Source organism: Sciurus carolinensis, chromosome 1, assembly GCF_902686445.1.
Source record: "Sciurus carolinensis chromosome 1, mSciCar1.2, whole genome shotgun sequence".
NCBI lineage: Eukaryota > Metazoa > Chordata > Mammalia > Rodentia > Sciuridae > Sciurus > Sciurus carolinensis.
In genome coordinates, this window is record NC_062213.1 from 44,203,336 (window position 1) to 44,264,283 (window position 60,948).

Genomic DNA, 60,948 nt, shown 5'->3' on the forward strand with positions numbered 1-60,948 from the left:
TCATGAATCATAGATATGAGATTTGAACCCAAATGAGACAAAGTTTGTGCTGATATTAAGCCATGCTAACAAACAGGGACCACCACTTCCTACAAGGGAAAGGCCAGACTTTATAGTCCGAAAACCTTTCTGTAATGATGCCCCTGGAACTTATTTATTAGTTCATAGAAAAGTTCTGGGGTTGGAACTCACATTGTCATGTGAAATACTGGATAAGTTACATAAGCTCTCTAAACCTCAGTTGCTTAATCTGTAAAAGTTAACAGCAAAATTTATCCCCCAAAGCTGTTGTGGGGCTTAAACAAGATTGGGCACATGAAGCCTTTTACATTTGACTTGTCCCAAAGTGCTCAATGAATGTTGGTTGTTGGTACCAACTGATAAGCTTCATCCCACACCATTTCCTTTCCATCTTCCATCCTGCGAGTAGGCTGGACCACACTTCGTTACCTCCTTTATTAAGCCTGAAAAATTCCCAGGGGGTGACCTCTCTTCACCACCACTTTGTACATGCTGGTATATTCGGTCAGATAGTGGAGCCCTTAAGGTCAGCAGGGGAATTCTCCTAAGGAATAGTTCCTCAAAAATGTTCCCACCCACAAAAGAATGATTTTCCTGCAAACCCTCCTTGGTCTCCTGCCTGGGGTTTCTTGTTCTCTTTTCCTGCCTCTCCCTCCATCCCTGTCACTGCTTTCAGATTTGTCCTCAAGGGTTGTCCTTGCTTCAACTTGCCAGTTCTGTTGTCCAACTCCAGCATGGTGACAACCACCTGACCTTAGATCCAGGCCAGTCCCTGGGCAAGACTTTGGCATCTTGTCCATGATCTCTCTGGCATTTGACCCCAGTCTGTCCTATTTGTAGCTTCCCTGGAACTGACAACTCCTAGGGACTGACCGACACTGGTTCTGACAGGATGAGCACAGCTCTCGTTATACTGTTCTGTCTTATTTCTTCGTTATTTTCACCAAAAGATTGAACTCTCCCAGGGAAGAGAAATGTCTTTGATCTTGGTAGCTCCTCCATAGCACTAGGTTTAGAATAAATCCCTAATGACTTTTCTTGTTGACTGAATACATTGTTCTTTCCCAAGCTAGTGGCACTGGGGGCTCCCAGTCTGTAAATTCTTAACACCACGTAGAGGTAGCTGATAGTTCATGCAAACTTCTGAAACTTCTGTTGTATAACCAAATTCAGATCCATGGGAAGGACACATAAATATGGTCATATGTGGGTCTAAAATTATTTTTAACAGAGTGTAACAACATCTCACCTACAAAGTAGTTTTTATTTTTTACATTATATGCTAAGTAGTCTTTATTTACCTTCATTGTACACATTTTCAAGGTTAACCCTTCACTTTTTTACAAAGCAATCTGTTAATATTATTTTCTCATTTTGTATTCCTTGAAGAAAATCTTATCCATGTTTTCCTGGATCACCTTTTAAACAACCTGCAAAGTATATTCTACAAGACATTGCTTAAATTGAAATACATGGAAATTTTCATGACTACAAATTAATCTCATTTTGTGTTTGATTCAACTATGCTCTTATTGGCTACAGTTACCTTTAAACACTGTGTCTTAATTTTTTAAATTTGTAAAACAACAGAGACACCTAGATGATCACTGTTTATTTTCAACTGTCTGTAGTGTATGCTTCTGAGATAGAATTAAAGATACTAGTCTCTGTCTCCAATGATCTTAAAACTAATAGATAAAAATCCTAAAATTCTATTATTTTACTGAATTTCTTTTCAGTACTTTGAAACACTTCGAAATTATTAATTTTAAAAACACATGCTTCACATAAAGGCAAATTAATGCATTAATGGGATGTCACTTTTACCTACCCATTACAGTAAAAGCACATATTTAGGGAAATGTACATTACTGCAACAGTGAGACACTACAAATTGCCTAGCAAAGTAAGTTATTATTCTTGCTGCTGAGAGCCATAATTGGACAGAACTGGTAGGATTGTTATTTGGTACAACCTTTAACAGCAGGCAATTTGACAGTATGTATCATCAGACCTAAAATGCATCATTTAAAAATGCATATAATCTTTAAACTCTTAGAATATTCTTACAAAGATATAATTGAGGATAAATGTAAAGTTCTAGCTAAATGGTAGTTCTCAGAATTTGGATTAGAAAAGACAAAAGCTCATTGTTTATGGATTCAACGAAGTACCATTGCTCACACAAATGACAGATATTCAGGGCTATTGCTCTCTATTGTGTGGTTGGGCACACAATAGGGAAGAAATACTTAATTACTCCTTGATGAAGCTAGGTCTTGTGGCTGAAACATCCAAGGGGAAGGTTATGCTGGGAAAGGCCATTTTCCTTTAAGCCTTCCCCAGCTTCATTATGAAACAGGAAACTGAACATCTCATTATCTGGTCTGAGGAAGAATCTGGATAAGGATAAAAGGAGGAAGATGCAGAGGACTGACAAAGTAGAAGGCCAGGGTAGAGCTACTTCCAGCACCCATCTGAAGGGACAGGTTCCAGGACTCCAAGGAGACTGAGGAAAGTGCTCTCTTTTGCCACCTTCTGATCTCCATGTGCAAGTGCACAAATAGGAAGACATTTACTTCTGTTCATGGAATGTACTTGAAAGTCTTCTAAATAGTTAGCATATGGTTAAGAGTTCAATGATGGAAGATGGGCTGAGAAAATTTTTTACAGAAGATATTTGCTAATAGGAAAAGATATTCACACACACATATATAGTTGATAGAAAAAAGCAGGTTATGAAAAAAGTGCAGTCATCTTATTTCTGTAAAAAACAATACACACTCGTATACACACATTTAGATACAAAAATCACAAACAAAATATGGAATAATACCCTTTAACATAATTCATTAACAGAATTCTATGTACTGGGATTATATATAGTAGCGCATAACACAGTTAAGGCCCTACTCACAGAAATTTTTAACTTTTTTTAAAAAAATTATTTATTTTTTAAATTTTTTATAGACTGCATTTTGATTCATTATACACAAATGGGGTACATCATTTCCTTTCTAGAAACTTAATTCTCATGGGGAGATACATAACATAAAAAACAAGATAATAAATCCAATCTGTGATGTAAATAAATATAAAATACGTGCCCCATACTGTTATTGGTGCTGGGGATACAATTTTAAGACTGGATTAGATAGAAATGGTCCCTATTCTAAAGAGAAGTCTTGGGCCCTCTGTGGAGGCAGATAATAAAACAGGTTAAGTCTGCCATCATGATATATACTATGAACAGTGGAGTGGGAACATCAAGGGAGTGACCCCTGACTTGGTCACGGAGTAGCAGGGAAGGCAACCCTAGGAGGAAAGTTCAAGCTGGCATCTGAAAGATGAGTTGGGAGTTAGGCAGCTGAAACAAGAGAGCTCTCCAGAAAGAGCCCTTTTACAGATTTGAAAACCTTAAGAAGGGCATGAAACAGGGAGAGCTGACGAACCGTCTGGATGACCAACTGACTCATTCCGGGAATATGTTTTGGTGTCTGTGATACTTAAAGAGTTTGAGCATAGATGGAACAATGAGAAGAGGAGAAGGTGAAGAAGTAACCAAGAGCAAATCCTGAAACCACATTCAGTGGGATTTGGGCTTGTCCTTCAGTAACCCCTTCAAGGTCACCATGAATGGTTCAAGAGTTCAATAAATGGGGTTAGCCCTAGTGTGTACTTTTCAGGAAGAAACCATTTTCTATTGGTTGATGGGTGGATTGATTAATTGATTGAGACATGGTGTCTTACTATGCTGTCCAGGCTGGCTTAAATTCCTGAGATCATGTAATTTAAATGATTCAACCTCCCAAGTAGCTGGTAGTAGAGGTGTGTACCACTGCACCCAGCTTAAAAACAATTTTTTAAAATAATACCACCTTTGAAGCCAATTTCTGAAGAATATTCAATCACATGGGGATATGCTTTTGCTGGGGTGTTCATAAAAGCAGGCTATCAAACAACATACATAGCATACAATCTCACTATGGAACAAAAAGCAGAAGTTTATATATTGAATATAATGCAAAGAAAAATGTTTTAGGGAAATATGCTAAACCAAAATGTAATTGATTTTCTCTGATTATGGAACTACATGTAGTTTCTTCATCTTTACTTGATAACTTTTTGTGTTTAAAAGAATTTCTATTGTTAAAAATATACTATTTTATAGCTATAAGAAAATATTTAAATGCATAAGAACTGAGCCTTGTGGACAGACAGCAGTGTCCTAAAGGCTAAAATTTGTCAAGTGTCCTAATGATATAAATTATAGGCAACTCTTTAGTGGGGGAAAAACACTGAGTACTGAGGTCTGGATGGGATTTCAGAGCCCATGAGACTTTCCTTGTGTTCTTCTATAACGATTTGAATTGTAGTTTGAAGAGCACTAAAGGGAAACTCCATCTTTTGACAATACAACAGAAGTTTCCTTGTTGGTTGGTCAGTAAGTTTTATCAGTACAATATATATGCTCATATTTTTGCATGTCTAATAACATCATTTGTATGTGGTTTAACCCCCACTCCACCCCAGTCATGTTTATAAGAATTCTGAGCCACACTTGTACTTGACAAACAAGGTGAAAAACTTAAATTATTTATTCTCTCCACTAAGCTGTTATCAGACCAGCTGTGTCCTGAGGGGATGCCAGTCCCCGTTTTCTACTGAGGGGCTTACTAGTAAGCTCTGATCTGCCACTGACCTGCTTCAGGTCTCAGGTTTCTGAACCACAAATGAGGTTGGTGGTAAGCTACCATTGATCAGGTCTACTGAATTCAATGTTTTGGGGTGTTGTTCCCCCATGGTAAACTTGAAAACATCCTGTCTTTGAACACTAATATTTTTTATACTACAAGCTTTACAGAAATGGAGCCCTTCTATTAAGAAGGAATGTTTGAAACTGCTTTCACGTTCTGGAAAGTGGAAGAGATGAAGATATTCTTTTGTTTGGGACATACCCAGAGAGGGCTTTTAATGATGCAAGGTGAGCTCTGTAAGGCATAGTCTGAAAGGAGGAGGTTTTGCAGAAAACTAGGTTGTTTTGTAGTTAAAACAGGAGTTTTTTGATAAATGGAGGGGTGGCTACATCACTGAAAGTGGTGTTAGGTATTTCCTACAATCTAGTCCCAACCCAAAACATAGGCAACACACAATCTAAGTAGAAAACAGCATGCTTCTAAGCAGAGAAGACTTTGAGATAAAGTCCTATAGCCCTAACTTCTAAGCCGGCTGTTTTCCTTCGGCCTCTTTTGTAAAGAGAGTGAGTTTGAATGCACTGCTGGCAGAATATGGAAGGTATAGGAACCCTAAAGACTCTGAGAAGAGGATAAAATGGTGGAAAGATCAGGGTAGAGAAGAAAGCAGGCCTAGCAGCATAGCAGCAGACCAGGGCCTAAAATAAAAGACAAAGTATAAATCTCCCATAGTAGAGAGATGGCCAAAGGATTTTGAGAACAGAAAGGTATGGTATTCAGCTTTTCCAATCTGTGCTATGCTATTGTCCTCTTGTTATCCCAGAGTCAGAGCAAAAGCTTAAAACATGCAATTGTCTAAGGCTAATAGTTTGGAGAATTAAAGTGTGGGGTCCCTATAGGTGTGAAGTGGTAGGAACAAGAACTATAGTCTCAGGGTCAAGATGAGAAATAGGCACTCAGCAGAATCATGTGGAGTGAGAGGTGACTTGAGGAACATAAGCCAACAGCTCCTCACCCTTTGCTCTGCTGTTATGACAAGGACCACAAGTGTGAGCACATGAACACACACATATGAGCACATACACACAACCATGCACACCCTATCAGGAATCCTCAGAAATAGTAGGAGGTAGAACTTCTCATAACATATGGGTTGAGAGCTGGAATGAGACCATCTTATCCAGATGTTATGGGACAGGGTGTTCTCAGAGGTCGGGATAATGGTAAGTGGTTTCATTGAAATGTGATTCTTGATAAAATAACATTTCTATTATGTTAACAAAATCAAGCCTCAGTCAGTTGAATTGTTCTTTAAAACAGAGTGGAAATTTCCATTGTATAGAAATCACTTCTATTGTTGGCAAAATTTTCAATGAACTGTTTCTATTTTAACCTTTTGTTCAGCTAAGCTAAATTCATACCTTGATTTACATGTACTTGTTAATCTGGCCTTCAGCTGCAAGGACCTCCGTCTTTCCTGAGTCTCTTCTGAAGTACTTTCACTTAAGGGAGCCCAAAGAAATGCCCGATCCTTTTGCACTGGATATCTCCCTTGTCACGGGAATTTTTTTCATTTAAATGTTTGAGTTTTAGTATTAGATGCCTCATATACTCTCCCATTTAGACTGTGTGAAAACGGAAACACTGACCCTGTGACTGTCACAGAAGTAAATACCAGATGTGGTTTAGGTCCCAGGGATCTGGTTTCATCCTGATTTACTCTTCCATGACCTTCACAAGCTGAAGAAAGGTCCATACCCTCTGTACTCTTTCTGCGCTATCATTTCTAAAATCAAAGTTTAAAGAATGACATCATGAAGTGAGTATGTTAATGTAGAACTTTCTTTGGTTATTCATGGAAATGTGAACAAATGCCTTTTGGGTATGATTATAACAAGATGGGGGAATTTCTGTCAGCCACTGGTCTAAGAATTCCTCTCTGGAGAGCTAGCCTTTAGGAGAAGCCACTCCTGCCTGGGTTCAACCTGGACAACAGGGGCTGGTTTTGTTTGATATACCACAAGGAGCTCCTGGGTGAATCTGGGAGGGGGGAGGAGAGAGAATGTGAGAAGGTTGATGTTGGTGGCTCCTTGAATATTCAGGAATCTTAAAAATAAATCACACTTTTTTTTTTCCTGTAGAGGAGACAACCAGCTATAGCTCATGCAAGCAGGAAACCCCTGACTGCATTTGAGGAACATGGCCATGCTCAGAGGGAGGCAGGGAGTAGACCTAGTGATCAGGAGTTAAGGTACTGAAGCAAGCTGAGTATCAGGAAGTGAAGTGGGTTGGTTATGGAAGATACATAGATGCAGAGAGAAGTGACAAAGGAACTCGCATGATTTTGAGGGAAGACTGCAGAAGGCAACTTATACTGTTTAGCAGGAACTCAAGGATACAAATCCTTATAGGAAGAAAAACAAGATGACCATTGTCTGTTCTTAAATGGAGTACAGACACTTCTGGAAACTGCATCATGGAGTATACTGCTACAAAATAGAGCCTGTATTCCTCCTAGGAAAATTATATAACAGAGTAGCATCCTGACCAAGAATTTAGCATCAGAGAAACATAAATACAACCAATTATATGTCATAAAAGCCAAGAAAATAACAAACTTACACCATCACCTAAAACTGTAAAATTATTCTAAACGTTTATAAATAGGCATAAATTTAATATATGTAGAATGTTACAAGAGACTCCAATATGTTATAAAGTGAGCAGCCATAAAAATAACCACTGTAATGTAAATTTAACATGAAATGTTAGGTATGATAAGATGAATTAAACAATAATTTTGTTTGCCTTCTTAGCACTTAAATATAGTTTTATGGAATAATAACTATTACAAGGGTTATTCACTATAGTTTAATACTGTCTTTTCTCTTTGAGAATTTCTGTGCTACTCAAAGTTGATCAGTCAAAAGTCCTTTAAGGAACATAGTAGCTACTATGTGTATTATTCTTATTAACTACTGAGGGTGACAATGATGAACTCTTTTCTGAAAACACAAAATGGCATGTTGTAAAATCAAAGTTCAGATACTAATAGGTCTCTGAAATAAAGGGTCTAATGAGCTGTTAGAGATGATAACCAAAGGTGAAAGGACTGGTCCTTTCATCAATCAGCTCCCCGAAGTCAACCAGCAGCAACATAAATCATTTACATTGAACTTACATTGGCTACAGATAATGAGAAGTGGGCAAAGTCCTGGAATAGGAAGACAGTCCACAAAGGAAAGTTTTTGCAACTTCTTGGTTTGTTGGTTTCAAAAGCAGAATGCAATGTGACCTTGATGGGTAATCTTCAGCACACAGGAAAGGAATGTGGGGCAGTTTTTCTTTTTCTTCTTTTTTGATTTAAGCTTGAAGCTGCGAGTTAAAATGAACTTCTCTTATCTCTTTCCTCCCTCCATTCTCTGGCCTGTAACTAAGTTTAGGACATCTCAGAAATATTTTCTTATCAATATTTAGAAGAAAAAAAAAGCAGAGAGAGAAGGTCAAGGGGGGATTCTCCATTGTCACTGAATACTGATTGGGCTTCTGATGGTTGTATTTTTCTCTTAAGAGGCAGGACCTTCTGTTAAATTATCAAGTTAAATTAGTTCATGCTATGGTGTACCTGACGTGGGACAACTGGGGTTGTTTGGGTTATTTTATTAGTCAGGATTGCATTAGGCTGCATGTAATAGATACCTGTCTACCATTAGGGGTTTATGGTTCCCAGTAATAAGAAGTGGAAGCAGTCAGGGCCAGCATAGCTCTTTCAGTCATTAAGGACACTGTTTCCTTACCCTCCTGCTCTGTATCTGCCTGCTTCTGCATCTCAAGGCTTCATGAGCACATTACAGGCAAGGAGACAGGGGAAGGGCAAAAAGTGCATGCCAGCTAAGTTTGCCCCTTTTTATGAGGATATCAAGTGTTTTCAGAAGCTTCATTTAACAGATCCCTGCTTACCTCTCAATGACCACTAAGAAACATGATCCACTAGCCACAATGAAAATTTGAGTACATTTTATCCCAAATGAACCCAGTGTAAAATAGAAGAGCTAACAGATATTTCATAGGTATCTAGCAGTATTCTTCTACATGTTGATTTATTTTTGGATAATAATTCAGGGCTTTGCAGTGGTAAACTCCATATTTTAAATCATGTTCAAATGGCCAGGTTATTAAAGTGTTTTCATGTATATTGCCGATGTGTAATCCTGCCCTGCCCACCACACTTTCATGATTATTATCTTTTAAAGTATATATAAAACTAAGTTTTAGCTTAAATGACTTGTAGAAGGACAAATAAGCTCAAATGGACATTAATTATCTTCATCCAGCATTTTACATGTATAAGGTTATCCTTCATGGATCACAGAACTAGAGATAGAGGAGGTCTTAAGAGGTCACTGGTACCATACATGATGGAACAGAAGTCCAGAAAGTATAACTGATTTAGCCAAGATCTGGTTATCAACTAGATGGGACTAAGTTCCTGATAGGACTAAGAGCCAAACCTTTGAATTCTAGTCCCCCTATTCAATTCTGTCTATAATCATGTCTAACCTTTCTTTGGGGAGAAAGAAGAAATCAGTCACAGCTGTCACTTCATCTCCATCCATTTCAGTTTCTTTCCTAACCTAATTCTTATTTACAGGGTCTGTCAGGACAATTTTAATAACAGGCTTGTTACTTTATGAACATGGACACACGTATTATGGAACAAATATTATTTCCCCAGATAGAACTATATAAATAGGAGCCTCTTATGAGTCAGTTAGTCTCTGATCCTCGAGTTTGTTCTCTCTGCAAGGGAACTTGCTGCAAGAGTTCCTCAGCACTTCAGCTCTCAGGGCTAACCATCCTAGGAAGCCAAAGCGACAACCCCCTCTGATGTTGTGATTTTGTTTCGGAAGGCTTGATGGGCACATCAAAAAAGCTAATTGGTAAATGATAGAACCCATGTGCTCCTTCCTTTGCCCAAGGGTAGATTACCCTTCTCAGTACCCCCAGATTTGTTCCCACAGGCATCTGCTGAAAGACCCAAACACAAGGAACCATTATTATTTGAGCACCTCTAAATTATCTGAATGTTCCTCTCTCCTGACCTGTAATCCACCATTTTATAGCTCCTGCTTATTTATCTTCATTCTGTACTCAGGAGCTATATGGATATTAATTTCCCTTTCCACAAGACAAATATTTGAAGAAGTCATCATGGTCCTGATTAATCTTTTCTTTGGTTCCTTCTATTATTCTTCATGGCAAGAAGAAGAAGAATAGGATTCTCTGGATTCTTCACCATTCTGGTACTCCTCCTCCAAATAAAATCCAATTTACCAAGGCCCGTTAGAATCAGGCACAATTAGAACTAGACACCACCATGGACAAAGTGCAAATTGCATAAATCTCCTCCTTTACTTTGGATACTCTATTAATGTGGCTTTAAATTACACTAACAACCTCACCCCAGTGTTGTTCTATGTCAAGCTTATTGGTCAATTGAAGCTATTACTGTTTTTCTGGAGTAGGTTGCTGGGCTCACTTACCTTCCCTGGAGAGACATAGCTATGCTTACCTCGGGTATACCACAGAAGCATTCAAGGTCACATTAATCTGTTTGTGGTTGTCAACATAACAATCCAGACACAATGACATACTACATTCATTGTGCACTAACCTATTCCAGGCACTGTGCTAACAACTGTTATCTTCTTCGATCCTCACAACCACTTTCTTGTGGCAGATGCTATCCAGTTTTACAGATGAGGAACAGGTGCATGAGGTAGAAGGGTTTGCTGAGGTTCACACACAAGGAGATAGAGGTGGGGAATTCAGAGCAGGGTCTGTCATAACTCAGAGCTTTTACTCTTAGCTACAATTCTATCCTGCCTTTGCCCTAAGTATACAGAAAACAAACAGGTCTAATTAAATGAGAATTCTTCCTGTGGTTTTATAATAACTAAGGAGAGAAGACAGAATTAGGAGGAATAGGTTTGGAGTTGTTTTGGTGTGTGTCTAGGACTAAAAAAAATCTCATACATAAAATCTTGTTAAGAGATTTTGTGGTTAGAGTTGAAGTGGCTTAGTAACTTACAGAAATATTTAAAATGACAATTTAGGGCTGGGGGTACTATTTAGTGGAAAGTGTGCATTTAGCATGCACAAAGCCCTGGGTTTGATCTCATGCACTGATGGGGGCAAAAAGTCAACTTAATGAATTTCCTGGCAGCTGGCACTGCTTTACTCAGATGACATAAGGTAGCTAAAAAGGGTTCATGGAAAGGTACCCGAATATTTATTAACATGGTGGGAATCAAAGTGCCATGCAAACTCCTCACTACAATTTTCAATCAGGGCTGGCTTGAGTTTTAAAGCTCAGTAAGTGACATAAGAGGAAACAAATCTCTATGATTCATTTGCAAGTATTTTTAAAAAATGCCCTGGCCTGCCTCCAGCTGTTCTTTTCCTGCTGCGTAAGTTCTGCCCCTCAGATCCTCACAACGAGTGGCTGCAAACGAAATCGGCCAACATGAAAACATGATGAGAATAAGAGCTGACCACAGCAAGGAGCAGACCTTTTCTAAAGAGGATTAGATCACTGCCTTTGGTTTTGTGTTCTGAGCGTGGTCTCTCCCCCTTCTAGATAACAATCCCTTGAAATTGTGTGTAATGATGACTTTGAGAGAGGCTCCAGCAGTGGAGAACTACTCAGTGCACTGAACTACATTTAGCCAGATTTTAAAAACCCAAAAGCCAAAAAAACAACAAACAAATCAAAAAAAACAAAACAAAACTCCAAAGAAGAAGCTAAAGCAAAATCTTGCTCTATTGGTCATTTCTGTCAAATGGTCAGTCCAGAGCCTTTGCAGGTGAGGGTGCTCGTACTGCAGGGCCTTTGCACATGTTGATTCCTCTATCGGGAAACCTTCAACCCCATTCACATGGTATAGTCTTGACTGGCTTCTGCTCATCCACTTTATCTCAGAGTATCTGACAGACCTTTCCAGACTACCCAGTCTATCACGGGAATGCTGGTTTTATGTTCTCCTTGTACCTGGTAGATAGTGCTTCTGGTAGGCAGAAAAATGCTGCCCCTTCCCAAAAAGGTTCATATCCAAATCCCAGAGTTGGTGAATATGTTACCTTACATGGCACAAAGGACTTTGCAAATGTGATTAAGCTAAGGATCTTGAGATAAGAAAATTATCCTGAATTATTCAGCCAGCCCACTGTAATCACAGAAATCCTCATAAGTGAAAGACGAAGGCAGGAGAGTCAGAGAGATTTGAAGATGCTATGCTACCAACTTTCAGATGGAGGATGGGGCCAAAGCCAAGGAATGCAGGCAGACTCTAGAAGCTGGAAAGAAGCTGTAGTATTTCCGGAGCTTCTACAAGAAAAGAAGCCCTGCTGACAACTTGATTTTAGTCCAGTAAAACCCATTTCAGACTTCTGGTAGCCAGCATTCTGAGGTAACTTGATGGTATTTTAAGCCAAAATTGTGATGTTGTTAGAGAAGCACAGGAAACTAACACAGTACTTCCTCTACTGTGTTTATTTGTTGTGTTTTCTGTTCAACTACAAGCTCTTTAAGTGTAGAGGCCATGTCTTACTCGCCTCTCTATCCTGAGCACCTAGCACTGTAGCTGGTACTAGTCAGCACTGGATATATGTATTTGTAAATTGTTTATGCTCCAGAGGAGCAAATAATGACTGTACCACTGGGGCTTTTCTTCATAATAGACAATAACCCAACAAAAATATCCATTCCAAATTCAATCATTCTTTCCTTCAAGTATTTCCTGAGGAGGATGACTCAGTGGTACAAGATTGCCTAGCATGTGTTCCAGGTTCACAATTCCTAGCACTGCAAACAAAACAAAACAAAAACCTGACCGTCTCTACTATGTTCCAGGTACAATGCCAAACAACTGGGAAAAGAATGAATAAAACGAGCCTGGCCCTTCCCTCAGTGATGAGTATTTATAAATGGCGCCACCAGCTGCTACCTACAAGCTTCCTTTTCTGTTATACGGTTATGTCCAAAATGATTGAGGGTACAACGTTGTGTTAAAATTCTTATTTATGTTTGCTCTGTCATTTGTAAAAGCAAACAAAGAAATGAAAGATTTATAATAGAAAGATCTAAGAAAGCCGTTTGTATATTTAATAGTTACTAGGAAGTTGCTTGGATAAGCAGCAGTTCACAACAGTTTTGACCATTACACGTAAATTCCACTGTCTCCCAAAGGGAAAAAAACAGATACAAATTTAGGGGTATCAGATTAGCAGAAACCAGACTCAATAATAGGCTTGTCCATTGCTCTCTCAGTCAGATAAAAATATTTTATGTGATTTTTTCTTTTTTTGTCTTTATCAAGAAAAGAATATAAGATATAAACTACAAAGAATAGCATAATTTTAATAAAAAATACAAATACTGTGTAAACAAAAATGGGAACACACTCATATGTATACATGCTTTTACATGTGGAAAGATACATCTCTTGTAATCTTGCTTAATATGGAGAATTCACTCTTATAACAAAACAGACTAAGACAATCTAAGAGAAGGTGGGCTTCATAGTTATTCAAATTTTATTGCCTTTTGGTGAAGGTTTAAAGTTGCAACACTTTAATATGTAACACATAATACAGCATAGTATTTTCATTATATTATAACATATATGCTGTATATCAGGAAAATGTTTACGTGGGGTCTTATTTGGGGAGACAGTATTGTAAAAGGGTTATTATATACTCTGAATAATAGCTTAATTTTTTAAAATAATTTTAATATAAATATGTATTTCATTAAAATGAGGAGAGGATTTCATAATCAGATAATTTGCTCTTTTTCCCCCCAATGACCTGTTTTGTGACCTTATTCCCTAGGAGATGGAAGTATACTTTTCTAATTTTAGCATGCAATTTCTAAACCTGGGTTAAAAATCCTCAGCACTAGATACAGGGTACACTAGCTATTTGAGCTGTACAATGCTTCAAGGCAGCAAAGGGACAGACAAGAGAAGTGGGGAGGGGTAACAAGGTAGTAGAGCCTGGAGGAGAATGTAGTTTCTCTTGGCTCTGCTGACACTCATCAGAAGCCTGGCTTGGTCCTGAAAAGCTTAGTGTGCTCCCTACTGCCACCTGCTGTCAACTGTGGATTTGATCAAACACACACTGCAAGGACATAGTCTTCCTGTCTTTAAGATTTAGAATGAATTCAATTTTAAGTTATAAATTAGGACTACTCAACTCACTTTACATAGTGAACATAAAAGTTCATTTGTTCCACACATCCCTGACCACACTTGGTATTTTAAGTTCTTAAATTTTAGCTATTTTGGTGGTTCTCTAGTATTAAGATTTTGCATTTTCATGTCTAAGATTGAGCACTATTCATATGTGCTTATTGGTCATTTGGAAACCCTCCTTTTTTTTTTTTTTGGTGGTGGGTACCAGGGATTGAACTTAGGGGCACTTGACCACTGAGCCACATCCCCACCGCTATTTTGTATTTTATTTACAGACAGGGTCTCACTGAGTTGCTTAGCGCCTTGCTTTTGCTGAGGCTGGCTTTAAACTTAGGATCCTCTTGCTTGAGCCTCCGTGCCCGGCCTGGAAACCCTCTTTTGAGAGACAGCTACATGTTTTTTGCTCATTTTTCTACTGAGTTGTCTATCTTTCTCCTATTGATTTGAAGATTTTTTTATTCTGGATAGGAATGATTTGTCAGATTATGTTTTGCAAATATTTTTTCTCACATTGAGAAGTAGAAGGAAAAAATTAAGAGGTATAGAGCTCACAAATTTATTATAAATTTAAAATTTGCATTTAACATAAATGGTAATGTCCAATTTACCAATCTTTTCCTTTATGATTTATTTTTTTGATCCTGTTTGAAAAGGCCTATGCCAAAGACCTGAATATATTCCCCTATATTATCTTCTAGAAGCTTTGTCACTTAACATTTTACATTAAGATTTCATGTACCTGAAGTTGATGTTTTGGATAAGTATGATATAAAGGTAAAGGTCCATTTTTTTCCCACTGGGATATTCAATTGACCATTCAAAAAACACCTTTTCATTACCGCATTGCACACTGCTCTTGTCGTAAGTAACTATACATTTGTGGATCTGTTTCTAGGCTCCATTGAACTGATCATTTATTTGTCCTTGGACCACAGCCTTGTATTTCTTTGTAACAGAAGCAATAATACTTAAGATTGTGATAACCATAATAGAAACAAAGTAAATTTTAAAACCCACAGATTGCTTTGCAGTAGGGTTTGTCTACTACTACATCTAGCACACACAGCAATGTGACTTTTTTTTTTAAGTTTTGCTGTGTTGCTTAAGGTGGCTCAAGCTCTTGATCCTCCTGCCTCAGACTCCTGAGTAGCTGGGACTGTAAGTGTGCACCACCATGCTTAGCTCAAGACAGTGTTGTAATATGGTTCTAGTGGGATTAATCTGGGTCTCTTTAGAGTTAAGTGTTACTAGGATTTGCTACACCTACAAAGCTAATCCTTCTATAGCATTTACTATGTTCTAGTCACTCTTCTAAGAAAAGTACACATACATTAACTCATTTAATGTTTCCAATAACTCTATGATAGGTACTTTTTAATTCCTTTTAAAGATGATAAAATTAAATCATGACTTGCCAAAATCATCCAACTAGTAAGTGGTACAGCCAAGATGTGAACACAGGTTAGTCTGGTGGCAGAGTCTGTGCTCTTAACTTCTGCCTCTGGTGCCTCATTTAGGCAATGTATTTTCCTGCAAATCACAACATTCAACCAGACAACAAGGAAGCACCAGTCTCCTAACTAATGAACCATCAATTATTCCAGAGCAATTAGATTAGAGAAGATTACATCTTGTCCACCTGTCCATTCACTTACTTGGTATCTATGTGTAGGACTGGTTCCAGGACACTCAAGGAAACCAAAATCTGTGGATGCCCAAGTTCTTTATTTAAATGGCATAGTTGCTATAACCAAAGCACATACTTTAAATCATCTCTAGATTACTTATGATACCCAATACATTGCAAATGCTATGTAAATAGTGGATATATTGTATTGTTTAGGGAATAATGACAAGGAGACAAGGAAATGTCTGTTTGTCTTCAGCACAGATTTTTTTTTTTTTCAAATATTTCTGATGTGCATTTGGTTGAAACTGTCCAGGTAGAGACCACAAATACAGAGGGCCATCTGCAGGCTATCCCACTTAGCTTGGTTGAACTCTTCATACATGTGATAATGTGGTTTATTAATGATGTGACTCCTGTTTTCCTTTTCAATCTCATTTTCTTCCCAAACCCCCAGAGGTACTGTTTTGTGTTCTTTTACATAACGATCAGTCAGTTGTGGCCATAAGAGGTGACACAGGTAAACGACATACTCACAATCATACTCACAGATTCTACAAACAGTGACACAGCGCTCTGTGCAGGGATACATGGGAAAGCACCAGTCAGAAGGCACAATGGCAGGAACCAGGGGAGCCTAGGCCTTTATTAGAATTTGGAGGAAAAGGCAGGGAAAAGGCGAGGGATGGAGTGGGCGACAGTTTAGGACAAGTCAGTTTTAATAATTTCAGCAGGCTCTAAGCTGCAGGGGAAGTCCCTGGTTGCTTATTTCCTGGTCCTGGGATGATTAAGGCATAGAAATTTTTTTTCCTGGAGTGTGGCTCAAGATTGATTTGTTGCTAAATTCTAAGACTTAGCAGGGGCAGTCTCTCCCCAGTCGGAAAGGTTTTTTTTTTTTTTTTTTTTTTTTTTTTTTTTTTAAGATATCAAAACATGCCAGGTGTGGTGGCATGGCTGTAATTCCAGTGACTTAGGAGTCTGAGGCAGGATGGTCCCAAGTTCAAGGTCAGCCTCAGCAACTTAGGCCCTAAGCAAATCGGTGAGACTCCCTCTTAAAATAAAAATAAAAAGTGCTGGGGATGTAGCTTAAATTACAGCATCCCCGGATTCAACTCCCAGTTATTAAAAAAATAAAAGCCAAACGTTGCAATATATAGAAAATTATAAAATGCAAACAATATGTGTATTCTATATTCAGACCACCTGTAGTATTCTAAACTGCCATGTTTCCTGCTCTCTGAGCACACACACTGCTTTTTTGCTTTGGATGTACCTGTCTTTTGGTTTATCTCAAATCAAATACCACTTCTCTGAGGCCAAAGCCCTGATGTCCCAGATGCAGTTAAGTTCCTATCACACCCTCAGTACTGCAGCTCTTATCACTGTAATTACTAGTTAAAATCCCTGTTTCCTCTGCTAATTTGAAGACACTGCCAAAGAGCTGGGAAGAGGTAGAAACATTGTTTGAATGAAGGAAGGAGTAAATAAAAGAAACCCTCCCTTCCAGAGACAAGATTCCATTCTTCCCCCTTTTTTCCACCATGACTCCAACATGGGGTAATGACAGCTCCTTCCTTTGCCTTTTGGCTGTCACCTCTATCAGGCCCTCTTCCCACTGAGGTTGAGGTGGCTAAAGAAGGAAGGCTTGGAATTTGGAATTTGCCTGCATTCATCTATTACTGAGATGAGGAATCTTAATTTTAATAGCATGGAATTAACTTATTAGCAAGAAAGAGAATGTGTTTAGAGGCAAATATTTTAGGTTAAAAATTGTAAGAATTTCAGAATTGTGTTCATAGGTTTTTTTTTTGGTTTAGTATAAGGGTTGAACTCAGGCGTGCCATACCACTAAGCCACATCCCCAGCCCTTTTTATTTTTTATATTGAGACAGAGTCTTGTTAAGTTGCTTAGGGTCTTGCCAAGTTGTTGAGGTTGGTTTTGAACTGTGATCCTCCTACCTCAGCCTCCCAAGTCTCTGGGATTATGGGTGTGTGCCCTTGGCTCATTGATAAATTTATTTTTTGCAGTGCTGTGGACAGAACACAGTGCCTCCTACACACTAGGTAAGCACTATACCACGGAGATACATCTCTGGTCTCCTGTTGTAGCCATATTGTAATATAAGAATCCTTAAAACACCTCAGTGGCAAGCAAATGGTATTATTTCCATTGTAGAGATGTAGAATGAAGTTCTATAATGCCAAATAAGTTTGTTTATAGTCCCAAAGCTCCTGATAGGGGCAAAATTCTAATTTGAATCCAGGGCTTCTATCAATAAATATGAAGCTTTGTCCATCAAGCCACCATGGTCAGTGTGCTATTTGACACATTTATTTCCCCTCAGCTTATATCAATCAGTATTATGGCTAAGATATATGCTTCATGCTTGCAAACATTGGGTTAATGATCATTGTGAATGCTCCTCCTCCATGAAGCTAACTAGCAATGCCTTCTCAAAAGGAAGTTGTATGGACAGCAATGACAGAAGAAAGCACGTAGATCTCTCCTAATAGAGGCACTGTATTTTGGGGGCCTATGTAATTTTTTTTTTTTTTAATTCTATCCAATTGAAAACTTGTTTAATAATAAACTCCTAGAAAGGAAGGCCTATGTATTTTTTAATGGGTAATTTTATTTCTTATATGTATATATTTTTTAGCTGTGTACGAACACAATACCTTTATTTTATTTATATGTGGTGCTGAGGATTGAACCCAGTGCCTCACAGGTGCTAGGCAAGCCTCCACCACTGAGCTATAACTCCAGTCCCAGCCTATGTATTTTTTTTTTTTTTTAAGGTGAATACAAAGTACACAAAAATTTTAAAGAATCTCTCTAGGGTTTGCTTCATTATGAAACAATGAAGAGCTGTAGCAAATGTTTCTAGGTGCTACAGAAATAGACAAAGGTCATGAACCCAATGGAAAATAAGTCATGTGATCACGAAGTTGTGGCAATGTGAACAATGTATGAAAAGCTACACAAGTTGTCATGTATCTAACCAAAATAAAAATGTTGTACAAAACTAATTTAGAATGATTTTAAAATGTTTTGTATTTTAATTTATTAGCAAGGGATTCACTCAATCTGGCATTTTGAAATTTACCATTTTAAAAAACATTCATATTAATAGTAACATTTCATATGCAGAATGAAGGCTGAATTTCTTTCACATGCTTCTGAGTGGAAATTTATGCATGGTACATTTATTTATCGTTGCAGCTTTTATAAAGACATTCCTATACATGACACTTCAGAAACTAGAGTTTCAAAGACTCAACTTACTAGCTCTCTTTCTTTCTCCTCAGTAATTCTTGAGACTCAGGGAAAAGTGAGAGATTCATCTTTGGCAGTGGACAGAAACCCTGCCCCCAAAGTACTATATTCCTGAGTGTTAATTCATAGAAGATAAATTAATCAAACAGAACCACAAAATGTTTTATTATATATTTTCAATTCAGAAATATAAATACTATTTACATAGAATTGTATTTACATATTTACATAACATCAATGGAGTTAATGACTATTATACTTGAACTATGAGGATATTTCAAGTACATGGTATACCATGAGAAGAATTACTAAAGAATATGTTGAGGGAAAATATGGAAAGTTATCAGCTATATGTTTCAGAAATTATTTATATTTTGAATCCTAGCTTATTTTCACTTACTAAAAGTCTACTGACTTATGAAGCCTAAATTTGCTTTTAATAAATCTCCTTGTCAACATAACATGATAAACTTAAACAGTTTGTTATTTATTATCTTTAACAAAGTTAAAAGGCAGAACTTTGCAGAAGTACTCTTAAAATTAATTGAAAATGTATTGAAAACTATATTGGGAAATATGTCACATATTATAACAATAAATGTAAACCACATTAGAGATGTCAACACACTTCATGGAAAAAAGTATTGTATACAGGCATAGGTGAACATAGAATGAGGCAAAGTGAATCAAAAATAATACAATTTGAAATTTCTAAATAAACTTGAAAATATATTTCAACATTTATTTAACTATAAGTGCAAATAAAACATGTAAATACTAAATTGAAAACTAGTCTTGAACTTGGAATCAAATAGTTTATCAATGTGAGAAAACGTAGACAAAGCAGTTTATAAAATGATCTTTAGTACAAATGATGGGGATTATTTTGATTACTGTTAAAAATTATTTTTCTGAAAGCAACATTTACATTTTTAGCCTGTCAGTGTTATTTAGTGAATTAAATACCACACATAGTGGGAAACAATAATTTCCATTATGTTGATCATATTTTTACAAGTTATAAAAATAAATCTATAGATAAAAAACAGAATAATCTGTATTAAAATTTTAAAAAACATGCCAAACTAACCTGATATCATGACTTCTTTGCCATGATTATACTGAGTCCTTAAGTTATATGATCAATAAGTTAAATCAGAAATCTTTGATCCACCAATGTTTTGGTCACCAAATTCTTCTGTCCTACTGTATTACGGATAAATCTAAAAATCTGGAACATTAAAACAATTGAGAATGAAATATTTATAAATAAAATTAAATATGCACATCAACTAAATCATCTAAATTGAATTAGCTAATTCAACTAATTTCATTTATCAAACTTCTGAGTTGTGTGATTATACACAAAATTATTTCAAAGCTATTATCAAAGCAGTTCATGTTCCTATTTAGAAGATATCTTTATGAATTAACAGGAATACATTGTAAATATCTGGAAGTCAACTTTCTTCTAACTCTAAAAGCTACAGAAATCAAAAGAATCTATGAATTGTAGAATATCATGCTAAGTGAAATAAGTCAAACCCAAAAAACTGAAAGCCGAATGTTTTCCCTGATAAGTGGAGAATGATATATAATGGGGTTGAGGGGTATGGGGAGTGAGAGAAGAATGGAGGAACTTCAGATTATGTAAAAAAGAAATGAGGGGGAGAGGAAAATGAGGACAGACATCATTACCCTATGTACATGTATGATTACATGAATGGTATGAATCTACATTGTGTACGACCATAGAAACGAAATGAGGTACCCCATTTGTGTACAATGAATCAAAATGTAATCTGTAAAAAATTTTTTAAAAATTTTAAAAAAGACTAGTATGGGCAGAACTTTTTCATAATTTTAGTTCTCTAATAGAATAAATTATATCTTAAATCACTCATAAATATCCTTGATACAGTAGAATATTTGTGTGATATTAATAACAGTATTTCAAGAAGCACAGATTTAGCATTTCTTAAAATCTCCATTTCAGATATTTCACCTGCATAGTTATTTATTATTCGCAACAAAGTAAAGGGGTTTTTCAGTGGGGAGTCTTGAGCTAAATATCTATTCCTTGCTTTTTTGTTATGAATGGGACTCTCTTTTAAATTATTGTTAACTTTTGGTATCTAGGAGTCCGGCAGTTAAATATCTTTCTACCAGATTCCTTTCACATCTTCTGAAGCAATGTATACCTTCCACTGAATCCCAGTAGTTCACTGACCCTAAGAACATTGTGCAGAATGTGGTCAGCTGTAGCCCTTCTTTTGGTAGCGTTAATGATATTCTAAATGTAAGTGGACATTGTTACTCTGCTATGCAAACAAATATCTACTTTCAATACATTTCTTTTAAGAAAAACCCAGAAAAATTTGTAAGATTTACCTCTTGTTGTAGGTATGTAAGGAAGGCTGCTGAAATAAAATTTTGGCAAGCCAAATCCACAACACAGAAGAACAACAGATCAAAAATAAGAAGAGTGGCTTCATTTCCATAAAATAGCGTACTGCTGAAGGAGTAACTTTCATCTATTAAAAAAGATACGTGAGAAATTTAAAAATAGAACAAATCTGTGATAAATTTCTGGTGATAAAATTTGGGAATTTAAACACAGCATATTAGAAACAAGTATTACATTACAATATAGCTTACACAAAAAGATACAAAAGGTGTTAAGATTTGCTAATTTAAAAGGTTAGTCGAAGAACTCATAAAAACTCCAAAGAAGCAGTTTCCATAAAGGTTGGCAATTGCTAGTAGTATAAGTATATAAACAATACCTTGTAAGGACCAGTGAATGAATATCTTTTTGTATATTTCTTTAATCTAACTAAAGGATAAATTAATCTTAGAAAGAAGCTCTAAGGTAGAGTAAGTTAAGAAAAGAAAAAATACAGCAAAGCATAGAATAATTTAGTGTTCTAGAATTTTTGTCTCAAATAATCTCCGTAAGCTTTTGCTTCAAAACTCTTTTAACTCAACAAGTGGGTTTTGTCCTTTCTGGGATATGAACGCCCTTTTAAAAATATAACCCTTTTCAATAGGAAAAAAAAAAAAAAAAAAGGAAAAAAGTATAAATATACAAATTCTGCATATAATTTTTGGGAGGTCCAGAGAACTACCAAAGTCACTATGGATATCCAGTGAGAAACCTTGGTTTTACAGGAGGCGATGTTGTGGCACAGGTAATGTTCTGTTATGATCTGGGTGCTAGGTTATGGGGATACATTCAGTTTGGGAAAATTCGCTGACCTATCAGCTATAACCTTACAAAATATGAACTTCTCCATGCATATTATGCTTGTGTATATCTAAGTAAAAAATTCTGTCTTACATGTTCTTCCTGGTGATCCACATCACTCCAGCAATGACATCATACAATGGTAGTTCCCCAGTTTATTATGTGCCCTTAACATTCTCCTAAGATCTGGTCCTTTATATTATATTTATTGTCTTACTGGATATCTGTTCCTTGATGTCCCAAGGTACTTCAACGTACAATACAATCAAAACTAAATTCAACTTCTTTCACTAAAAACCTGGTCCTCTATTAGTAACTCCTGCCTTAGGCAAAGGCACCACTACCATCTACTTAGTCATGTAAGCTGGAAGTATGAATAACTTTTGTCTACACTTTTGCTCCTAGTTTTTTCCCCTTAACATCTCTGGCAATGTTTTCTTCTTCTTTGTTCCCATTTCTACTGCCTTAGCTCATCTCCTCGTTCATCTGCTGAAGATGAAGACACACAGAAAAAGAGAGGAGGAGGAAGACAAAAGAGAACAAAGGAAAATAGAAGAAGGGAGAAGAAAAAGACAAAACAATGAACAAAAATGATGACTGTATTATTAGAAATGGTAACAACATCCCTTTCCTAGCTGTCTACCCATAACAGATATTGTTCTAGGTTCTCTCTACATGGTAATCCCATAAAACCTTGAGAAGGGTCAGACTTGATTTTATAGAGAGGGCATTAAAATTCAGAAAGGTTAAGTAAGTTTCTCAAGTTCACAAAGCTAGTGAATGGTAGCCTCAGATTTTGAATCCAAGACCAGAAGACTTTGAAAGTCAAATTCTTAATGACTAAGCTCATCTCTATCTCAACCTGTACCATATACCAAAGTAATTCATCCAATTTACAAATCAGATCTGATTAGGATGCTTCAATGATATCCGTGTTCATTGGCAGAGGTTTCCAAATTGTTTTGATCATATATCCCTATCAGAATAAAATTCTGAGCATATTTACTATAATAGATATATTTTGTTAATTTTTATTATATGATTTTTTAAAAATATAAATTAAGAATGATGAAATTACAAATCTATGAATAGTCATTTAAAAAGGACAAAAATTTTGGAAATATATGCTTTTTTTTTTTTTGGAAGTGACTGGTCCATAAGATAAAGGGAAACTCCTTATGGTGTCATACAGTCCTTTGGGATATGGCCTTTGTCCTCTTTATCTTTCAAACACTCTTCTACACTGTGTTCCACTTCATACTAGACTACTTAAAGTCTAAAGTACAGAATGCACTTTGTAAACTTAAAATAAATCTCCTTTTCACTTCTGCATGAATGTCTTTGTCTCCCTACCTCCCCACTCCTCCACCTTAACTCTGGTTTGACAGTTATTTACACTTTAACACCCATTTCAAACTTCTCCATGTTGCCTTTTCTGAATTCACACTATCTGGTTAAATTTTTTTATTGCCTTTCTGTCCCTGATGTAACCTGTGCTTATAGACTTTTATCCCAGAACTCTCTAGAGAGACAGACAAATCAATGGTCTGTATATCCCAGAACTGGAAAACATGTGGCATGCAATACACATGCAATACACATCTAGACCAGGATGCTGGTTATACTATTTTTATTCTCACCAACTCATAATAACAGGTTATTAGTCACATTATAAGTAAGATATATACTATCTTTCTAACAATTAAAAATCATTTTAAATCACTACCCACTACAAACATCAGGGATTTTGAATTACTTGGACAAAATAAAAAAATCAGATTTTGAACATTAATCAGAAGTGTTACTCTTTAAATGTTTCTGAAGTCTGCTACTGAATGAATATTCTAATAAAATCTAAATTTTTTATATTTGTTTTTCCATCTCTTTAGTGTGTACTGTTAATTCTGAAATTCATCTTTTTTGCTTTCTTATAGGCCCTTTTAACTATCTGCTTCCTGCTACATAAGAGAAAATTATTATAGTTTCATGAGATTCAGTTCATTATGTTTCCCTGTTTTCATATAAAATTATAAAACTCCAAGGAAAAATAACCACAAGTCTTTTCCCCCTAAACTTTGATAATAGTAATCAAATTCAGCAAAGGCATTTGAAGTATACCATTGTAAAAGATGCTTTTTTCCATTGGCTCCATGAATTCCATTCCAAGAACTCTTTCAAGAAGCAACTTGTCTTTTATGAAGTAATCCATTTCCTTGTGAACCTAACAAAAGATAGTCATATAAAAAATAGTAGTGAAATAAATGATTTCCAATTAATACAAAATAAAAAATAGGGAAAAAGAATAGTATACAAAGAAAATCTGTTCTTCAAAATGAATTTACTACACTAGAATTTAGAATGAAATTCTCTTTACAGATGTTTTAAATTTTAAATGCTGTATTTAAATTTTAAATATACTACTAGTAGTATTTATGGCTAGATATACTGAAAATCAATTTACAGACTTTTTGGAATATAATCATAGCATAATATTTAAGGATCTCAATAATCAGTAATATAGTAAGTAATATTTTGGTAACCTGCTAACAAAATTCTAGTATAGGCATATTTTAAAGGAATCTTCGCTTGTTAATAAACACATAAAATCACATTTTTCTTTTATATAACCTAACATTATTGCTAAAACATAAGTGAGTGGCTACAAATATCTTTATAAAACTATCATTCCTACATATTAAATTTGACAGACAAAAGAGGAAATTCACTCACTTGGTTGACTCAAATTATAACTGACATTTGCTCTTAGATTTATAAAATTTGCATTTGATCCTAGTTTAAATATAAATGTTGATATACATACATGATCAATGAAAGAGCCAAGAAATTTATTCATCGCATGATATGCTTTTATACTCTGCTCAAAAGTACTTGCTGATGAACTCAAAAGTCTAGCAGGGCCATTTTTCTAATATCAAAAAGAGAAATGAATAAATACAGCATGTCTTAATGTTCTTGGTACTGAAATATATTAAATATTGGCAAATATATCTGAACAGTACTTTATACAAACCCTCGTCAAGGTCTCATGGATTCTGTCATAGTGTTGTCTCATCTGGCTAGAAATTGCAATCTGAAAAGTCTGACCTTCTGTGTTGGGCAACAAACCTCTCTGGCTACACAAATTTTCCTGAAAAGTTAAAAGAACTGAAATTAAATGGAAATTATAAAGCTCTGCCTATCTCAAAAAGAAAATACATATTTTACTTTTAGTTGGTATCACACATTCCAAAATTTAGAAGCCTCATGAAATTTACTGAAACTGTATTTGAAGCAAAGAGATTCCAACATTATTCAAGGTTCTCACTCTTTCCCAGTTTACTGACTTCTAGTTTATTCTAGTTCATATTCCACTATAGTTCTTTACGTCATCTTTACTCTGCTCTACTAAAAACAAACACAGAAAAACAAGTTCACTGCATATTGATATTCTTAGCTTTATGATTAATCTTATTGTTCTTTAATGTATGACCAAAAGTCTAGTTTTAAAAATTAACTAGTAATATAATTATAAATGACTTTTTTTCCCCCTAAACATTTAAAATTCTTCCTTAATTAATTTCAATAAAAAGGCAGTGACACATGACTGAATAGTAAATGTTATGAACCAGATGTCATTTCAGGTCTCCTTGATCAGACTTAAATACTGTTAACCACAAATGTGACCATTTGCCCCACCACCGAGCCAATTCCCACTGGTGTTTCTTAGTTCTGCTCAAGTTCTCTTGCTCCAACAAAGCCTGTTCACCTACTCCAGTGATTATATTCTCCTTCTTGGTCTAAATATAATCTGCAAACACAATATAACACTTTTCTATAAACTTAAAGGAAGAAGACGTGATAAAATTTTCTATTTTAAAAAACAGGTTTTTTTCTTGATTAAAAAAACCAAATTCATTGTGAATTTACAAAATTGGAAAGGTATAAAAAAGAAATAAAAATTACCTATAATCTCAATACCAAGAGCTAGAGATATTTTAAGGCATTTCATTTCCAGGCCTTTTTCTAAGGTATATATACATATGTGGACATAAAATTGGGATCATACTGATTTCTTTTTCACTTAGCATCATCTATCAAATATGATTTTAATATCTAAAGAGTCACTGTAAAGGCAAACCAATTTATTTAATATTCTCCAATTTTTACATATTTTCCTTACAAATAACCCATGAACAAATATCCAAAATCTAATTAGGTATTTATATTGCTAACTTTTCCTTGAGTTAAATCCATAAAATCAAAGATTATGAACTCATAAAAAGTTCCTGATATTTATATTGCTTAAATGCTTTCTAGAAGGTTTATAAAAACTTATTCTGACACTAATTTTTTTGTGGGTGCCCATTTTATTTTGTCTGTGGGTGTTATTAGTATTAGCTTTCTTTTTAAAAAAGTTTACTGATTTTAAGAGGAAAAATCATTGTTTCTATATTTAGTTCTTTGGTTGTGAGTTAAAGATTTTTTTAAAGGTTTATTAGTTTCTTCTGTTTCACTTTTTATTTTTAAAAATCTTTTGGTCATTTTTCCAATGAGGTTTTAATTTAGTGTTTTCTTACTGTCTTGTATAACTTCCAATATTCTTTTCAGTATCTGTTATATTTGGTATGAGGATTTTATGATAATTTACTATCGTTTATTTATGATCATTTGATATGTAAACATACTATATTAATAAAGTAAAATCAATTAATATTTCCTGTATTTGAAGCAAAGAGATTCCAACATTATTCAAGGTTCTCACTCTTTTTCTGCTTTTTTTGATTTTTATGCTATTATTATTATTATTATTTTTTTTTTTTGTAGTACTGGGGATTAAACTATATATGCTAGGCAAGCATTATCACTGAGCCACATCTCCAGGTCTCTTGCTTTTAATGTCATTCCCCAATCTGAAATATTCTTTTCTAGGTGCTTATTAATTTTTACATTTAACCTTTCAACTTCGGTTAATTTCTAATAGTTAACCAAGTGATCCTGTTCAATGTATTAAATACATTCTCTGAGATGTCATTATCAAGAATCAAATTCTTACAAGTCACAGGTATGGCTCCTTAATCACTAAATCCACAAGGTTCTCCCTTTTAAACATTTTATTATGGAAGTTCTCAAATGCATGTAGTAGAAAAAATAGTAAACCACTTGTTACCCAGTTTAACAATTACCAACATTTTACTAATTTTGTTTCATTTATCTTCCCAATTTTCTTCTTCGATTATTCTAACCAAACTCCAGACTGTCATTTCATCTGTAAATAGCTCCACACCTCTAACTAAAAAGAAATAAACTATCATGCCAATATTATATCTATAAAATTAATCATTTTTAATATGTTTGAACATAGAGTTCATTAAATCTCTCAGATTGTTTCCAAAGATTTTTGTTATAGTTGGTTTGCCCGAATCAGAATTTAAATAAAGAACATACACTGTATTCGATCATTTTGTTTCTTAAACCTCTCTTATTATGTAACAGATTTACCACCACAGTTACCCCATTTTCTTTTCATGTCATTGGTTTGTTTGGAGACACTGAGTGATTTGTCCTATAAGGCATCCTATATTCTGGATCTGGCTAATTACTGCCTATGGTGCTATTTAAATTGTCCTAGTATTCTTTGTATTTCCTGTAAAACAGTGGTTGGGTCTAGAGGCTTGATTAAATTCAGGTTCAATTTTCTTAGGTAAGACTACTTCAAAGGTAATGTTATGTACATCCTCCTGTAGCATATTAGGAAATATATAATGTCAGCATTCTTCATTTTAATTATTAAAAAATTGAGTCAGTGTGTCCAGAATATGCCAATCTGATCCCTCATTACAAAGTTCCATCAATAGTCACTTAATTGTTTGACACCCACTGACGACTGCAGCCTATACTCATTAATTCAATAGTCATTCCAAAATGGTTACTGTCTAATTTATAAGGAAGAACTTTTATTGTGTATTATTCAGTTACCCTGAAACAGAATTCATATATGAACTGCTGGATAAAATTAGGTTCTTTCCCTTGACCAATGTTCATGATAGTAAGTTTATGGTATCCTAGCAACTTTCAAAACTGACCAATGAAGATTTTTTAAAACTATTATTATAAATCTTAGATTAAGAAAATCCATATTTCAACTTAAAAACAAAAAAATGTAAAATATATTTATACCGCTTCTCTTTTAAGATTCACATTCATTTCTTCCATATTAGTATCTGCATGCCCATGAACTGATCTACCATGAATGTAATATCCAAAACATTTGTGGGATAACAGAAACACTGAAATCTATAAAAAGAGAAGAAAAATAAGCAATTAGCAACTCACTAGCAAAACACTAAAAATTAATTTTTCTTAAAATTACTTTCTTTCTCCCAAAATAAGAAGAACTGAATTCCTGGGAAATGTATGAAAAGGATAACAAGGTAATAAAGGATAATGAGGTTACTTTTAAAAACTAGATAGAAAGGAGACTTGAAGATATTTTCTAAGAAAGGAAGAAATTTTGAAACATGAAAATTTTCAGAGGCAACAGGATAAATAAAGTATTTGGCAGCATAAGAAATTCATAATTAAAACTGCAAATGAAGAAGAAAAAACTAAGGCAGTGAGTATTAATTTATAGCTCATTATAACTATCTCTGGAATTAATAGCCAGTGGAAATTAGACTACAAATCCAATCATACCAAATCACTTTTAAAGCCTCTTAATGTATTCATAACCTCCCAGCCCCTTTGGTACCAGGGATTGAACCTACCAGTGCTTAACCACTGAGCGACATCCCTAGCCTTTTATTAGAGACAGGGTCTTGCTGAGTTGCTTAGGGCCTCAATAAGTTGCTGAGGCTGGGTTTGAACTTGCAATCTGCCTCAGCCTCCTGAGTCCCTGGGATTACAGGTGTGTACCACCATGCCCAGCTTATTCATAACTTAAAAGTTACAAGATAAAGTCAAAAAGTACTTACATTACTCATAGAGCATAAATCAACGAACTGTCGAATTTTATCCTCTACAAATCTCTCATAAAAAGCAGCAAAGAACACAATCTGAAACATTAAGCCAAATTCATGCTTATTAGCCTTTAGGATTTCAATCTTCTTTTATAGTCACTGCAGTATTTTATGAAAATAAATAAATAATAAAATAATAAATAATAAATAATAAAATAAATAAATAAATAAAAAAGTTCCAACCAAGAACATAGTGGTCTCTAATGTTTCCTGTGGGATAAAATCCTGCTTGGTATTTCTGACTGTATGTCAAAGGAACAAGGATTTTGTGTTAAGTGTCATTGAGGGAGATCATTTTAAATTTAAAAAATTTTTCTGTGTCTAAACAAGACAAATTGTGGAAAGAAAGGAAAAAAAGCTTTAAAAAATTTAGGATAGATAAGTGTATTAATGGCCAGATTTATGTCTGGTTTTATAATTTTGTTCATCTCCTGGATTCCAAAAGTCATTGGAAAATTTGGGCTTTTCAAACTAATCTTCTCGATCTACAAGCAATCAACAAACATATGAAAAATGTTCAACATCTTTAGTAACAAAAGAAATGCAAATCAAAACTACCCTAAGATTCCATCTCACCCCCATTAGAATGGCGATTATTAAGAATACAAGCAACAATAGGTGTTGGAGAGGATGTGGGGAAAAAGGTACACTCATACATTGCTGGTGGGGCTACAAATTAGTGCAGCCACTCTGGAAAGCAGTGTGGAGATTCCTCAGAAAGCTTGGAATGGAACCATCATTTGACACAGTTATCCCACTCCTTGGCCTATACCCAAAGGACTTAAAATCAGCATACTACAGAGATACAGCCACATCAATGTTCATAGCTGCTCAATTCACAATAGCCAGATTGTGGAACCAACCTAGATGCCCCTCAATTGATGAATGGATAAAGAAACTGTGGTATATATATATATACAATGGAATATTACTCAGCCATAAAGAATAATAAAATTATGGCATTTGCAGGCAAATGGATGAAATTGGAGAATATCATGTTAAGTGAGATAAGCCAATCTCAAAAAACCAAAGGATGAATGATCTCACTGATAAGTGGATGATGACACATATAGGGGGTGGGAAGGGGGCAAGAATGGAGGATGGAGGGACTCTATAGAGGGATAAGAGGGGTGGGAGGGGTGGGGGGAGAAAAAAAATAACAGAATGAATTGAATGCCATTACCCTATGTAAATGTATGATTACACAAATGGTATGCCTCTACTTCATGTACAGAGAAACAAGATGTATCCCATTTTTTTACAATAAAAATGAAAAAAAAAAACAAAAAACTAATCTTCTCTAACAGAACATCACATAAAATGCATACATCTTAGTATTCTACTCTGACAACAGATAATGTGTTAATTATTCAACTAGAATGGTTTTGAGTGTTTTCTTAAATTTAACAACACTAGAAAGGGAAATTTTATAAATTAAAACATTTCACACTGTAGACCTTTTTAGATAGATTTCAGAGTAAGATTTCCTAACTATCCTATTTAAAGCTGTCACTAATGTCCCATTCCTGAACCCCATTCCCCTCATCTCTGTTGACCATCTCCTGCTGAATCTCTTCATAACAAGTATCACAACCTATAACTCGTTCTTGTTATAGCATATCCATGAATCAGCACAGTGCCTAGTATGTAAAGTGTATTCAAATACACAAATGAATAAATAAGTAAATCTACATCACTGATGATTAAGAACACTTTCTTAAACACTCCATATACATACTTTTTAACTCATCTGAAGAACATGAAAAACTCCAACACTTGAAGTTCAAAAATAAGGATACTACTTAAAAGTTGAAGAGGATAGGTTTAGAGAAATAAAAGGAATGAACAATAAAACAGACTCATTATTACAATCCAGAAGTATTTAGACAAATTTAGGAGGCTATCACAAGTTAAGGAACAAGGATATTTAAGGAATAAACACTGAAATCTTAGAATACTGCCAAAGGGAGAGATGCCTTGTTATCCATCTGACAGTGAAGTGAGAAGCAAAGAATGAGGTTAGGTAGTGGCATGTTGCTGTCCCAACAATTCTTTACCCTTTCTCCCTAGTAACAGACCCATCCCTTGAGCAGGACCCACAGGAGCTGAAAGACTCCAGTGCAGATTGGTGTAGCCAAATGACCAGGTTCCAGCCAAGGAGGCTGGATAGCACTTCTGAAAGGCTCTTAAACATGGGAGGGTCAATTCATCTCCCCTAGATCCCTCCTGCAACTCTCAGTCATTATGGACCACCATACAACCTTAGAGATGGAAGCCCCAGGTGACAGAGCTGAACAGCCTTCTATATCCTGACGGCAGCAGTAAGCCACCATTCTAGTCCTGCACTGCTGACATTTGCTCTTCCTTCTCATGGGAAAAACAAAGTTCTTTCATTTTAGTCACTCCTATTCTGTTTTGTTGTTTCTGTTACGTTCGACCTAATATGGAAAGTTTCAGATAATGTTCCTTTAAATTTTCTGCATCAGATGAAATATGATATATTCACAAAAATACTGGTACATGTACAAAATATTTCTTTACTATTATACTGATGATAAACATCAAACCCCATACTCTTGAGCCAATCTTATTTAAAATTTTAATTTGTTTTCCTTTTTGGTTAATATTCCCTCATTAGCTTAATCCCTGTAGCTTCATGTCTGAAGAAATCTCATCAATTTATAACAAATGTAAATTTAAAAAGTCAATTCTCAGGTTAGAGAATGCCACCTGGATTCAATTCTGTAGGAATAAGTTCTCTTAAAGGAACTTTAATACCAAAATATCCTTAAAAAGAGGCTATTTTAGGTATAGACTTATTAACCAGGAGATAGGAAGTTAAATCTTTTTTTTCTAGAGGTCCCATCTTCATTTGCTGTTTGTTAAAGGAAATTTTAATTAAACAGAAAGACTCTCTTCTATTCATGGGAGTAGCTGGAATCAAGAGACAGAAGTACAGATCATTAGAATTAAAATGTTTAGTTGTTGCTCTCTTTTCTTCTTCTTCTTCTTCTTTTTTGCTTTAAGAGGATAAAGAAAGCAAGCATAGGAAAAAACCTCTACTAGAGCCATGGGACTCTGAGGCCCAGAGGGTTATTTTTAGTTTGGGTTATTTCAAAAAACATTTCAAAGAAAATTTCCTAAGACATACTTGGAATTTGAATATATGAAATATAAAAAATGCAAACAATAAACTATGTTTCAAAGGAAAAGAGAATACTTAGGGTGGCATATATGTTACACACAAACTAGACACAGGTCCATCCTAAGACTAGAAAGCTACAGACCCTGAAAGGACCCTTCAGAGACTACTAGTGACAAGAATGTGAGCTCTGAAATCAATATGCTTGGGTTTAAACTTCAGTTCTGCCAACTATGAGTTGCATGATTTTTAAATAACTGAGTTATTTAACCTTCTTGTGCCTAAAGTTTCCTTACCTGCAAAATAAGGATCTAACAGAACCTATCTCTGAGGGCTAATGTTAAGATTAAGTAGTTAATATATGTAAAGCAATAAAATGATTAACACAATGCTTGCATTATGATATAATATCAGAATTAACTATTGTTATTGTTCTTGTCACCTTTCTTTTGCTGTTGAAATCAGTATATGGTCAATATTTGAGGATAACCATTATGCAAGCAGAGGTACAGAGAAACAATGTTATGTAAAAGTGTAATCTCCTGTTACCTGTACAATTCCAATGACTAGCCAAAGAGCAGTAGTTACTGCATATCTCAAGATGCGGCTATAAGGAGCTATGTAGCTAGATGGGTTTCTAGAAAGACTAGAAGATGGGTCCATTAATGCTAAGTTCTTGAATCCCATAACCTGAAATAAAAAGGAAAAATAATAATTTAAACAGACATGAATAAAGAAACTCTTCTAGACTGAAAATGGAAAACTCTTTTCTACTTCCCAACTTAAAGAACTAAAATAAACAAGTTTGCAAATAGTAGAAAGTATAGATTAAAAGTAATTTTTATTCAGTATTAATTTTTTTTTTTTTTTGGGTCATGCTGGGGATTGAACTCAGTGCCTCAGGCATGCTAGGCAAGCACTCTACTACTGAGCCACATGTTCATCCCTGTTATCCTGTATGCTAATTATAAAGTAATTACTCCAAAATATTTTGTTACTTCATTTGGTTTTCTTCTTGATACACATAAGGTCCAAATATAACTTTGACCTACCCACTAACAAAATTAAAACAAACAAAAACCTTTCTTAAGTAAACTACCATTGCGTTAAACTAACAAATAACAGTTCAAGTGTATTTAACATTTGTTAGGCATTATATTAGTTACTTTTTCTACTTTAAAACAGTATATTCCAAAACGTCTTCTAAACATACCTTCTTTGATGAAAGGAAGCTAGGGTTAAATAAATTGGATCTGTAAATTACATTTACCTCCATGCTTCCCATTCTTGTAGAATAAAGACTCTAAGGGGCTGGGGAGATAGCTCAGTTGGTAGAGTGCATGCCTTGAGTGCACAAGGCCCTGAGTTTGATCCCCAGCACCACAAAAAGACTTTAAGAAGTTTTACTGTAAAATTTCTAAATCACTTTATTGAATTCAGTGTTTTACAAGCTTAATTGACATAAAGCTTCTTTATCATGAAAACCCTTTTAAAGCTAATCCAACATTCTTTGTTTTTTGGTTTTATTTATATTTTGTACTGGGGATTGAACCCAGGGGCACTTAATCACTAAGCCAAATCCCCAGCCCTTTTTCATAATTTATTTGGAGACAGGGTTTCACTAAGTTGCTCAGAGCCTTGCTAAATTGCTGAGGCTGGCTTTGAACTTGCAATTCAACTGCCTCAGCCTCCCAAGCTGCCAGTATTACAGGCATGCACCACTGTGACCAGTCAAGTTCCTTTTTCTGATATAGGGATTGAACCCAGAGGTGCTTTACCACTAAGCTACACCCCAGGCCTTTTAATTTTTTTTGAGACAGGGTCTTGCCAAGTTGCTTAGGAACTTGCTAAGTTGCTGAGGCTGGCTCTGAACTTGTGATCCACCTGCCTCAGCTTCCCTTCCCTAGTCTCTAGAATTAAAGGCGTGCGCACCACTGTCCCCTCCACCAAACCTCCCTATCCAACATTCTTAAAAAACACTACATTACCAAACAAAATAGCTAATTATGTGAGGTAACAGATATGCTAATTAGCTAGATTTAGTCATTCTACAATGTATTCATATTTAATACATATTGTACATTATAAATGTATATCATTTTTCCTTGCCAATTAAAAAAGGCACTACTTAAACTCAGTTTTTAAAGTATTATAAATATTATTTAAAAGCTCTAAGGACACATGTATTCTTCTACTAGTTTTAAAAATGAAAAGGAAGGGTTGGGTACAGTGGTATATGCCTATAATCTTAGCAACTCTGGAGGCTGAGGCAGGAGGGTCCCAAATTTGAGGCCAGTTTCAGCAACTTAAGCAAGACCTCAGCAACTTAGTGAGACCCTGTCTCCAAAAAAAAAAAAGGACTTAGGGATATAGTTCAGTGGTAAAGTGCCCCTGGATTTAATCCGCAATTATCCCCTGCCACAACAAAAAAAGAAACATGAAAAAATAGAGTAAGAATTAATTTGTATCCAACATTAACGCAGATAAAACCTGTCATACATAAAAGTGGTTTCTTTTTCCATGTTTTAGTCTCATATCCCAGCATTAAATGCATCTTTTGATACTCCCAACCAGATCCATGAAAAAACCCACAATTGTACCACTAGGAGTGCTGTATCTTGTTCAGTTGTAGCCCTAGCTTTTAGCACAGAACATAGTCAAAAATAGGTGTTCATCAATAATTTGTTGAAAAATATCAACCTTATAATAATGATCCTAATGCAGGAGTAACAGTGCAGTTATGGTGGAGAGGAATTTTTCAAAATATAGATACATGTACTTACCTCAGAGCTATCAATGAAATATAATCTCTAAGGGTAAGGAACATAGATATTCCACAGGGGATTCTGACATTAAACCAATGGCTTAAAAGCTACTCATTATACCTAGAGTTATCAAATTCATGGAGATGGAAAGAAGAATGGGTCTGGGACACTGGGACAAGGTAATGGATACTTAGTTGTTTAATGGGTACAGAGTTTCAGGTTTTTAAGATGAAAACTTCTGGAGATGGATGGAGGTGAGGGTTTTGTATAACAATGTGAATATACTTAACACCACTTAATTATACACTTAAAGATGGGTATGATGATAAACTTTGTTCTAAGTATTTCACTGTGACTTTTTTTCTCTTAGTCTATTTTATGGTAAGAAGAAAAAGTAAAAGCAGAGATCACCAAATTTGCTTAAAAACCACTGCTTTTTAATGTCTGTATAATAATATTTCAACCTGCAAAAATCTCCTCCACTATCATGAAAACTTAGTTGGAAGTATATTAACATTTGTGAGGTACCAGTAAGTTGCATACAATTATATCAAACAGTTATACCTCCAAAAAGAAGAGGACCGTAAGTACTTGAAAGAGTGGATTGATTTTTCTCACAGTCTGAATCTCATTCCATTCATTTGCTACAAAATATGTTCTCCATATGCTTACAGGAACAGTGGCACTCCGTACACCACCCTCACCTGGTCAGAAAGATAAAATGAGTAAAGGCAGTTAACCTTCTTTGCTCTGCAAGAGTAGAAAAAAATTTGGTACACATGTTTATTTAAATTACCTTCAACGGCTTTAAGAACTTTTCCTTTAGGTCGCTCCCAATCAATAAAGAATATGTCTATGGTAATCTGGGATATGATCTTATGCAAAAATTGCAGAGCCTGAAAATGACATACAATAAAATATGTGAAAAGTATTAGCATTAAGCTTGTGTATGAAATCAATATTGATTAAGAAACAAACTGCAATCACAAGAGTATGGAATTTTTACAAGCAATTTCGCATGAAGTTCTAATATCATTAGGGGGTCACTAGAAGCTCATCACATAACCTGGAATCACCAAATTCACATAATTGTCATGCACCTATTAATTCACCTTTCTCATATTCTTTCTTTCCTTACATAATTATAATTGACTTTCCCAAAATTCTGTAGATCATCTGACTTCTTTATAAGAAAATATATTTTCAATTGTAATTTGCTAATCTTAATTAACATGTTAAATGCCCTGTCTTCTTTTTTTTATCTCTGGTATTGAGATTACTGATTTTAAAAATTGTGTTGTTGAAACACATCTTTCTCATTTATGAGCAATATGTTTTAACTGAGCATTCTTTCTAGTGCCTACATTAATGGCCAAAGGATAAAAATCTAAGTATGAGTTGATACTTATGAGCTGATAACTTTCCTCAAGAAGCTCCTATTTCAATGGGAAAGTAGACATCTAACTATCAATATAATGGAACGGAATCTACCAAAGAGGCAATGTCAAGAGCTTCAACCTATATGGTTGGAAAACACTGAAGTTGGGGAGGGGTTACCATGGGAACAAGAGAAAGGAATAAGAACTAAGAACACAAATTCTAAGATTTCAGTACTTTATCAAGAGTTAGTTAACAAAGAAACAAAATTCATGCCTAAAGGCATTCTGTGTCATTGTAAATGCATCATCAGACTTTAGAGAAGAAAGACAGATACTAAAATATCATTTTATCAAGTTAGCTACAACTCTTGATCCAAACATATTTTATTTAAGGTAAATTTTGGAATGACCTATTATTAATAAAAGCAGATTTCCTATATGAAATAATTCATGCTTTCTTTTAAAACTAAAGTACGTTTTACATCAAAGATTTTGAAAGCATTTTAATTCTGAAGACTTTTTCTAGTTTATTATCAGGTCCTTTGAAACTCACCTTTAGAGCAAAAGCACATCCCACATAAGTAACAAAACGTTCTTCCTGAACTGGCATTGGTAGAAAAACAGAGACAGACTTCTGTGCCTATAATAAAAATTACTTGGTCAACAAAATCACACGAGGTTTTTACTAAACACAAGTTATAAACCAAAGAAACCATAAAAGAGGGAGAAATGTCATACTAACGGAATGATGAGTTTAGCATTTGCCTCAATACTCTTGATTGGAAACACCCCCAAATAAAAACAGTTTCTTTATAAGAGAGTGTACCAGTTATTCAGATACTGTCATTTAGGTTAAATTCAGAAACTCACTCACTTTGAAGAAAATAATCCAGTAAAAACCGGTTCCCACAGTGATGATAAAAAAAACATTGGCCAGATCACCAGCATAGTACAACAAGAATTTCATAACTGTCTGCAATTTAACAAGAATTACAAGTATTAAAGACTCCATCTATTTAGCCCTTTAAGTGACACATTGCTTCTAATAACATATCATTTATCCAGTTTCTCAAGCCCCAAAGTCTTGTTTCATGTATTCATGTATCTATCTTCTTGACAGACAACTGAGCCCCACTCATATATATATATATATATATATATATATATATATATATATACACCTTTTGGATCCTTACTTTTCATTCCATTCCTGGTAGCCTCTGTCTCCTTTCAACCCCTCCCATGTTTCACTAAGCAAGTGGACTGCTTCCAAATTTTCTTTTAGTTAGGAACTTCTATTCCAATGTATCCTCCATACTTTCACCAGTTACTTTTCTAAAATGTAAATTGAATATTACTCCCTTTCTTAAAAATATACATGATCGCTCACTGAAACATAAATCTTTAACCCACAAAGTCCTTTCTAACATGGACCAAAGTTAATTTTTTATTTATCTTTATCTGTCACTTCCAATAGGTACTCAATGATTAGCCACTCTACACTTTCATCTCAAATACTTTGTGGAATGAAATGTCTTATCAAATATTCTTTCCTTTCTTTCTCTATAATACTCTCCTGAGTACTAAGTGTATAAACCACATCACTATCACATCTCCCAGAGCCTGATACAGTGCCAGGAACTCAGTCAGTAGGCCCCTCAGTGATGACTGTGGATTGAACAGACAATCTAGCTTAATATCCACTTCTCTAGGAAGCTTTTCTTGACTATCCCAAACAGTTAATCAAGTCTTATTCCTTATTCCTTATTCCTGCTCTTATTCCTTAGCATATTGGCCTTGGAGTCAAGATATCCTGGTTAAACAAGTTGCCATGTAGCTTTTCTCAGACTCTTCATCAGCAAAATGGTAGTAGCTTTTGCTGAAATGCTGTAAAAACGGAGTAGAAAATTTAACTTCTGTAAAATGGGTAGAATAATAATACCTAACTTAATATCTCTATATTGTGTAGATTGAATAAATTACATTCGTAAAGCTTAAAAAAGTGTTTGGCACACAGTAAATATTCACAAAAAATTTTTTAAAAATTTAAAAAGATTAAATGAGGAGTACAACTATTACTTTAATAAAATTCAATGTGGGAGATCATCTTTTTGATGTTGAGATGGGAAAGTTTTCCAACATGAGATCAAAAAAAATTCAGATGTAGTAAAATCAAAATTAAAATTTTTATTAAGTATAAAGGGTCAAATGGATAAAAATAACAAATAGGTCATATATTCAGAGAAACTATTTCAATGTAAAAAATCAAAAAGGGTTAATATTTGGAAAATACAAAAGTCTTCAAATAAAGAAGAAAAGTGGGAAATCTGAAAGAAAAATGGGCAGAGTTATAAATAGGCAATTCACAGAAAGGGAAATCCAAATGATTAAAAAATATGCAGAATCAAAAGTGAAAATGAAATCAACAATGACATACTAATATATACTATCATATTGATAAAAAATGTAAAGGTTGGAAAATTATCAAATGTTGGTGAAAATGGGCAGAAACAAGAACGGCATTGCTGATAGGAATATAGACTAACATACAGCATTGTGGGAAGAAAATGAGGTATAATATACCCTATGACCCGGCAATACTTATCCTAATTTTTTTCCAGTTTCATTTTGATTTATTTTATATGTTACCTATCCTAATTTATACTCCAGAAAAGTCCAAGGCAAGTTCCTTACTCATCCTATAGCTATGTCTTATGAGAAGGATCCAGAATAGTTAGAAGAGAAAAGTACACATCAATGATACCTGTAAATCAATCATGGGACTTCCAATGCGTCTCTTCCACCCTGCGGTCTTCAAGAGAGATGATAAAACAGCTAGCCCACCCAACACACCCAAAGCAATCTTAAAAAAAAGAAAGAAAAATTTTAGAATTTACATGATTCCTGTCATCAGTATTCAAAAACACTATAAACAGAAAGGAAAAAGTGCTCCAAAAATGTTTGGGGGGGTGGTGGGGGAGGCAGCATAATTAAATGACACTGGAATCAAACTGAAGAAGTTCCAGTGGCCAAATCTGGGAGAATTTGAGTTACAAAATAAATAAAAATGAAGTATAATTAAGTTATCACCGATTTAAATAAATAAAGGCAAAGGGAAAGCTTCTCTTTGTAATAAAGTTCCAATTTATAAATATAGAAGGAATGAGGGAAATAGAAAAAAAAATCACCATCAGTTAAATATCATAATAATACTTTCTGCAGGCAAGGATCATCAATGGATGCTAAAGTTGGAAGGCAAAAGAATGATGAGAAGCAGGATGTGTACATAGTTTTAAAGAACCTCTCCATTAAATACTTAATAACTACAAATGGATGAGATGAGAACACTGCAGAAACAATTTTAGCCACATGAACAGAAGTAATTTCACCAGTGATAAGACATACTATATTAACATCATGTGCCTCTGATGTCATGCATTGAGAACACAATATCATTTCCATGGTATCTTTGTCAAAACTAAATGAATTCAATTCATCATGCAAAGATACCAGACAAACCCAAATTGAGAGTCAAAATAATTAAAATGTACTCATCTAAAGTCATGAAAGACAAAGAAATACTAAGGAAGTGTCACAGACTGGAGGACAATAAGGAAACATGACAGCTATAAGAGATCTGGAATATGGATTGGATCTTAAAACAGAGAAGGATGGTGAAAAATAACCCTGTGATATCCACGTATGCAGATTACTTAGCAGGATTACATTAATATTCATTTCCTGATTATGGTCACTGTATTATGGTTATTTAAGATCATGCTATTAGGGGAGGCCAGGTAAGAGTCTGTGGCAAAAAAGAGTTTGACACCTTTCTTATATATCTGAAATTAATTTTTTAGATTAAAAAAACATAATAAATATTTTAACAGGTTAAAATATACTCACATCTGTCTGGATAAATGCTTCTCCTTGATTCATTTCATAATTGACTGAGAAAGAAATCTAAAATTTAAAAGAAAAAAAATTAGTCATATTGAATTTATATAACATAAACCTACTTTTATTATAAAAATATATTTGTAGTTGAACTTCACTGTAAATGCCATATTTTTTAACCATCCATATTACTAGAGTTGACCCTTCCTTACACATTAGGTATGCTTTTTGAGAATTATTTTTGCTCCTTTAAAGATCTCTTTCTTAGACACATGAAAGAAAGAGGCGTTCATTTGGAGTTTAGTAGGTTCATTAACAGCAGCTCAAATCAAACTAGGCATATTTCATTTTCTGATAGGTTTCTGTACCTAAGAAATGTGAATGAACTTGTGTATCAAGATGGCTCAATAGTCTGAACAAGAATCATAGGGATACTACTATATGAAGAGACAAGAAAAAAAAGTAGTAGTAAAAGTAAGAAAAGAGGATGGTGAGAGATAGGAGAGGCAATTACTTGAATCTTATGTTCACAAAATGGGGAGTTTCAGGAAGAAGAGGGGCAAGAGGTTAGTGTCAGATGCATAAATGTGAAGTATAGAAACAGAGCCTCTATATGTGGAGTTCACAGCTGACCTTCATGAGAGGTTTTCACAACAAAATTCAGTTCACTTTAGCACTACCAGTTATAAAGCTGATTATTTTAATCTCCTTTTGCCTATTTAAGTGTGTCTATTCAGGAGGCCATACAGTGATGAGCACACATATGCCCACTGTGACTTCTGAGTTCCTGGTTTAATTAGGCAAGGAGATAAGAAGCAAAGTGGCCAAAAAGGACAGGAGCAGATGCCTCCTATCTCAGCATACCACAGATCCCTCACAGTGATGCCTGACGGCCAATGACTCGTCCACTAAAGAACTTTATCCATTCTTCCTTTTTTTATACTGGAGGTCCATAAAAACTCAACTCCTACCATTATTAGTTTAAACAGAGATGACTATATAAAGAGAAAAGCTTGTTTAAAAACTTGAAAAAAGTTTGTCTTGGACCATGAAGTAAATTACATTAGTAATACATTTATACAAACAAGGGCACTGATAAGTAAAGTACTTACCTTCACAGATTGGCTCTTGGGATCTTTGATATCAATATCACTGTAGGCAATAGTGATTAAGGGAGGGTATATGTTTCCATTTTTTGTGTTGGGCACAAGTTGGATGCTATTTAAAAGAAAATACATTTATAGTTACGAATATATATAGGGACTTAAACATACATTTATCATTACATTTGAATTTAAAATAGATTATCATGATGATCTCAGAACCAAACAGTTAACAAGTTCTAAGGAAGATTAAACAGAAACTAACAGTAACAGCACAAGCTAATCTTAAGTGGTCAAAACTTTAGTATTAGCATATACTCTCAGAAAAATTAGAAACTCTTATGATCCAGGTTCTAAGAAGTTTATAAATGAAATCATTGAAGCATTGTAAAACCATCTTTAAGGAATTATCAAAAGAGCAGTGCTACATGATGACTAAAGAAAGGCAGATAATATTCTGATTATTGGAAGAATAATAACAAAATATGTGTCACTTCTAGTACTGCTTAAGGCACAAAGCATGATACAGTTTGCTAAAATAGGGTACAATATGCATTAATACTGTATAGCTTGTGAATGCAAAAAGCAAAGTGCCAGCATGATTTCATCAAGAACAAGTCAAGATTGACTAGGTTTGATTTAATTTTTACTAAGGATATTACATTAGCAGAATAAAGAAAGAAAGGTGAAAAAACAGTACATTTGAATTTCAGCAAGATACATGACAAAGCTTCCATATTGCGACTTCAAAAGATCATTAGAAAAATAAAAGTGAAAAAATAGTGTATATTGATGTGCTTCAAAGTGCCAAACTAGCATAAGATGCATCCTTGTGTGCAATGTACACATCATAAAATATGGATATAAAAGTGGGATTCAGTTAACATTTTAGAGACAGGAGTTTTACACTGAAAAGACAAAAATGTGAGCTATATATACTATTCTTGTGTTGCTAATGAATGTGGGTTGACCTAGAACCATAGCCATCAAGGAAATGAGGATGGGGGAGGCTGAATAATCATCTGGCATCCTCTTTCTAAAATACCTATTTCAGTTCAGGTATTTACCTTTCCTTCTTCTTTCAACACACTTTAATTCAGTAGGTCTAGAGTGGGGCCTAGACTATGAGTTTTGACCAAAGTACTCAGAGTCCTCTAATGTAATCCCTCCTGGGCTCTTCAGTTTTATTGGTCTGCACCAATCTACAAAAATACCTGAGAAAACCTTGTGTATTATTCCAGTTCTGTTGTCTTTATTGATTTCGCTTGCAATTAATTGGTAAGCACTTTGGTTTTCTCATATATTCCAAGAACAATTTAGTCACTAGATACTTTTACCTTAATGATATCTGGGTAGCAATTCGAATTAGTCTTGGCTGACTTTCTAAGTCATTTTCTCGTCCACTTACTGCATCCACTAAGAAAATGCGCCGAGTCAGAAGCCATTTGCTAGGGCTACTGTCTTTCATTATAAAAAAAAAAAGAAAATATAACATTAAGAAAATTTCAAGTTGTTCAAAATGATTCTCAAAAAGTTTATTGCAACAAATCTAAGATACAAAATTATTATTTTGTTTTAGATAAGGTGGCTGCAAAGAGCTACTGCTATAAGAAATGCTTGATACTGTATTTCTCAGTTTATTTGATGTCTTCTGATTGTTTGAACTTTTCATTGATATGGATGAAAATTACCTGAAAAAGTCAGATTTCATAGCATAGGTAACAACAAAAGAAATTTAATAGGTCTGAAAAGCAAATCAAGGACAGTTTAAAGAAAAAGCAACTTATGGTTCTACTAATTTTTCTTAGTATATATTCTTAGCAATAGTATAAATTTTTAAAAATATGCTGACAATAGGATTAGTAAATACACAAGTGTTTTACTTTTTGTCATACTGGATAACACCATATAATTGAATCCATTAATAAAAAAAAAGAAAATCTAGCTATGAAAAAAAAAGAATTCATGACCTTTCTTATAATTAGTGATTTATTAAATTATCATGTTGAATAACTTAATGATTTCAGCTCAGAGAAAGAATGGTATATATGAATGTCTTACCTTGGTTCACAAACATTTTATTGTGTTGAAGATTTAGATTTAACACAGGCAAAGCCCAAATATTTTGGCGTTGATTTTCATCAGTATATTTAAGATAAACATCATAAAATACAGGAGTAGGAAAGTCAGTTAATATTTTAGAGATAGGAATCTCACACTGGAAAATAAAATTAAAATAAAAGTATCACAATTGAAAATTTAGAAAGCATATTTATTATCCTTAAGACAGTGTTTTTAGTTTTACAAAATAAATTATTTAAATTATCTTGTTTACATTAATTTCCATGACTTACAAAATGTGAATTCACCAATATGATTCTTTTGTAAGCTTCCCCTTGCCAATATTTAACATTAACTGCTCTGTTCTTGACCTACAACACACACAGAGAAGGTATGCCTTCATTTTTGATATTAAGTGTACATATGTGAAAGGATTTTGAAACTACTATTGTCCTATGGAATGAAGTCTCAATTCTTCCTCCTGATGTACCGTGGTCTATGATTTGGGTTCCCTTAGCAAAGCTAAGTTTATCTTCATACCAGTTAATGGTCATCCATTCATACTAATCTACCGCAGTTTCTAACTATGGTATGCCACACTCTCTTTTTGACATTGCCAATATGGATTCTGCCTGACATTTCCTTTCCCACTGTGTTCTCCTATCCAGCTTATCTTCATTATATAAACCTCATATTCATCATATAAACCTAAGTATCACTTCTGTGAAGCCTTTCTGTACTTCCCTGGAAACTGGTGATACCTTATGTATATTTATGGTGTAATGCTTAATTACATTCTCTGAAGTTCTCTGTCTAAATAGCTTTTTTTGTCTACTGGATTGTGAACTACTTGAGTGGCAACATGGGTCAACTGAATAACCATGGTTTTAAACCTGACAGAACATTGACTCCACAGTTCACCTGACACAAGACTTTGAGTAAATTATCTCATTGTATTAAGTACCAGTTCCTCTTCTGTAAAGCACACATGATAAGAACATCAAATACTTATTTTACGGATCAAACAGGGTAACAATGGTAAAATAATGAATATACAGCAGCAGGAGCTTAACAAATGTTAATTCTCCTAGCCCTTGGTAGGCTCGCAGTAACCTTCTTTATAAAAAACAACAGTAACATATAAGTAATTTCTGACAATGAAAGTAAATTCATGTTCATCATACAAAACTTAGAAAATATAAGGAAAAAAAACCACCTCTAATTCAACCATCCAAAGATAACCACTGTCAAAAATGAGTATTTTCGGGCTGCGGATATAGCTCAGTTGGTAGAGTGCTTGCCTTGCAAGCACAAGGCCCTGGGTTCAAATCCTCAGCACCGCAAAAAAAAAAAAAAAAAAAAGAGTATTTTCTTCCATTTCATAATGGTAATTTTCATTGTGGTTTTGTTCTATGTGTATATATATATTTTAATAAGAAGCATTTTAATAGACTACTGAATGTCTTCCAAATGTTTAATAGCTCACAATATTCCTCTGTACCACACTATAATTTCAAAGTGAATGATAAAGACAGGAAGGAGAAATGAAAATGTGGGGGAAAGGGGAACTTAAGGAGAGAGAAAAGGATATATTTTTATGTGTTATAGGAAAGTCAAGTGAAGGAGTAACTTTGTACAAGTCAACAAAAATAAAGTTGTATTTTAACTTTATTCCAAAATGGTCAGAATATCATTATTGCTTAAGACCAACAGAGCCAGATTATGAAAATTTAATATTACCAGATGTTTAAGAGTCTATAGATGCTATATACCTATATACCTATAGTATAGGTACTCTCTTCATACTGATTAAATTAATATTTTATGCATCCAAATGATAAAAGTTATGCTACTTAATGATATTACTCATTACTAGTAAAACATTTTCAAATTCAAATATTTGCATATTATTCCAATTATTGTTGATGTGACAGTTGGAAAATAAAGATGAAATTTAGACTAATATAGTTCAAACTTACATTTTGTTGATAGGTTGTTCCAAAAGAATAAGCAGCATTTAGTCTTGTCTCAGTGTCTGGACAAAGCTACAGCAAAAGAATATAATTGATAAACCTCTCTCACAAGTGTTTTCCAGAATTCTTAGCTCTCACTTGGACATATGCTCTCTATAAAACTTATAACTTATCTAATATATTGAGGTAATGAAAAATTAAGGGAGTATATTCATGGTAAATTATAATTAGTACTTTAAAAACAGTTTTAAGAAATTCCAACTTAAAGCATCAGAAAACAAATCCACTATGGTACATAACTGACACTCTTCAAGCAATAATTTAGTCTTTTCCTCAGGCAAAAATGAAAAACATTTGTAATTCTTTAGCTAGAATCATTCTTACCTGTAAAACACCTCCTTCTAAAGCTTGCCACTTGAGAAAATTTCCTCTTATATCATAGGAAGCAGCAACAAACTTCAGTTTTGTATTCTGATTTTAAAAAATGATAAAATAATGTCAAATACTCTGAAGCCAATACAATATCCGATAAAGCAATTTTCACTGTTGACTAATCCTTTTTCATTGTCAACTGTTAAAATCAAATTCAACTTTCATTTTGAAACCAGGTTATCTATATCTCTGATTAAATACATGCAAAAAACAACTTATTTTTTGCATAAAAATCATTATTTCAGAATTGAGAGACAGCATTAGTGATCTCCTTTCAAACCTGTTAAATGGGGAATGAACATTGGGAAAAGTATTATTTCTTCCTTCTGGGAAGTTAAATAGAATTGGGAATTAGGACCTGTGAAGTGCTGGGAAATGTCATAAAGCTCAGTCAATCTTGAGAAACACCTCTCAAAACTGTGGACACATATGAGGACAGAGACTGTTTTGCATCTGAATGTGAAAACTACTCTTTCTCAATGCATAAGTTCTACTTGCTGCTACAACTGCATATCCCAGAGGTATCCATATACTTATGTATAAGACAGCTAAGCTACAACCGCATATCCCAGAGGTATCCATATACTTATGTATAAGACAGCTAAGCAACTGACATTTATATTTTAGTAATTAAACTTAAAAAAAATCTTAAAAAATTAAGAACTGTGAGTAGTTAACTTTCTTGTTACCATTTAGAGTTGCAATCAAAAATGTATTATTCTTTAATGATATAGTAATTTGTACCTGGTTTTGTCCCGTAAAACTGAAATTTGCTGGAAGAGGAGTAGTACTGAGTACTTGGGGTGCCAGTCCTAGCTGGTCTCCATAAAACAGCCATGGAAGATTCTGTCTCCTATAATTAATTACAATTGTTTTAATAAAAACAATAAGTATTTCTGATTATTAATATTTGTGAAAATAGTGGCTAGGACTGTAGCTCAGTGGTAGAACACTTGCCTCACACATGTGAGGCACACTGGGTTCAATCCTCAGCACCACATAAAAATAAATAAATAAAGATATTGCATCCATCTACAACTAAAAAAAGAAAAATTGTGAAAATAACTACTAAATTCAGACAAAAAAAATTTTTTACCAATTAAAATGTCCATACCAAAATGAAATAGAATGAACAGTGCTCAATCCAGCAGTATTTTCAAAGATAAACTGAAATAGTCGACATGCATCAAATGTGACAGAGTCAAAAGAATTCATGTTCATCACGCACATATTTCCAAGAGCTTGGCAAGATGTTAGGTTGGCATATACCTACAAAACAACAATGACAAAGAAATGTAACATTACACTAATAGCCAAAACAAAAGTTGATATAAAAATTATGCTTCATTTAAATTTTATCTATTCTATTAATTCTTTTGTTTTTATTCTTTTGCTCTAAATGCCTTTCCTCTAGCTTAAGTAGAAACTTTCCATGTTTGAAGAAGAATGAGAAGTATATTATAATTATAATTTTAGGCTAAAATCTAAAGACTAGCAACTGAAAGACGAAGTAAAAACTTATTGCATGATATTTTATAAAACTTAAATACATATGAAAGAAGAATAATATGTTTGAAAATTAGATCTGATACATATAAATCTAATCCATTTTGTTTAAGTAATCTGCTTATGAACAATAAGATCATTGTTGAGTTTACCTCTCAAATTTTTTTCTCAATTTTACTTATTAAGAAAAAGATGCTCCATTTTTAGTTATTCAAATCAAAAACTTTGGAGTGAATTTATTTTTCTTCCTATATCCAACTCATCAGTAAATCCTGTTGGCTTGGTCTTGAAAGAAGAGTCAAAAGCTAAACACTTCTCTCACTTCCCTACCTCCCTTGTCCACAGTTTCCCTCTCTCTTACTCAGATTACTGTAATATTGCTCTAAGTGTTCTCCCTGCTTCTGTCCTTGCCACAATAAAATCTAATCTCTATGCTACAGTAGTAATACCTTCAAATCCTGAAGTTAGGTCATGTTTTCCTATACAAACAATTCTTCCATTGCCCTAGGATAAACTCCAGGTCCTTGTTATAGCCTCTCCCTACACCTCTGGATCTCATCTCTTTTCTATTTTCCTTGTTCACTCTGTCCCAGCCACTTCAGTCCTCTTCTAGTTTCTTAAACATGAATAAGTCAGGGAACTCCTGGCTTTGTGATCTCTGCTCTTGTTGTGGTCTCTGCTAGATATTTACAAGGCTCACTCTCATTTCTTTCAGGTCTTTTCTAAATATCACACTCAGAAATGCCTGTGCTAACCACACTATATAACAAAGCACCCTCCTTTCCATGTTTTTTACCCTGATTTATTGCCTTCATAGCACTCAGCATCACTGACAATTACTTAGACTATAAATTTGGTGAAGGATTCTTTTTTTTTTCTTTTTCTGAAATATCTAGCAGATTGAAAACAAGGCCTCACACACACTAGGTCATCAATTAACATCTACTCAATGATGGTTAGTTTCCCTGAACACTCAATTGCAGTCAAATCAGCTTGGACATATTAAATTTGTATATACAGAATAACATTTTCTTCAGATGTTCTCTTTCAATCCCCTGGAAAGGGTCTATTCTTCTTATAGAATATGACCAAGGAGATAAGTACTCTGAGAGGAAACATTTATTAGGGTCAAAATTGGTACCACAATTTTTCAAAGTGAAATAAAACTTTTTTAAAAAAATTCAAACTTACCCAACATGCAGCTGCTGTGGACTGCAAATACTTTGCAAACCATTCTGAAGCTAAAGACATGCCCTGTCAACAAAAAGATGAAGTTTAGTTTTAAGTTCAAATGAAGAGTGCTCAATCCTACACTGTTAGGAAGACATTAATCTGTATATATTTAAGTGAGAAATGACTAATATTATTTTCTTAGTGTTAGTAGACAGATTCTAATGAGAATTCAAGAATTAATTCTAACCAATGTCATTTATTACAAAAAGACTACATGCAATATAATGAAATGGGCAAAGAACATGAGACAAATGTCTAAAGTCCAAAAAAATACATGTGCCAATTTTGCAGATATCAAAAAATAAAGTGGTATAAAAGAAAAATAATTGAGTGGTTAACTTTTGTTTATTTAGGATTATTATAAATACTGTATTAAATTGACAAGTAATAAAAAACTAGGGGCATGATTTCTCATTAACTGGAGATTTGGGATATACAGAATGATTAACATTTAAAATCTCCAAAGTGGTACTTCTCAAACTTAGTGGGTATCAGAACTAATTTGAGAACATTCTAAAAACAGAAAATGACTAGTTTCATTCCAAACAAAATCAATGAGAATTGGATGTGACCAAGGCATATATGGGTTTTGAAAGCTCTGGATATAAACATCTGGTTAAGAACCAATGTTCTAAAGTTTACCTGCACATCTCGCTAAAAAACAAAACAAAACAAAAAAACAAAACAAAACAAAAACACAAAACCACAGAAAAGCATCATTTAGAGTAAACTGGACATGAACAGAGGAGATACAGCCAAATTATATAAAACATGGCACCAGTTGGTATAATTATATAAATTTCAGTGCAAACTAGAGTATTATGATGCTATTAAAAGTTACAATTTTACAAGTAAGATTGAAAGAGTACAGAGAAATCAAGGAAGTGCCTACAGAATAATAGAGTCATTTCAAGAACACAGGAGCTATCTTGAAGGAAAATCCAAATTTGAGACAACTTGAGCTTTGAAAAGAAGAACAATAGTAATAGATTATAACAAAGATTACAAACTGAGTGAAAGACTGCATGAGTTCATGGTAAAGGGTAAGCACAAAGAGAATTATCTTCCTTATAGAAGATTACTAGATAACTTATGTAGAATAACAGAATTATGAAATCATTAGAAATGACCAGTTTAATAATTTATCCAGGCGAAGTTCATCAATTGATGCTAAAATGAATATTTACACAGAAAAATTTCAAATTAAAATCTCAGACTAAAATTTGTTAATCACAGTGCCTTTATAACAGAGGTAGTGGCTGATGCAACTGTGACCAAGAAACCAAATTAGCATTACCAATAACTGGATGACCTGATTTGTTTCTTGTTTCAATGCAAGAGACTGTATAAGACCTATGTGATTCCCCCACCTCCAAAAGATGTTTCACTGAGTCTATTCATGAGAAAACAAACAGAAAAATCCAGGAAAACACATACACCTATAAAAATTAAATGGAACAGGAGTCTGTTCTAGATTAAACAACTAAAAAGATTAGTTGCAGTGTGGGATTCCTGATTGAATCCTGGATCCCCTCCTCCAAAAAAAGAAGAAAGGAAAAAAAGGACACTATTAGAAGAACTGAAAAAATCTGAGTAGTTATCAGATAATTCTATTGTATTAATTCTAAATTTCCAGGATGTGATGCTAGGAAGATGCCTTTTTTCTTAGGGGATATACACTAAAGTATTTGGAGTAAACTGTCATTATGTCTAAACTTATTTTCAAATGGTTTAGGGAAAAAATTTGTGTATATGTAGGATGTGTATGTATATACAATAGTCTATTGTTTCTGGGGCAATTTCTTCTAGGACCCTCACAGATACTCAAATTCACAAATACTGAAGTCCCTAATACCTAATGACACAGTATTTGCAATTAACCTAAGCTAAATCCTCCCACATACTTTAAATCATCTCTAGATTACTTATAATACCTAACACAATGTAAATGCTATGCAAACAGTTGTTATACTATTTTGTTTTGGGAACAATGACAAGAAAAAGTTGTCATATTCAGTATACATGCTATTTTTTTCCTAATAAAACAATCTACAATTGTTTGAATTTGTGGATGTAGAACCTAAAGATACAGTATTAAATACCATTACAGTATGTAAACAGTATTTAGAAAAAAGTGAAATAAATCAATTGTAGCAAAATATTAATAATGGCTAATATAGGTGAAAGATATATGCATATTCATTCTTTTAATTCCTGCAATTTTGAAAGTTTTCAAAATAAAATTTTTTGGGAAAAACACCTACACAAAATGCTAACTCACTATTATTGTCTTTGTGAAAAGTGAATGAGAAAACACTGACCATATGTATGGAAATTCTTTACTGACTGGCAGGAATATTCCCAGAGTAGGACTGGAAGTCCCTGTTATAAAATTACACAAAAGTAATTATATTCAGAGTTTGTGCCCCAAGAAAACTTTTGACTTTAATATTCAAAGTAGACTTTTCTAATTAGGAGGAGTGTTGTAGAGTCAATCAATACAAGTATTAAGTCTAACAAGCAATTAAATTAAAGTCTCAACATAAGCTAACAAGCATGCATGTTTTATCAATTAAGTTAATTTCATGTTTACTTGTAAACCAGTCCTTCAGAATTTCACTGACCTACAAATGCACAGATATAACTGAACTCTTATACCTGCCAAAATAAGGAATGGGCCAAGATACTTCCAATATCTTAATCAGACTTGGTTTCCATGTTTAATACTTTGTCTACACAGAATCGTCTAAACAGCAGTTATCTATGACTTAGATGTGGGCATTCCAAACGTGTCCTTGGGAAAGCAAGTCTTCAGGACTGGTATATTTAAATGAAATATATTCACTGGATCAGATTAACTTTAAGAATGGAATAATCTCTCCTTTTCCAAAGGGAATAGCCCTTCCCTTTTTCTGAGGAAGGGAGAATATGGAGGCACTGGTACAAGAGAAAGTGGCACAGTGGGAAGACTGGTTACATTGAACAAATGAGTAAATTGAGGGTAATGAGCCCTAGAATTCTCATTACTAGAGCAGGTACTTAAAATCTGCCAAAAGGAAAGGCTAGAAAGAACCCCAAAGATATCAGTATGAATTCATTTCTTTTTAGTATATATGCAGAAATAGATACAGAAATAGTTATAGATGCATGTATGTATATATACAAGTATGTGTACATGTATTTCCAGTCATGTCTGGGTAAGAGGGCATATTAAGGGTGATAATCTTGGTTTCTAAATATTACCCTCCCAATTTCACAGAGAAATGACTGATTCCAGAGCTGGGGCAGGAAAAGTACAAGGTAATTCTGGAAATCTTGTGCCAGAAAGTAAGGAAATGATGGGGAAATGTCAAAAAGAGAGAGAAGATAAATGTTAGGGGCTTCTACTGGCCAAATCTAGTGCAATGTAAGCATCAAAACAAATAATGTGTTTTGATTATACTCAGTTAAATAAAAAAGGGACCAATAAACCCATATTGACATTATTAGATAAATATATACATGTATATATATGGGTTATAGTATAATGTCAATTAATAAATGTGGAAGGAATGATGAAAAATAAAAGTTAACTTTTGGTAACCATCACAGCAGTGGTTGATAAAGGCAAGTGTTATTAATGAAAATAGAAAGCTAGTAAGCTTAGTGAGAAGGAGGAAGTATAATTTTAGAAATTTCCCTGACAAAACACCAACCCATTACAAGGGGAAAATGGTAACTTTACAGAAGTCATAGTGATTTGATGGCAGGTGATCAAGGTTAATATCATTAGTGGTGGGACAGGTGGACCCTAAATACCTCCTGATGTGACACAATGTATTGAGAAAAATGCATCATTTTTGTGGCTTTCTGCCAAGCAGAAACTGAATATAAGGAAACATTAGATTGAGGGTCATCCTCAAGACGTTAAGCCCTATAAACTTCAAAACTGTGAAGTTCAAGAAAGACAGGGAAAGACTGAAACTAAAGATAAAAGGGACATTACTTGTAAAGGATTGGGGATGTTAGGCCTGATAGGCAAAACAGACATTGCTGGGACTTTTGGCAAAATTATTTCAACTTGAATTATTTGAAAAAGGAAAAAAATAAAGACCTGCAAATTTGATAATCATATACAAAGGTTCATTACAATCTGAGATTGGGAAAGAATGCCCCAAAAGACATGCATTTTGTTGTAGATGAGCCAGTGTTGGGATGATCTCAGAATTTCCTATGTATATTCCTATTTTAGCATTTATTTTGCTATTTTGAACTATTTGATACTTGCCTGTCACCCCAACGACACTATTCTGGAAGAGAGGAATTTTGCCTTATTCAAGATACCAGATTCCACACTTGTCATTGTTGTGTCCCTCCCAATCACTTTTACTTACTTAATGATAGTATTAACAAGCAGATTACAACCTATCTTCCACAAGCTCTGATGGCATACTGGATATCTTCAATGTTTACTAGCTCCTATCCCAACTAACTTCCAGTTAGTCATATAACCTTTACTCTTGTTCTAACTTACCTTCTCTCATTTTACACCCCAGACTTTATTATCACCAGCATCTGCTGAAAAACCTGTAACCCTAGCTCTCAGTGTTCTCATACATAAAACAAAGAAGCTGGCTAGATATAAACAATCCTGGTTTTTCCAATGCCTACCATGTACAGGCACTGCAATGTAGGTATTACTATAATATGCCCAACTTTCAAAATACTGAAGTGTAGAAACATTAAGTAAATTTCCTAAAGACCAAAGATTAAAAAACTAATGACCAGCAAATCCAGGGTTCAAATCTAGAGTCCATGGTGCTTCTCATTGTATTATATTGCATCCTTTATAGGAACTATATCAGATATTTTCAGTTTAAACATTTTGTGATTTCACTGAGAAAGAAATGAACTTTTTAAATTATGATGCTCAGTTAGACTAACAACTTAGACTGATAATTTCTGTTCAAAGTGATTTCTATTTAAATGTTTCTCATTTTTGTCTGACATTAATTACCAAAGGATGAAATGCAGAAAGCTCCTTCACAATCAACAAAAAAGTGAAAACATACTCACAAGCTCTCCAAGACGTGCAGTTGAAAGTAAACGCGGAGGAAAATTCCCTGTGCTACTGAAACATAATCCTCCTGTCTTCATAAATAAATAAGGGGGGGGGGGAGAGAAAGACCTAGTTTACAGAAAAGTTATAAGCAATTGAATTAAAAATACATACTTTATTAATTTGATTATCCTTACTAAAATGTTAGGTTCTGAACATGCACAGGACCTGCTGGCATTAACGAATGTAGGTTCACATCGGATACACCTGTTTGACATAACAAAAAACACTTTAAATAATGTTCATGCATTACACTAAATCATTTAATTGAGAACCTTTTTAAAGAGAAAAACAAACAAGGTTATTAACATATATATTTCCTATATATGTGGGAGACACCCACAGAATTAAAATGCTAGATTAGATTCATTCAACTAAGCAATTACTTAAATTAAAAATATCAACACAGACTTAGTCTTACACCACCCTTTGTGTTACAAGGCAAGTATAAGCAAATAAAAGTAACCACTAAGAAAGACTATTTTCTTACCTATACATAGGAATGCACTGAATGAATATACTAAATAGCAAAGATGGCGAAGTCACTCAACTAACAAGAGTCCCAGAAACTCATAAATGAAACTAAATCAATATTTACAAGCAGTTATATCAAATATACTTTCCTTAGTTTATCTGCCACAAAGCAAAAAGGCTGCATAAAGACTAAAAGATGAGTATGTCTATTCCTTCCTCAAACTCACAACAAATACTTTTAAATTAAGTCTATTAACAATCATTTCTAAATCATTTTAGGAAAATATATTTTTCATTAAGGAATGCGATGGAGGGGGGACAATGGACTACTGGGGATTTTGATGAGTTTATATGAACTATTACTTGCAAAATAAAGCAGGCAGGAAGTAGGGCTGGGGCATGGCGTAAAACCAGGCCTGGGGAAATATTTAAGGGGCCAACTTGCGGATCAGCACATGAGTTGGTTTTGGATGTTGTAACTCAGGTCAGTCTAAGAGAAAAGATAATCCAAGGTTAAGTATCATTAGGAGAAACTATTTAACTATTTTCTATATTAAACTTGGGAAATGAAAAGAAAAACTGTACTTGGAGAGAAGTCACCATGAATGCCTCTAAAAAATTGAAAAAGCTGAAATTGCAATAATGTGTTTAAGTTAGAGGGAAGTGTTTGTGTGTGGTACATGCAAGCATAAAGGGGGAAGAAGCAATAGAGAATAGGGCTGTAAATCAGAATAACTGAGTTATTATAACATCTATTAATGTTTTCCTATGTAACATTATAACAAAGGATTTAGCACCATACTTGACACTTAATTATAGATTATGTCCAAATTACATAATACCAAACAAAAATAGCCACCTTTTGTTTAGTAGTTACTATATACTACTATGCTAAGAGCTTTACATATTTATTTTTGAGCCATTATAGCCTATGAAGTGAGTGACATAGTCCCATGCCGAAGAAAAAGGACTGTGACTTACTGAGTTATCTAAAGTCAAAAATCTAATAGATTGAGCCAAGATTTGAACCCTATTTTGTCTTGTGCTCTAGCCCTCAGTTCCTTTACCTGTTAGCGTCTACTTCTATCCTTCCTGGGTTATTGTGAGAATTCAACAATATGATGGCAAATACTTTCTAAAAATACAAATTATATATCAATATAAGATATTAATAAAGTCAGCTCCTATTATACTACTTACCTGTTTTCTAAAGCATTTGCTATTGTAAAGGAGTTTTCATTTTCATCACAAAGCTCACAAGTTGCTTGAGATAACAATGTTCCATTAACATTTCTTTCCACTAAACAAATCAGAAGAAAAATTAAGATATAACTCATAGTGAACAGATAAGCTTCTTTAATACTTAGAAAATGGTTAATAAAATCCACTTAAAATTGTAGTTTCTATATCTTGGAGAGTTTTTGATAACAGTAGTTAACTACATAAGATTTCCAAGCATTTTATTTGTCCAGTGATTAACCTGCTTACAAATATGGCTGATACTCAGTATATCAGTATGTACCTACTCTTTGTGTTTTTGGTTTGGGGGATTGAACCCTGGGAAACTTTACCACTGAGCTACATTCCTGGTCCTTTTCATTTTTTATTTTTGAGACAAGGTGTCACACAGTTGCTTGGGGTCCTGCTTAGTTGCTGAGGCTCGCCTTAAACTTGGGGTCCTCCTGCCTCAGGCTCCCAAGTCACTGAGATTACAGGCATGTGCCCCACAGCCTGCTTGTACCTTCTCTTTACATAAAGGTGGAGTTTTATTTTCTTTAAAAATAAGGTAGAAACTTAATTCAGTATTTTTCTGAGTTTTCTTAGCATCATTTATTAATCAACCTTATCCTCACTGATATAAAATGTCACTTTTTTACATACCAAATTTCTATATGGATTGGATCTATCCCCACCACCCCCACACACCCCAATAATGGGGATGGAACCCAGAAGCACATTACAACTGAGCTACATCCACAACTCTTTTTATTTTGAGACAGGGTCTTGCTATGTTGCCAAGTCTGGTCTCCAATTTGCAATTCTTCTACTTCAGCTTCCTCAGTTGCTAGGATTATAGGCATGTTCCACCTCAACCTGGCTTAATTGGATCTATTCTGGTTCCACTTTAAGTTCAATCAATCACTCTGTGTCCTCACATGCCAGCCATACATATAGTAGCCACAAAATATGCATAACATCTGATGGGATAGCTTCCTCTTTCTTTCAGAATTTTCTTGGCTTTTTATATATTGGTCCTGATAAACTTTAAAATCAGTTTGTATATTCCCCAAACAAATAAATCTGGGTAGAATTTATTAGTATTTCCTTAAATATATAGATTGATGGGAAAGCTCACATCTTTCTAATGTTAAATCTTCCCATTCAAAAATGAAGAAAGTATTTTCATTTATTAAAGCCTGCTTTTGTATTCTTCAGTAGCATTCAGAAAATTATCTTAAGGAAGTATTCATCTAATTCTACATTAGTAAGAATTTTTTTAAAAGTCAGGCAAGGCCTTTTATTTTCTTCTCAATGACTACTGATGTCTAAGGCACTATTAAATTTTGCACAAAAATAATTTTAAAAATACCATTAAGTGATCACTAAGTTATTTGACATCATTTACAAAACAAACACAAATAAAAATTTATCCCTAGTGTTTTATAAAGAAGTTAATTCTTACCTAAAATATGACCAATGGGACAGTGGCATTTTCCTTCTGCAGTTAAGCCACTAGGGCAAGAAATGCAGTTCCAGCCATCTTCAGTAACACCCTTCTAAATTAAATAAACACCAAAAAATTCCTTTTAAGTTAACTCTCTTTATTGATTACATAAGTTCCAAGAGCTACAACATTATGTAATTTGCAACGGATAAAGAAATCATACACATATGATCCACATAAAAATTCCCTGGATAAGCTGGGTATGGTGGCACACACCTTAATCCCAGGAGATTGGGAAGCCAAGGCAGGAGGATAGTTAATTCAAAGCTAGCCTCAGCAACTTAGTAAGGCACTAAGCAACTCAGCAAGGCGCTAAGCAACTTAGTGACACCCTGTCTCAAAATAAAATATAAAAAGGGTTGGAGATGTGGCTCAGTGGTTAAGTGCCCCTGGGTTTAATTTCCAGTACAAAAAAAAAAAAAAAAATTCCCTGGATAGCCAATTTATAGCTTATATTACAAAATTAAGCTACATGTTGTTAGTAAGTACTGACTGCTATTAATAGTTCTTAGTTCTTCATGATTTAGAGTTCAAATGAATTCTTTTATAATTTTGTCATTCATTTTCCTACTTACAAATATAAAACACAACAAAATTCAACAGGATCTAATCCAGAGTTAACAATCTTATCTGTTCTAAAATAATTATTCTAATTAAAAAAAATTTAAGTATATTAGCATTTAAAAAATAAGTTAAGATTCACAATGGATGAATCTGAATGGTATACAAGTTATACATAAATTGCTAAAATTGGTTTAGGAGAATACTTCCTTTTTTCCATTAATAATTTGTATTCAAAAGTGGGTTTATTCTATGGTATGGTTTAGGAAAACCATATAACATATATTAACATAATTAATTTATATTAATATAAAATATATATTATAAACATCAGTAATTATAAACCCTGATGTACCCTAAATTAATAGAGAATAATGGTAAAAATAATGCCACAAATTACTTTAAATTTTGGTTGAAGAGAGTGGATTTATCAATAAATGTTCCTATATTTGACAATACATTTCTATAGGAATATTTAAAAATTACAATAGCTTAACTGTCACTGAAAAATAAATCTGCTCTGGAATAAAATTTTTATTAGTAGCTTTATCATTAGTAACTCTGGACCAAAATGGAATCAGTTGTAAATTTAATGGTAATAAATAGGTTGAAATTAGGACAATTGGTAACTTAATATTACATTTTCAGATTAATTTTTAAATATGACCAAGTAAAAAAAATACTATAAAAGTCAGAACTGTCACAGAGACTCATAATTATCCAAAATGATAGGAAAATGTATTTCTGCTAATTGAGAATTATCCTATATACCAAGCAAACAAAACACAAGACATTATTTAACTTACTGATGTAATTGGCATTATACAAACTTTTTACATCTTATCATTACAAACATCCATCATCATATAAAACTGTTGACATACTAGGTCTAAGACACTGAACTCAATCTGTACCAAGGGATATATATATCCCCAAGTGCTTGATATATGTATTATTCATCTACTTTTATTATCGAGTTACTCTAGGAGGAAAAATAAAAATACAAATTTAAAAAGTGAAGAAATGCATTTCTGTCTTTTCCAAATTTGCATAAATTTCATTGCTCTCCCAAAATTTACTCTAGTAAAAATAAAGATAGTTTAATAATTTTAAAGCTTGTGGGGAAATATTAGAGTAAACATTATATTGGAGTTTGAAAAGTAAAAACATTTATTACTTTTTACAGAAAATTTATTTTAAGTTCTCCATACCATATTGTCTGGGCACTTTTTACAAATAATGGCAGGTCCTCCATTATTAGAGATCATCTGAAATCCTGGTAGACACACACAGGAAGTTCCTAAAACGAAAAGAACCAATTTTGTCCTTGGAAAATACAACTCCAAGATAGGGAAACTCAATCACTCTTAAGATCCTGAGTAATCAATACTATACAGTGGTTAATAGCAAGACTCTTGAGTTAGTACTGCTTAGGTTCAAATTCAGAAACATACTCTGGGTTCCAATCTCAGTTCTCCTACTAAGCCATATGGCATTCAGCAAGTTACTGAACCTCTCTGTGCCTTGCCTTCTTCAATAAAATGGAGAAAATAACAGTACCAGTCTCTTAGGGTTAGCACGAGTATTCAATTAGTTATATGTAAAAGTTATAGAGGAGTCTGACACACAGCTAGCATTGTGTTCCTAATATTTTAATTGCAAATATAACTAAACTATTAAACTGTTGAACTATTAAAACTATTTAACTGCTATAAGAAATGTTACATTTTATGTCACTAAGCCATACACATATATTCACTGAATTTAAATTTAATTTGCCAAACTCTATTAGGAAAATTATCTTTACTCAAATAAATCAGTTTCCCTCTGGAAAAACAGTAAAGGTTACTATTCAACTTGTTGGATAGAGAAGGATAGCATTTTCTAAGGAGTCATTAAGTGAAATAAGCACCCATAGGGTCTTATGTAGTACAACACATGCAGTATCTGTATTTATAATTATGGAATGAATACATTACGTTTTAGAGCCTAAATACTGTCTCACTCATATTTCCTTGCCTGAACAGTCTGATCTATCCTGTTCCACGACTTAAATAAGGATATATAAAATCTGAAGATGGCAGAAAGTTAACACCATTGGTAACTAAACTGAAACTGAAAACATCTTAGATTTTAACATATGGGAAGACTTATTCCGAGCAGCTTCAGTGGGAACTTGGACCAAACGATGCACTTTGGGGGGAAATTATGATAAAACCGAATACTGGAAATTCATAGTTCGTTACTGGGGGTAGAGACATGAGTTCTCCCAATTCTCAATTTAGGTGACACAAAAGATGTCACAATCTCATCTGGGCTTCAATCTCCTTATGTGTAAAATAAAAAGACTGGACCTGATCATGGTTAAGATTCTTTCCAGCTCTAAATTTCTGGGGTTTGAGAAGCAAGATAAAGGGGTATCTATCAAGGTTTACACTTCCTAATCTTTCCGCTCACCCGCACCTCTTCACCTCAACTACTTTTTTACTGCTTCTTTTCTACCTTCAGCAGGCGATTTCTAGGTGCTGCCGTAAAAGCCCCCTCCCTGATTCAAGAGGGGTGAGGAACTGAAACCGAGAATTAACTGGCGACGGTTCGCTGGCCTCAGGTTCTCCAAACTCATTATTGTGCAAACTGCAATCCTCCAACGTAACCTTTTCCTCCTGTGTTGGCGGCTCAGTTTTCTGCAACATTTCCCCTACAGACAAAAAGGTCAAGGGACCGGGGACAGCACAAAAAGGCGGGAGTGTTACTTTTGCCAGGGTCCCCCGGAAACCGTCTCACCTTGGGCATCTTGCTTCTGGTTGTCTCCGCACGGGACACAGGTGAGCGCCGAGATATCGAAATACTGGTTGTGGTCGCACGTTTCCGGCTGCCGGAAAGGCAAGGAGTAGGTCTGGGCCTGCGAGACGCGAGGGAGGACCAACAGGAGGAAAGCCGTCACAGCCCTGGAACATAAGACGCACCCACCCGCCATCGCTACCGGAACCGCTCCGCGCGTCTCCATGGTGCCAACGCCGGCGACTGCGCAGTCTCCAACGCCCCATGAGCCTCTGCAGCGAGTCCGCTGAGCTGATTGGACATCCCAGGTTCTGGAAATCTCATCCTGCGCGGTTTGGTTGCTAGGTTACCAAAACCGCGGGTAGGTGGCTGGTCCAGGAAAGGATGGATTAGAGGCGGACTGACCACAGCGTCAGGAGGCTATTTAAAACGCGTGTTTCAAACTCTGGAAAGCGATACTTTTTAGAGAGACATGAAATCAATGTAGGGGATCCGGGAAACAAAATACCTAATCAAAGAAAATATCCTGTTGTATTACATAAAGTAAGTATTGTTTCATGAAACTCTTAAATGATATTTACATCAGAGTTTATCCAGTCTATATAATTTTCAAGTCAAAGGAGACTTGGTGTGTATTCTAGCAATTTTCAAAAATCCCCACGGAGGACTAGGGGTGTAGGTA

The 60,948-nt window shown here is 34.3% G+C and overlaps 1 protein-coding gene across 3 annotated transcripts; it reads right to left on the minus strand.

Moving 5' to 3' along the window:
- Positions 1 to 18,737: 18,737 nt before the first annotated feature.
- On the minus strand, positions 18,738 to 60,492 carry Tmem67 (transmembrane protein 67). Of its 3 annotated transcripts, none has more exons than XM_047565768.1 (28): positions 60,270 to 60,492; positions 58,697 to 58,785; positions 56,883 to 56,976; positions 55,400 to 55,499; positions 53,863 to 53,932; positions 53,683 to 53,757; positions 48,586 to 48,648; positions 47,003 to 47,157; positions 46,633 to 46,741; positions 45,841 to 45,927; positions 45,463 to 45,528; positions 43,484 to 43,640; positions 42,760 to 42,883; positions 41,432 to 41,537; positions 40,329 to 40,385; positions 39,187 to 39,285; positions 37,297 to 37,395; positions 36,976 to 37,062; positions 35,840 to 35,939; positions 35,608 to 35,747; positions 32,828 to 32,968; positions 29,092 to 29,172; positions 28,298 to 28,414; positions 25,152 to 25,268; positions 24,942 to 25,046; positions 24,239 to 24,341; positions 21,265 to 21,407; positions 18,738 to 20,104 (listed from the first exon to the last, which is right to left on the minus strand). In XM_047565768.1, exons 1-28 carry the CDS (start codon positions 60,490 to 60,492, stop codon positions 20,024 to 20,026), a joined length of 2,988 nt encoding a protein of 995 aa, XP_047421724.1. In that variant the 3' UTR covers positions 18,738 to 20,023. The 3 variants fall into 3 exon arrangements, with proteins under 3 accessions (XP_047421724.1, XP_047421737.1, XP_047421728.1); XM_047565781.1 differs by lacking the exon at positions 60,270 to 60,492 and adding an exon at positions 59,988 to 60,154; XM_047565772.1 differs by lacking the exon at positions 60,270 to 60,492 and adding an exon at positions 59,943 to 59,983.
- Positions 60,493 to 60,948: the final 456 nt, after the last annotated feature.

Bases quoted from the DNA above. Each gene is read 5' to 3' on its own strand.
- Tmem67 (XM_047565768.1), bottom strand. From the start codon at position 60,492: ATGGAGACGCGCGGAGCGGTTCCGGTAGCGATGGCGGGTGGGTGCGTC. The intron at 32,969-35,607 runs GTATAACTGTTT...TTTTTATTTCAG, and splicing joins CGGTCCTCTTCTTTTTGGAG to GTTATGGGATTCAAGAACTT. The intron at 25,269-28,297 runs GTATAAATATAT...TTAACTTTTCAG, and splicing joins TGAATCTTAAAAGAGAAGCG to GAAAATTTGTGTAGCCAGAG.